Below are 60,693 nucleotides of genomic sequence, written 5' to 3'. Positions count from 1 at the left end.
TCAGCGCTCCCCTCACGGCCCCTCTCAAGCCTTCGCTTCCCTCTCTCATCCTTCTCATCCCTTTCTCCCCTCTCCCCGTCCGTCTCTCATCCCTTACCGGCTCTCAGGGAAGGAGGGAAAGAAGGAAGGATGGCGAGCAGGCGGGCGGCGCCGCCAACCCAACAAGCAAAGCGGCGGCGCGGCGGGGGCGTCGCGCGGGTGATTGACAGGCGGCGCCGGCCAGTGGGAGCGGCGTGTGGGCGCGGCGAGGGGCGTGGCCGACGGGCGGCCAATGGGGAGCGCGCGCCGCCGCCCCTCAAATCAGCGGGCTCAGCCGGCTGTCCCCGGCACGGAGTTGTTTGGCGGCGGGCGGTGCAGCCGGGCGGGCGGGAGGAGGAGGAGGAGGAGGAGAAGAAGGAGAAGGAGAAGGAGGAAAGGGGGGGTTCTCCCCTTTGTTGCATGGGGGTGTCCAGCCGGGGCTGAGGGAAGGCAGGGAGGGGGTCGGTGCCTCCCGCTGCCCCATGGCCCTCGCTGAGGGGGCGGCCGTGCCCTACGCCGTGGAGCTGGGGCTCACCGTGCTCCACACAGCGCTCTACGCCGCGCTCTTCCTCTTCGCCTACCTGCAGCTCTGGCTGCTGCTCTACTACCGCGAGCGGCGGCTGAGTTACCACACGCTCTGCCTCTTCCTCTGCCTGCTCTGGGCAGCCCTCAGGACCACCCTGTTCTCCTTCTACCTGCAGAATTCCCTGCAGGCCCTCCGCCTCCAGCAACCCTTCGCCCACTGGCTCCTGTACTGCCTGCCCGGCTGCCTCCTCTTCTCCAGCCTCTGCCTCCTCAACCTCTATTTCGCCGAGGTAAGTTTTGCCTTTTGGGCAAAACCCCTCCAAAATTCTCTTTCCCAAACCTCCACCCTGCGGGACAGCGGGGTTGGAAGCGCCTCTCCAAAGTTGGAGCGCCCTGGAGCCGAGGCTGTGGGGTGGGATGGGGATGTGAGCGCCCAGGTGAGGTCGGGGGGCGATCCTGAGGGGCCGATCCTTGGGGACAGCCTGAGGGGGTGCGGGGCTGTGCCCGGAATCCCGCCTGGGAGGGGGGCACAGGGGTTGTGCCCTGAATCCAGACTTTGGGACAGCCTGGGGGGATGCAGGGGTTGTGCCCTGCATCCAGGCTGGGGGGATGAAGCACAAGGATTGTGCCCTGAATGCAGGCTTGGGGAGAAGCACAGGGATTGTGCCCTGGATCCAGGCTGGGGGGGCGGGGTGGGATTTGGGGGGGATGGTGCGAGCTAAAAGTGTGCCCAGAATCCCAGCATCAATGCTTTGGGGTGCAGGGCTGTACCCTGCCTGCACACCCCGCCTGGGGGGAACAGCACATACCCTGAATTTGGGATTTGGGGGTGCGGGGACATGCCCTGCTCCCAGGTGGGCTTCTCCTCTTTGCCCCCCAGACCCACCGCGGGGTGTTTGTGCGTGTGTGTATGCGGGGGGGCATCACTTGAGGGACTGTTTTGCATCTTTTTGGTTATTTTTTAATTGATTCCCGTTCTGCAAAGGGGACCAGAAAGTGGCAGCAGCAGGGGCTGCTCTGGCCTGGAGTGATGCCAACCATTACGTCACCAGCTAGAGCCTCTTCTGCTATTGTTGCTGCGCTCCCTCCTTCCCTCCATCGCTCCGCTGCGAGCCCGGCTTGTTGTTCCGCAGCTTGTCAGACAAAAAAACCCCGAGATCCCTCACACAACAGCCCGGGGCAGCCCAGGGGGGCCCCTTCCCAGCGCCGGCATCGCTGCTGGGACAGCGCGGAGCCGCTTGTTATTGTCACCGAGCCGTGTCCCTGCTTTTCTGGGCTTCCCATCACTCGTGTGGTGATTTTTAGCCTCCTTTCCCTAGTCCTTCCACTTGCCTTTATCTCCTAAAGCCCTGGCTCTCCCCTCCCCATCCTCCTCCTGAATATTTTGTTTCTGCTCCAGTTTCTCTTGAGCAGCCCTTTGCTTCGCCTGCCTCCCGGTTCGCTGCCTATTTATGAAACAAGTCACCACTTTTTCCTTCCAGCTTTGTTGTTGTTGTTGGGATTCTTTGCTCTGCAGCTCTCAGCTGTTCTCCAGCCTCACAAAGGAATGGCTAGCACACAGAAATCTCTCCAGCGTGTCACCCACGGGAGTTATGATTTCATTTTCCCCAGGACACCAACATTCACATGACACTTGGAGCTCTGGGGTTGTTCTGCTGTTCTGGTTCTTTTGCCCCCTCAATAAACACCTGGAGGCTTTGGGGGCGAGCTGCCTGTTGCAAAAGGTGTTGCTGATGGAGTGGCAGTGGAATAACAAATGGTGCATGGAGTGCACAAATCCATCTTGTCTGCCTAAGGGAGCCTGACCTCCCAGTTGCCCCAGCCAGGAGGGGTTGGTGTCCCTTGAAAGGCAGGGATTGTGTGCTCTGCTCCACAGAGTGGCTGGATTTCTGGTTTTCTCTAGGTCACTGGATTTGACAGCAGATTTGCCTCTCTACAGGCTTGTTTAAAGGTCCTCTTCAAGTAAATCCAAATAGATTGCCAGGCTTCTCCTCCTCCCACGATATCTGTTTTGCACTGAACTCTGCATGTATCCCACTTCTTTCTCCTTGAAGACCTGGAGCCAAGGGAAATCCTGTCGGAGGAAATAAGAGCTCTGAATCTGGAGTGGGGAAGGATAAAGTGACTTACAAAAATGGGTCTGCTTGCTCAGCTCCAGGGAGGGCCTGACACCTCCCTGGAACAACCAGGAGGGGTGTCCATCACTCCGTGGGGTTTTTGGGAGATCTCAGTGGTGAAGCTCCAGAGATTTGGAGGAAAAAGATGGAAATCCTGGAGCTTTTGTGGCTCCCATGACCTGGAGGTGACTGGTGTGTTTACTGGGTGACTCCAGCAGGATGTGCCCATCCTTTCCCAGTTTTTAAGGCTCACTTGGCAGCAGCCTGGGGAAGGACACTGAGCTTCTGCTGCCCTGGGGGTGGCACCCTGAGCTGAGATGCCCTCACATAAAAGCAGGGGCTGCTGCTGTGCTGAGGGCCTGGCTCATTGTCCCTGTGCACAGAGCCTCCTTTGTGGAGAGGATGGAGAAATGGCATCTGGGCAAGAAAATGGCCTGTGCTGATATTTGAGCTGTTCTTGCTTGATTTGCAGAGCCCCTCAGGCAGCACAGAGGCTGAGGATGGAAAGGTGCTGGGGAAGGAGCTGCAGGAAACAGATACCTGTGGGGAACTGGCATTACTTAACACTCCAGGCTGTTCCAGGGCTGAAATTCAAATTTGCTGAACTGCCTGGTGTTCCTCCTTTCTGTGGGGACAGCTTGTCCTCTTCCTATGCCATGAGATTCCTGAGGGGATGCAGAGACCTGACAGAATCGCTGTGGGATGTGTATTTATTTTTCATAGAGTCCCAGAATGGTTTGGGTTGAAGGGACCTTAAAGCCCATCCAGGGACACCTTCCACCATCCCAGGGTGCTCCAAGCCCTGTTCAGCCTGGCCTTGGGTACCAGGGATCCAGGGGCAGTCACAGCCTCTCTGGGCACCCTGTGCCAGCCTCTCCTCACTTTCCCAGCCAGGAATTCCTTCCCAATCTCCCATCCATCCCTGCCCTCTGGCACTGGGAGCCATTCCCTGTGTCCTTTCATTCCATGCTCTTGTCCTCCCCAGCTCTCTTGGGATGCTTTTTCCACCTGGAACATCCCTTTAGCTTGGGAGCATCTCTTCCTTTCTACTTCAGCTTGTACCAGAAGGAATCCTTTCCTGGCAACCTGGAGTTCAGAGTCCATCAGGTCAGAATTGCTCAGATCCACTCCCAATCTTGCCTCAAGAGCTCCAATGTCCAACCTAGGATGCTCCTTTGCCTTTGGAGTAGCTCCTGTCCTGCAATGCCACCTTTCCCAAGTGGCTGCAACTTCTGCTTTTCCCCAGCTCTTTGTCAGGACCATGGAAATGGAAATACATGGAAGGAGCTCAGGGTGCTTAGCCTGGAGAAAAGGAGGCTCAGGAGGGACCTTGTGGCTCTGCAGAGCTCCCTGACAGGAGGGGACAGCCAGGGAGGCTTGAGCTCTTCCCAAGGGACACGAGGAAATGGCCTCAAGCTGTGCCAGGGGAGGCTGAAATGGGATATTTGGGAAAATTCCTCCCTGGAAAGGAGCTGCCAGGGAGGTTTGCAGTCCCCATCCCTGAAGGTGTCCAAGGAACCCCTGGGGGTGGCACTCAGTGCTCTGGGCTTGTGACAAGGTGGGAATCAGGCACAGCTTGGACCTGATGGCCTTGGAGGTCTTCTGTGAAATGCATCCACAACAACCTTGATCTTAAAGACCTTCTTGAGCCCTTGGCAGCCTGGCTGTCCTGGGAAGCAGCAGGGATGGCTAAGGAGTGCTGGCCTGGTGGGGCTGGTGGTGTGGGTGGGTTTCTCCAAGTGCTCCATGTGAGGAGATGCCATCAGCCCCTTTCATCCCTTCCTGCTCTAATTGCAGTGCAGAGAGCATCCAGCCTGGGAGGTGTTTGTCTGTGCTCTCCTGGATCTTCTCAGATGGAAAACTGGGAAAATGTCATCCTTTATTTCCCTCTTTCACCTTCCCTGTGCTCAGAGGGACAGCTGGGCAGGGATCTCTGAAACTCCAAACTGCTCCATCCCATGGCTGGTGCTTCCCATGTTTCCCAGAGGAACAGGTGGCCCTGCTGGGCACCAGCTATTCTGGGAAAGGAGGGAACATGCAGAGTCCAGCCTGTGTTCAGGATGGCCTGGAATCATCTAGATATTAATGTGAGGATGGTGAGAGATCCTCGTGGACACTTCCAGCTTTTCCTCTGTGGGCTGAAGCTGGGCTTTGCACACTTGGTACAAGGTGTGATCCCAAAACAGTCTGTGCTGTGCTCCCATCATTGTGTGGTGAGCAGAGGGATCTGTCTGAGATGCTCCTGCAGCTGAGCTGTGTTGGGGCAGGACATGTTTGCAGAGCCCAAATTTGTGTTAATGAAGCAAAAAAAAAGGATTTGATTCCTGTGGACAACAACAAGTTCCTGGATCTTTCAGATCTGCTGGAAAGTAGCTTGGTTTTGGTCCAGCCTGAGTGCCTCACTGTGAGGTTTAAGATCCTGGCCCTGGGAGTGGTGCTTGGATTCATCTGTGGCATCTGGGATGTGTCACTTTTCTTCCCTTAGCAGCTGTGACACCTCCAGTGCACCTTCTGAGGGTGAGTGTGTCTCTGAACACACCCTGGGGGCTCTCTGGGCTGTGATGTGAGCAAGGAAATCGCTTTTATGGGATAAAGCCACCCAAAAGCCTCCAGCATCCCAGAGGGCTTTGGGGTCTGTAGCTCATTGCAGCCTCACCCTCTGGCTGATGTGGAGTGCTCAAGGGACCCATGGCTCTGGAAAGGCACCTGAGTGTTCCAAATTGCTGTGAAGGATTTGTTCAGAGTAAATCTTCCCAGTCCTGCTGCTCTGTGCTGCTGAGACCTCTGTTCCCTCTTTTCATGCTGGATTTCTGGAGCTGGGCTCAGCTCAGATTTGAGGGACCCATTCAGTTTGCAGGGGTTGCTGCTCACAGCTTGGCCTAATGCACCTGCTGAAGCACAGGGGTCTATTTTTCCTATATTTCTGAAGGAGCTCATTGCTCCTGAGCTCTCTGTGCTGGGTTTTTCACAGCAGAACCTCTGCCTGAGCTGTCCTTGGGCTCTGGGAGCAGCAGAGCCCCGTGCAGGAGGCTCAGAGCTCATCTCAAGGGTAAGAACCCAGAGTCACCCTGAGCACTCTGCTGGTGGCACCTCCTGACCCACTCCCTGGGAAGGAAAAGCAACCTTCAGGTAACTTATCAGCCTGAATAACCAAAACCAGCAGAGCAGAGGTGGCTGTTCCCTTCCTGAAGTTATTCCTACAACTATCCAGGGGCTAATAAAAGTGTGAGGCTGGAGCTGTGGTCTCCCTCTGCTTTCCATGGCAGCAAGCCAAGCATGAGGCTCAAATTGCTGTTGCACTCTTAACCCTGACTCAGCTTTGTGTGTCTTCATCCCTGGGGCTGCAGGGGAAGGTTTGGCAAGAGTGTCCTGCCCAAAACAGCATCTTCTGTGAGCCAGGGGCACTTCCCTGCTCAGCTGAGGGGCTGGCAACACGACATTCCCAGCTGGGACACAAACCAGGGGCTCTGCAGGGCTGTTCAGAGGTTACAGCAGGAGTGCAGATTGCTCAGTGATTTCCATGCTGCTGGGATGGATGCTCAACCAGCAGGAGTGCAGATTGCTCAGTGATTTCCATGCTCTGCAATGGGTGCAGAACCAGGAGTGCAGATTGCTCAGTGATTTCCATGCTCTGCAATGGGTGCAGAACCAGGAGTGCAGATTGCTCAGTGATTTCCAGGCTGCTGGGATGGATGTTCAACCAGCAGGAGTGCAGATTGCTCAGTGATTTCCAGGCTGCTGGGATGGATGTTCAACCAGCAGGAGTGCAGATTGCTCAGAGGGTTTCCATACTCTGCAATGGGTGGAGAACCAGGAGTGCAGATTGCTCAGTGATTTCCATGCTGCTGCAATGAGTGTTCAACCAGGAGTTCCCCAGCTGGATGTCACCAATGTCTGTTTTGAAAGGACAAGAGGAAACAGCCTCAAGTTGTGCCAGGGGATATTTAGATCCTAACTGGATGTTAGGAAAAAATTCTTCACTGAAAGGGTGGTGAGGTGTTGGAACAGGCTGGTCAGGGCAGTGGTGGAGTCTCCAGCCCTGGAAGTCAAAAAACTCAAAGTGGATGTGGCACTTGAGGGCATGGTTTAGTGGTGAATGTGGTGCTGCTGGATTAATGGTTGGACTTGGTGGCCTTGGAGGGCTTTTCCAGCCTCAGTGATTCAGTGATTCCAAAGTGCCTGAATGTCACCCACAGCAAACAAGGGAGGATTCAGGGATATTTCTGGTTTTGAGTATCCATGTGGCCCAAATGATGAGTTTTAGGGCTTAGAGTGGATTGTGCCACACTCCTGCACCTCTGTGTGCCTGGACAAGGGGACAGAGAACATTCCTGGGGCTGGACACTTCCCTCTGCTGAAGAACCACATCTCATTCCTCACTCAGTTCAACTCATCCTCTCTCAGCCAGAGGAGCCAGGCACTGGAAATGACTCTTGGAAGGGAATCCCTGAAGCTGCCCAATGTCCTTTGAAATGCTTGGAAGCACTGCAGTGGCTCAGACAGCCCTCAGATCCTGGAATGGCTCTGGGAATCCCCTTGGCAGCAGCCTGATTCCTGAAGCTCATGTGCCATTTCTGCCTCAGTGCTGACTTGGAAGCAGGAGCCAAGGAATCCCACCAGGATAAAAGCTGCCTGAGGATGCCAGGGAGGAGATGGGTGATCCTTCACTGCTGACAGGGAAGGCTCCTTGTGGGAGAAGGGAAACTGAGCCTCCACAGCTGAGCAGTGATCCCACAAGTGCAGGTGGGATCGCTCTGGATGTGTCTGTGCCTCTTCCCAAGTTCCTTCAAAGTCTCCAGTCAGAGCTTTGCCTGTGGCTGAGCGTGACCCCAGCTCTGGGATCCTTCCTGCTGGGGTCTGGAGCTGGAGCTGGACACAACCCTAATCCAGTCCTGAGCAGTGTGAGCACAGGCTCCCTGTGCCTTTGCAGCAGGAATTCACATCTGAGCTGTGACTTGGGAGTATCTGCACCTTCCCAAACTGTCCCTGCTCCTCTCACATGGAAATCCAGCATGGCTGAGGTCCTAAAATAGCCCAAAACATTGGGAAAAGGAGGTGTGTTTTTGAAGGATGTTAAAGTGCTAAACTCCCTTCTTTTCTTGAAGCCTTCAAGGTGTGGTGTTAAAGTGCTTGTCACATATGGGGTGTTAAATATGTTTATGGTTTTGGGAACCTGTGTTTGGGCTGGGCTTCTACAAGGAGAAAGTGCCATTGTTTTGGGTCCAGAGCAGGAGTTGGTGCTGATAAATAATCCAGATTCCTTGGAGATGTCCAGCTGGGTTCTGATTTCCCTGTTTATCTCTTGACAAAGTTGAAAGGAAACCTAAATTAATCCTGTGCAAATCTTTCCTCCAGGTCATCTTCAAAGTGAAATGCGCAGCTGAATTCAACAAGTACAAGTAAGTGCTGCTGTCCTGACCTTGCCTGCAAAGCTGGTCCCAGGGGAACTGGCTGGGAATGGGAGGATCAGCCCCAAAAGATGAACAGAGCTCTAATTCCATACCTGTGCTCTGAGAAAGGAGCAGGACTGGGAGCTTCAGGGCTGCCAGAGGAGCTCAAGCATCCCAGCTCCCCTGGGTGGACTCTTAGGGTCACTCTGAGCTGTCCCAGCCCAGCAAAGATCAGCAGAACAAGGCTTGAGCAATGGGGGAGCCCCAGGTTTGTGCAGCCCAGGGAACCCCACGGTGGAAAATGCAAGCTCCAGGGGCTCTCAAGAAAGGAGTTGCAGTGGTGGTGATGACTCATGGCTTATTGACTGGAGTTAATGCAGAGCTGGAGCAACACTTCAAATCTGCAAGATAAGAACCTGACTGTCAGAAGATGAGTCTTGTAACTCATGACTGCTTACGCTGCTCATGTGTTCTGAGAGCAGCTCCAACAAATCCTCTGCAGCCTTGGGCTGCCAATACAACCCCTGAAATTTGCTGGAATGCCTGAGCTGCCCAGCAGGCTGAGCCCTGGGAGGCTCTGCTGACACAGGAGGGAGGTGCACAATGAACCTGGGCTTTCTCACTGACCATTTTTCCCCCTCACCATGTCTCCAGGGTCCTGCTGTACCTGGGCTCCATCCTCACCAGCCTCCTGTTCCTGGTTGTGAATTTAACCTGTGCAATGCTGATTCATGGAGAGGTCCCAGAGAAGCAGCTCAGGTGGACAGTCCTGGCCAGGGCTCTGGTCAATGACAGCCTCTTCATCCTCTGTGCCATCTCCCTGGCCTGCTGCATGTGCAAACTGGGAAAGATGTCTTCAGCCAATGTCTACCTCGAGTCCAAGGTGGGTGAATGCCTTGGGAATTCCCTCTGGGACTGCTCAGCTGGAGCTGGGTGTGCTCACTCAGGGCAGTGCTGGCCTGGTGGCACCTGAGCTGCTCTGGCTCAAATTCTCCTTCCAGCGTGGAGGTGGCAATTCCTGGATCCCTCCCTTTCACAAAGTGCATGCTCCTGCTGTGGGAGTGATGTTTCCTGCATGTTTTAGGGAAATACTTTGTCTGCAGCTTTATAACAGATTTATGAGCTGCTTCTGCTTTTCAGGCACAGAAAATCCCAGGTTTGCCTTGAAGAGAGGTTTTTCTCAGAGCAGCAGATGCAGTTTGTGCTGTAAATTTACCTGTAGCAGATGTGTCATGATTCCTGGAATGGGGATCCCCAGAAATCCAACTTTAGGTGGGCTCTCCTTGGGTAGGATGAGATGTCCAGGGTGAGATGAGCATTTTGGAATGGGAGGAGAAGTTGCTGTAGGTCCTGTCCCAAAGCAGGACAGTTGAGGGTCTGAACACACACAGCTCTTCTCCAGCAGCTAGGAAAGTGGAAAAGCCACCAGGAATGTGGCAGGAGGCTGCAGTCAGTGTCCACCTGAGTGCCTGGGAACATCCAGAGGAAAAAGCAGAGCACCTGAGCACAGCCAGCTGAAGCTGAGGCTTTCTCTAGGAGATGTGTGGCTCCTTAAGCAGCAGAGGGCATCGGTGGCCTCCGGGAATGCAGGGGGTGAGGGCTGGGTCTGGTGTCCTGCCTGGCTCTGTGACAGCTGTCCAGAGGCTGCAGGTGGCACCCAGCTCTGCAGTGAGGCAGGGACAGAGGAGCTGCTCACACCCCTGCTGGCCTGGGCCTGCTGTCCAGCTCTGCCTGGCTCTGACACTCATGAACTCACCCAGTTCCCCCAGTGCAGGAGCTCCCTCTCCTCACGTGCCTGAGGCTGCCCCTGGGCTGTGTGCAGCATGCTCCAGGGAAGCCTCTGCTCTGCGCTTGGGTACTCACCCTGCTGAAGGTCTCTGCCTCCCTCCCCTGCCTTGGGGGCATCCTCTGATGTTGTGTTTGGGAAACTGCTGCAGAAGCAGGCTGGGGATGAGCAGAAATGTCACACAGATGCCCCAGAAGGTTGTCCTGCCCCTGAACTCAAAGGCACACAGCAGGGCTGGAGGTGGAAAGGTTGGAGCTGTGGGAAGGAGGTTGGACCGCAGCCGGCTCCTGTCCTGGGGTCCTTGTGAGCTGCAGATTTCCTTCAGCAGGCTTTGTGCCTCATTGTGCTGCCCTGAGCACCCAGGCTCAGCTTCCAGTGGCAGCAGGATGTGTGCTGGGCTTCAGGGCTGTCACTTGTCTGTTGGCACCTCTCTCCTGCTGACTCTGAGCTCCAGATCTAGGAAAATAGAGCCGGGATGTGCAGCAGAGCACTGGGATGAGCTTCCCCAGCAGGTTCTCTGCTTAAACACAAAGGCAGCTCAGGTGCTGAGGGGTGTTTGCCCCTCACTGTGACTTGGTGCCTCCCAGCAGCCATTAAAGGGATTCATGGATGGATTTAACAAAACCTGGTTTGTCTCAGCATTTTGGAATGGTTTGAGCTGGAAGAGATCATAAATCCCATCCAGTTCCACCCCTCTGCCATGGGTTACCTTTAACTATCCCAGGCTGCTCCAAGCCCATCCAGCCTGGCCTTGGACACTGTCAGGGACACTGTGCCAGGGCCTCAGCTCCTTCACAACCAAGAATTTACTCCCAATATGCCATCTAATCCTGCCCTCTGTCTGTTTGAAGCCATTCCCTGTGTCCTGTCCCCTCCAGGCCATTGTGAATGGTCTCTCTCTATCTTTCCTGTGGGTTCCTTTCAGGTACTGGGGTTCAAACTCTGGGTCTTCCTGCCCACCCCAAATACCTGAGCTCCTTTCTTAGAGCACTGTTGGGGTGCTGGGTGGCTGCAGGTGAAAGGGCTGGGTAAACACCTCTGCAGGGTCTGTGCTGTGAAGCAGAAGTTGATTTTCCTGCTGGTTGGTTGTTTGCCTCGTGTAGAATCCCAGAGGAAGGCAGGGGGTGGAACAGCCTCTCCCTGGACCCCCAGTTTGGAGCTGACTGATAAAGTCTTGCCAGGGACACTCCAGTGCCTCAGATCCTTCCCTGCTCCCAGGCAGCTCTGGCTGTGTGGCTCCTGCAATGAACTCATCACATGAGAAAGCTCTTAGCCAGCTCTGAATATTTTAGCAACAACATACAAATGTTCTGGGTCATTCTTGCCTGCACAGCTGCTCATGCATTTAGGGGAACGGGGAAGAACATCACAGCTCTGTATTAAAACTCTTTTTATTTCTTCCTGTCCTAGGGAACATCTGTCTGCCAGGCTATTCTGGTGGGATCTGTAGTGGCCCTCCTGTATTCCTCAAGGGCTTGCTATAACCTGGTAGCTGTGGCCATATCTCCAGACAATGTTCCTGGTCCTTTTAACTATGGCTGGGACAACCTTTCAGACAAGGTGAGTGTGTGACCCCCCAAAACCAGAGCCAGTGAAGGGACATGCAGTCAGTCCTTATCCTGTGAGGGTGAACAGGGAGTTTTGGGGGGTGTCTGAGTAGCTGAACCCCCACATGAGCTGCCTTTCTGCTCTGCTTGCTCTCTGCACCCACCAAACTGAGTCCTCCTCTCCCCAGCCACTTCTTCAGGAAGGATTCCCTGCTCTTCCCTTCCAGCCTGCCAACTCTTCTTGTGAGGGAGAGGAGGGACAGCTCAACTAGAGCAGAACAGCAATGCTTAATCGGGCATGGCTGTGTGTGAGGGAGAGCCACTGGCGTGGGCAGGAGCTCCCAGTGCCCTGGTGGCACCCTCCGAGCAGAACCAGCCCCCCCAAACCAGCAGCAGCACCAGGTGAAGGTCACTCTGCTGCTGTGGGGACTCCTGCCTTTGGAAAGGTTGCCTGCACTCCCAGTTCCAGCTTCTGGGAGCTCTGTGGGTGGCTGGCATGACACAGACCCCTCTGCCTTGTGCCCACAGGTGCATGTGGAGGTGAGCAGTGAGGAGTACGTGGTGTTTGGAGTGGTCCTGTTCCTCTGGGAGCTGGTGCCAACCACTTTCGTGGTGCTGTTCTTCCGCGCCCAGAGACTGAGCCAGAACCTGGTAGGCCTCAGCAAGTCTCCCTGTGCTGGGAGGATGCCTGGGATGACTTTTGGGGGATGTTTTGCTTCTGGCCTAACTCCTTTCTCCTTGGCAGACTCCAGCAGGGATGGTCAACAGCCACAGCTACAGCTCCAGGGCCTATTTCTTTGACAATCCCAGGCGCTACGACAGTGACGATGACTTGTCACGGCTCGGGGCCAGGGAAGGAGGGTAAGGAAGGGTTGTGCTGCTGCTCTGCTGCCCTCTGGGGCAACACCAGAGCTCCTGGCTTCTGCTCCTAGGAAAAGCTTTGGTGGAAGAGGCAGCTTGGGTGAGGTAAATGGGGCAGGGAGCTTCTGACAGAGCTTTTGTTCCCTTGTGCAGCTCACAAGGAGCTGCTTTTATTGGGCAGAAGCGACCAGCTCAGAGAGGTGGATGGTGCTCACAGGTGGTGATGCAAACAGGAGACCTCATCCAGAAGGGGTGGGATCCATTTCAGAGGGCTCTGAAATGATCTCCAGAGTGGTTTCTCCACTGGGGAATGAGAGCTGGTGAAGTTCTGCAAGGGAGCTGGGACAAAGCTCTGCAGGAAGTGCTGGTGTGGGGGACAATAGTCAGGTATCCCCAGCAAAACTCTTACAAGGCATCCTGGCAGCCCTGTCACCTGTCTCCATGGAATGGTTAGGGCTGGAAGGGACCTTAAAGCCCATCTTGTTCCACCCCCTGCCATGGGCAGGGACACCTTCCATGATCCCAGGGTGCTCCAAGCCTATCCAGCCTGGCCTGAAACACTTTCCTTCCTTTCCACTTCACTTCCTAGTCCCTCACTGTTGGAATAAATCAGGTGAGACTCCATTGCCTTCATGCAGAAAGCAAATTCTTTATTCACAAAGCTCATGTTTGTAGGAAATATCAGCACTGTATTAAACCTAGTTTGTCAGCAATGCAGTGAAATTCAGTTCACTAGTCAGTAAGGGCTATTGTATATGTCTATCAAATTTTCTCTCTCTAGATATGTTTACATTTTTCCTTTGTGGATTCTCATGGGGCAAATTTTATTATTTACACAGGTGCATTTGTTTTTCATCCTCAGAATAGAATGTTGTGTTAAAGGAACCTCTGATTCTCAAAATAGCTTCACATGGCAACTTGCAAATTGCTTGTTAGCTGCACTTAGAAGAAATGACAGGCCAGCTTTGGCAATTTGATTTCATAAGGCCTTTCTTTTAGAATTCTTCTACCTGTCTACAACATCTCACCCTCTTCATTAATGTAAAAAAGGCTCTGTTCTGGTTTTAAAACAGCTTGCTCTTGAGAGGGTATTATCTCATTAAGGTTATCACTGGTTATCTGTTAGATATGGGATGAAAGGCTGATTACAATCAACAAAGCTTATCAAATTCTATCAAGTCACTGACACAGCATTTCGCAGCATGAGAAAACAAAAGATGAATGTCCAATGTCTCTTAGGGAAATGGAGATAAATGACCATTGTTTTAAAGCCAAATAGTTGAGACTCAGGAGAAGGTCCATTAGCTGGAAATGTTGATCTTTGACACCACTGAATGTCCTCCTGGATCCTGGAACAGGGAATAGCTGAGGAAGGTTAGCAGGAACACTATACTGTGATGATGACATGAGGCTTTGTTGGCAAATTGCCTCTGTAGATTGCAGACACAGCTAAGCCTTGGCAGTCCTGCTTCTGTTCCTGCTCTGGCCACGAGGGCTGCAGGATGATTGGGTTCTTTCTCCTTCCACTGGGCCTCATTTTCCCAGAGGTGATCAGTGATTGATTGAAGAAACAGGTGACCACTTCAAACCTGCTGCTGGTAAAACACAAGCACGCCCTCTCTTGAAGTCAATGAATCAATTAGGCTTTGCTAATTGAGGCACACCAAATTGGGATTTAGATTTGATGATCTCCTTTCCAAATTTCTGATGCAAATATTGCATTATTCAAAATTCTATGTTGTCTAAATTTCTAATGTACATGTTACATTATTTGGATGTTCTTAAGGCACTAAATTCACCTTCTTTTGGCTTTTTTAAAATGAGATGCATGTCTTTAGTTATGAGCATGAGGAAACATCAAGGCAAAACCATACATGTAGTGAACAAGAAACTGACAGCAATCAGGAATAAGCCAGGTACAACAATTAATTCAGATAATACACTAATAAATAATACATGTGAAATTAGGTAATTAGGAATCTCTGAAACACTGTGCCATCATCCCAGAGTCTGTGAACAGCTGACAAACCTCAATTTAGTGAGGGCTTGGATAATTATTTCCAGATAATAATTCCCAAGCTCACTCTAAAGATAGGTTCAACTGTCATATCTAAGGGGTCAAATTGCCAAGTCAAAGTGACCTGAATCCAGTTTTGATGCAGAAAACATTGGGTTTATTGACAAATCCTCCTTCCAGGTAGAGCTAAGGCCTGGCCACAGCCCAAGCTCCATCTGGGAGGGAATTCCCTAAACACATTTTAAAGCAGGGCTCTTAAGAATAGCAGTTATGAGTAAAGGCCTTGGGGTTAAAGACTAATCAAACCATCCAGTAGTTGGATCCCTCCAAAGTTTCCTTCAGGATAGAGATGCTTCAAACACAGCAAACTTCTGGAGTGCTTCTGTAATAAGTGACAAAACCACAAGACCAGCAGTTCAGAGGAGGCTTTCAACCAAGCTCAAGTATCTTTTCTTGGAAGTCTGAAAAATATTTAATTATGAGACAGCATTGGGTGAAGCCATAGAGCCAGTGAGGGACTAGCCAGAGAGCTAAGCTGGCATAAGAGATGTATAAGCAACTAGAGAACAAAACAAACCTGAAATCCTGAAACAACATGAGTCTTTTAGATAATTACACAAAGAGATGTTAAAGCATATAAGAAGCTGGCTATAAATACAGTAATAACATCTTATGAATGATGTCTATTATAAAATCAGTAAATTCGCGTCATGTAATCAATATATCAGTGGTAACTCTCTCAGGAAGTTGAGGTAACACCTTTCTAAACAGTCATGTACCTGTGAGAGCAAAATGAAACAAAGGAAAGCACTAAAACAGCTCACAATCAACAACAGCCATAGTGGAGAATCATCACTACTCTTCTGTGTTATCTGTGGAAGACAAAACAGCAGAGATTGTAACCAATAGAATCTTCACAAAATCCAGGGTGAGCACACTGTATCTTCTTTATCCACCAACAGCTGTTTGTCAGGGTTCCATCCCAGCTGTTTTAGTCAGAGTCATCTTATCTCTTAAAAGAAAACAGCTTTATATCTTACAGCATAGAAAGGTAATGTTTAACTGTCTTAGATTGCAATGCAAGGTGTAACCAGGTGTATTCTATCACCATCTGTTAAAACCAGGTAGGGGAGTTCTTTATGTCTTCCATGACCCATCCCTCATGACTCTGGGGGATTGCTTCTCTTCAAGGGCCAGCTGTTAAACCAGGTGGGGCAGTTTTCTTTATCTCTTCCACAATGGATCCTCCCTCCAGGAGATATATTCTCTTAATGGGCCATTGAGTGTCCCTGCCTGGCTGATAAAATTCCATCATCCCACTGGGAGATGCTCTGCCCAGGGGGAGGAGCCAAAGCATTACTACCTGGATATAATCTGAGCCTGGAACAGCACAGCAGCCTTTTCCACTGGATTCCCAGAGGAACACCAGACACCACTGGACCTTGAGAGGACAACTACAGCCTTCTACAGGATCACAGATTCAACAGAGCCACGTTTGTCACTCCAGGAGGGCTGCAGCCACCATTTATTCAGACAGCTACCAACACCCTGACCCACACGGTGTCAGGTTGTACCCTGACTTTGCTTCAGCAGTAACATTTTATTTGTGAGCTAATTATTTCTAAACTTAAAGGAACTGCTGCAGATAAAATTCAAAGTTCTAGGACTTGGTTAAGGAATTAATTGCTGCCCATAATCCTGGGAGAAGAGGGGAGCTGCAGGCACACAGGGGAGCGGGATGGAGACGATCCTGGAGCAGCAGCAGCGGTACCACGAGGAGCGGGAGCGGCTCATGGACATGATGGTGAGGGAGATGCTCACCAAGAAGTCCAAGCTCCATGACCAGATCAACTCAGACCACCACACCCAGGCCATGCAGGACAGGTACATGGGAGTGAGCAGCAGCCTGTGGGAGCTGTATGATGACAAGGATGGTCTGCGTGAGGAAGAGCTCGGCGCCATTTCCGGGCCGAATGAATTTGTGGAGTTTTACAACAGACTGAAGCAAATTCAGGAATTTCACCAGAAGCACCCACATGAGATCTGTGTTCCTGTGTCAGTGGAGTTTGAGGAGCTGCTGAAGGCCAGAGATAACCCTGGTGAAGAAGCTCAGAATCTGGTGGAGTTCACAGATGAGGAAGGGTACGGACAATACTTGGATTTGCATGATTGTTACCTCAAGTACATTAACCTGAGATCATCAGAGAAATTTGATTATATCACTTACTTAGCCACATTTGACCAGCTCTTCAATATTCCCAAGGAGAGAAAAAAATGCTGAATATAAGAGGTATCTTCAGGTGCTCCTTGAGTACCTGCAGGGTTACACAGATCAAGTGAAACCATTACTGCACCAGAATGAACTTTTTGAGAAAATTCAGATGGAGTTTGAGAAGAAGTGGGAGAATGGCACATTCCCAGGCTGGCCTAAGGAGACCAGCAGTGCCCTCACCCATGCTGGTGCCCACCTGGACCTCTCAGCCTTCTCCTCCTGGGAGGAACTGGCCTCCCTGGGACTGGACAGGTTGAAATCAGCTTTGCTGGCTTTGGGGCTGAAGTGTGGCGAGACTCTGGAGAAGCGTGCTCAGAGGCTTTTTAGCACTAAAGGCAAATCCCTGGAGGCACTTGATCCTTCCTTGTTTGCTAAGAACCCAAAGCCAAAAGGAAGCAAGAGAGACATGGAAAGAAATAAAGATCTTGCATTCCTGGAAGCTCAGATTTATGAGCACATGGAAGTTCTTGGGGAACAAAGACACCTCACCCACGAGAAGGTGCAGTGTAAGCAGGCACGGACAGGGGAGGAGAGAGAGGAGGAGGAGGAAGAGCAGATCAGTGACAGCGAGAGTGAAGATGAAGAAAATGAAATAATATATAACCCTAAAAATCTGCCTCTTGGATGAGATGGGAAGCCCATCCCATACTGGTTGTACAAACTCCATGGTCTGAACATCAGCTACAGCTGTGAGATCTGTGCTAACTGCACCTACCGAGGGCCCAGGGCGTTGCAGAGGCCCTTTGCAGGGTGGAGACACGCCCATGGAATGAGGTGCCTGGGCATTCCCAACACAGCACACTTTGCAGCATCACAGATCGAGGATGCAGTCTCACTGTGGGCAAAGCTGAAACAGCAGAAGGCTTCAGAGAGGTGGCAGCCCGACACAGAGGAGGAATATGAGAATTCCAGTGGGAACGTGGTGAACAAAAAGACCTACGAAGACCTGAGGCGCCAAGGGCTGCTGTAGCTGTCCCCAGGTGAAGGAACACAGAGAAAATCTGCAGAAAGAATGGATCTGGCAGCAGCTCTGACTTCTTCATTGTCTGGATTTTGAATGTGCATGAATATAGATTTCAAGAATACTTTATAGAATAGTCACTTTCTAGTAAGCTCCTTAGACATTGTTTTAGATAAAAAACAAAAAACAAAACAAAAAAGGAACAGAGGTGCAGCAGGGCAGGGGGAGGTCTGCCACACCATCCCATGTCTACAACAGGTTTCTTAGATGAACATCAATTAAATATAGATCAGCTGATGTCAAGTGATGGGCAGGCAGTGCCCCAAAAAAAGGCTGAGCTGTTACATGCCACTGCCAGCTAGGGAAGGGAAAGTCCTATGGCACCATCCTGCACTGCTGCACCTCTGTTCTCCCCCTAAAACACTTGTGATTGAAAAAGAGGAAGGGAAAAGGCAAGAAAACAAACCCTAAAACTGCACACATTTTTCTATATATGTCTTCTGGTAATTTTCCCCTGGTAAGGAGAAAATTACCAAAAGACAAATGTAGAAAACTCTAGAAAGGCACCAAGCACCCGCCGCTCTCCCCTTCTGTTTTGGAGTCTGTGAGTTCTATGGGGGACTGCTGACTGAGGGACCCAGCCCAGGTGGAGGCACTGGCTCTGGAAAGAAGCTTTGCTACAAAAATACTGTCTGGTCCTGCTGGTCCTGCAGTTTGAGCTCTGCTGGAGGATGTGACCTGCTGAGATGGCCGCCAGTCTGCGCCATGTGGGGGTAACTTAATCCTGACAGAAGTAATTTTGCACGAGCACACAACTAAGTTCTGGTTCTGGGCTCCTGGTTCTTCATTTGTTTCTCCATGTGGTTTGACTGTTGCTGCCTCTATTGCTGTGTGCAGCTCTGGGATAGAAGAGAAATGACTGACACAGGTACCAGCTCTGGGATAGAAGGGGAATGACTGACACAGGGGCCATGTGCTCTTGAGCCTCTGCATGCAGTGACACACACAGGCACTGTCCCAGAACCAGAGCGTAGGCTCAGGATGCACTAAATACATTTACCTGATCAGGGACAGCCCCTGGATCACACAACACAGTAACAAAGCTATCAGCATACACTTATTGCACTTTCTCTCTCCTTTTCCCAACATATTTGCCTCTTCTAACTCACAGTTCGGCTTTCTTTCTGTGACATGTCCGTTTCCACACGCGTGTCATTTCCACATCACTTTTCTATTCTGTGACTTGTTTCCCCACACCTCAGCAGTTGTTCACTCACCATGGTTCTTGAGGCTGTTGTCCCCACGATTTGCTGGGCCCTTCTCTCCTCAGCAGCTCTTGGGCTGCCTCACCTTCCAGGACTCTCTTTGGGCCGTGTATCTCCCGAGGTTTGGAGACCACGTTTGTGTTCTGCCACTCGCAGTTTTGTTATCACACTTTCTCCCAGGAGTTGTGTTCATTTCCATGCATTCCACACCCTCTGCAGCCCCTCTGCCCGGGTTCCTCTTCACTGGCTGCCTCTTGTCTTTGTTCCTGTGGCTGACTGTAGCCATAGCCTTTTGCTACTTTGTGAATTCGCTGCTTGAATTTCTTTTCCTGCTGATCCTGCAGCCAGCGGTGCTGCCGGTGGTTGTGTCCCTGTGCTGTGTCTCATGTCCCTGCTGTCCTCTCCTGCCTTGGCCATACTCATGGCTGTCTCCATCTTCCTTTCATGACTTTGTATGTTCCACCTCTAAACCCTGTCTCACTGCCTGGTCCTGGGGTCAGCTTGGCTCATTTCACCTTTTTTGTGACAGGGTGTTCATCTCGCATCAGTCACATCTTTGCGGTGTCCATATGTTGGAATAAATCAGCCAAGACTCCATTTCTTCATGCAGAAAGCAAATTCTTTATTCACAAAGCTCATATTTTTATGAGGTTTGTGAATAAAGAATTTTATTTATAGGAAATATCAGCAGTTAAACCTAATTGGTCAGCAATGCAGTGAAATTCAGTTCAGTAAGGGTCAGTAAGGGCTATTGTATATGTCTGTCAAGTTTTCTCTCTCTAGATATGTTTACATTTTTCTTTGTGAATTCTCATGGGACAAATCTTACTGTTTGCACAGGTGCATTTGTTTTTCATCCTCAGAATAGATTTGTGTTAGAGGAACCTCTGATTCTCAAAATAGCTTCACATGGCAACTTGCAAATTGCTTGTTAGCTGCACTTAGAAGAAATGACAGGCCAGCTTTGGCAATTTGATTTCATAAGGCCTTTCTTTTATAATTCTTCTGCCTACCTGTCTACCACACCTCACTTGCTGCCCAGGGGTGTAGAGAGCAGTTCAGAGCTTCTGGCTCCTCTTGACCAGCAGGGCCTGGTGCTCTTCTCTCATCAAAGCCAAGTTCCTTGGAGACATTGCACCTTCAAACTTCAACCCCCTGACCAGTGCTGGGAGCAGAACTCTGGAGGAGCCAAATTATTCATCCCTATAAACTCCATGCCTTTTTTTTTATTGCCTCTCCTGCAGCTTGGGCACCTCTCATTGTGTTTTTTCTGTCTCTCCTGCAGCTTGGCCACCCCTCAGTGCTCGGGCTGCTACGGTTCCCTGGCTGGCACCGAGGGCGCCGCGGACAGCGCGCCCTTGCTCTGCGCCGCCGGCGGCTCGGAGAGCAACCAGCACCAGCACAGCTCCCACACAGCTGCCCCACACAACTGAGGAGGCTCCCTCTCTCTTCCCAGAGTGGCACTCGTGTATAGGATTGTAACCTGGTTTTTCCTCTTCTCCTCCTCTCCCCCTGAAGCATTAACTCATGACACAAACATTCCACTACTGCCGCAGCCGGGCGGGGCCGAGCCCGGCGCTGCGGGCACTGCAGTCAGAGAACTGTGACTTTAAGGTACCATGTAGCAAAGTGAAGCTGAACTCTCTGGAAGCTTTTTTTTTGTTTTTTTTTTTTCTTGGTCTGGTCTTCAAGATGTTGGCAGCTAAATGCACCAGAGCTTCCTCACTAGAAAAGAAACATCAAATGCATATTTGCACTTTTATCTGCACACTTGGAAGGAACGGATCTCGCTCGGGCCGTGCGTGGCCTGAGACTGTTCTAGTTACTGTTTTAATTGCACATCCAGAGCTGGGAGAGGCACTGTCTTCTGCAGAGACGTGTTCCCTGAAGGACTCTGCATCCTGCCTCCCTGGGAGCTCTGTCTGGGCAGAGCCCCCGGTGCTGGGTGCTGGAGTTTTCTGTGCCATATTCCCACCTGGCAGGGCTGGGTGAGCCCTGGGGCTCGGGGGGTGCTGCCCTGCCTGCTGGTCCCACCTGGCTGCTGCCCTGTCCCACCTGGGCCCGTGGCTCAGAGCTGAGGGAGGTCACTGTTCTGCTGCCTTGTCCCTGCAGGGAGAGGCTGGAGCTGGCTCAGCAGGAGTGTGTGTGCAGGAATGTGTGTGAATCCAGGGCTGCTGCACCCCCTGGGTGCTGGGAGCAGCCCTGCTCCCCCTCCTCCTCGCCCACAGTGGGGCTCCCCTCGTCCCCCTCAGTATTAAATTGCATTTAGCAGATAACCAAGAGTTTTAACCTGAAGTGAATGTGAACTGCTGGGTCCCCACTGAGGTGCAGGGGGTGTGTGGCTGCCTGTGGTACGTTGCTGTTGCTGAAGGAAGGGGCAGAAACCACAGGGATGTGATCCTTGTGCTCCTTACTCTGCCCTCCCCATGGACCTGGGGCAGGGTGGGAGTGCTGGGCCAGGCTGGGACAGGTCCCTCTGTCTTTCCTTAACCAAAACAGCCAAGTTTGACCTGGCCTGGGCTCTTTGGAGATGAGGCTTGGTGTTATTCCTGGGGATGAGCAGAGCAGCTTTGGCTAAAGGCTCTGGTGCACGGAGGGAGCTGCTCTGACCATGGGGCAAATCCACCCTGGGCCTGCTTTTAACCTGCCCTGGTGTGACACTGGGGACAGGGAATGCTGTGCTGGGACAACACCTGGGAGCTGTGAGAGCAGCCCCAGCCCTGGGGCATCCTCTCCTCTCCAGCCTGGCCCCCTCAGCCCTGGGGCTGTGCTGAGCTCGGTGTCACCTGCGTGTCCCTGTGTGTCCCTGTGCTCTCCCTGCCCAGCTCCTGCTGGCCCAACAGAGCAGCCACTCCTGGCTCTTTTTGGAGAGGGCAAAGATGGGAGCTCTGAGCACAGCCCTGAGCCAGAGCTGCTCCCCTGTGTCCTGGCAGGAACAGGCTGCTCCATCTCCATCCCTGCTTGGCTTATGGCAAAGCTGGTCAAGGGCCTGGCACTGCCACCCTTCCTTCTGCCCCCAGGAGCCTCCAAAGACAGCAAGTGACACTCGTGGCCCCTGTTCTTGCTTAAATTCCAAAGCACTAGGAGCACTTTAAGTTTTACTTTGGAGGGAAAGGAGTGTAGTGCAAAAAAAAAAAAAAAAAAAAAGGAAAAAAAAAAAGAAAAATTAAAAAAAAACTCTACAAAATCCAAGGGCTACAGGCTCATTGTTCCTCTTGCACTGAAGCACACAGCCACACTATGATCTTCCTGGGGTTTGGGGAGGGCAGGTCAGGGCAGTGAGCCTCGTTGCTGATGGGTTTGGGGGTTTTCTCCTCTGTCTGGACTGACAGCTCCTGCTGGGGCTGCTCCTGGGTTTTACTGAACTCATTTATAGCTCAGAAGTTACAAGGACTTTTTTAATGCATAGTTGCCTTTCATTAAACTTTCTTTTGGGTTTTTTTTTTTTTTTTTTTTGTGGGGTTGTTTTTTGGGGGTTTTTTTTGGTATGGTTTAACAGTGTTCTGGCTTTGCAGGTGGGCAGCAGCTGCTGCCCCAGGAGCTGTGGCCAATGAATGTACCTATTTGTTCTTCACTAAACTGTAACCAAGCACTACTCTGTTGAAATAAATTAAAATAAAAAAGACTTTTTGTGCTGGGATGGCTCCCAGGGTGACCCAGCCAGCTCCAGGTGTGGCCCTGTGCTCCCCTGTGCCCTGCCAGGACCTGGCACATCCGATTGCTGTGGGATGGGCTCTGGGGGTGGCACCGGGGGTTTATTTTATCCCCTGGTGTTTCTCTGGTCGCAGCCCTGAGGGAGCAGCTGGAGCCGTGCCAGGGCAGGTTTGGGTTGGATCTCAGGGAAAGGTTCTGCCCCCAGAGGGTGCTGGCACTGCCCAGGGAATGGGCACAGCCCCAGGGCTGCAGGGGCTGCCAGGGATGCCCAGGGTGGGGTTGTTGTGGGTCATGGCAGGGCCAGGAGCTGGGCTGGTCTCTCTGTGACCCTTGTGGAGCCCTCCCAGCTCAGGGATTCTGTGTCTCCATCCTGTGAGGTGCAGTGTGCTCACACCAGTGTCCCAGGAGACATTTCTGGCCAGGGGCTCTGCTTTGTCCTTGCCAGGACTGGCTCCCCCAAACCCAGCAGCACCTCCAGCCCTGGAGATTCCTTCATTCCTTCCCCAGCTTTACCCACACCCACACAGCCCTGAGCCAAAGCTCAGCTGCCTCTTGTGGGGTGGAAAGCAGAGGGGTTCCACACAGATGCAGCTTGGAGGAGCTGTTTTCCAGCAGCATTTCCCACACCCAAACCTGTCCTTTTCCCCTGTTGGATGGTGCAGCCAGGGCTGGAAGGAGCACCAGGAACTCCCTGTTCCCACAAGAAGAGGAATTCTGAAGAAGAGGATTTCACCTTGGGACAGCAGCAGCTCCTGCAATCCCTTGAAGTTGTTTTTGCATGCAGCAGAAGTTGGTGTGGGCACACTGTGAGTGCTTGGAATGATGGAGCAGACAAGGAATTTCCCCCAAATTTATTCAACGGCACAGTTCTTGCCCCACCTCCAGCTTCCAAAGGCAAGGCTATGGGTCTGATCCATCTTCAAACAGCACAGCAATATTTCAAAAAGAGTTGTTCCAAATGATCTTCCAATATATAAAATAAAATTTACATATAGTCCCCATTTTTATACCAAAAAATAGCTTTTTTTCCCCCTTGTATAAAACATCTCCTCAGCAGGTTACAGACAATGATGGGACAAGAGGCCCAGCAAGTGGTTTCCTTGGTTTAAGTCAGAGTGGTGCAATGATGGTGTTTGTCCTCAAATCCCTCTTTCTCCACTGAATTCACCTCATGTTTTGTAAGAGATTCCTGAAGTTTTCCAGTTCTTTCACACTGGTTGAAACCCTGTGTGCGAGGAAAGCAGAAGGGAAATGTTACAGCAACATTCATGTAGTGAATTATTTAAAACCTGGGAGAAAGGGGCTGCATCCAGCAAAGCTTCAAGCAGCTCTTGGGAAGAGAAGATTTGGAATTGCAGCTAAATTAGGTTGAGGTTACAACCAGGCCCCTCACTGTTCCCCTGCCTCTTTTTAAAGCAAACACTGGGACTCACAGGGGAATGGGATGTTAAGGAACTCATCCTTGGAAAATCCTCTTTGCCAGAAACTCTTGGTCTCTCAACATCACAAAGAGCTCATGCATAACCAGAGTGTCCTGAAATCCTCTCCTGAAGGCCTCATTATCCTTCTTTTCTGACAAAAAACTCCTCATCCAGAGAGGCTGGACTGATGGATTCCTGTTAAAAATGCCATCATGATCTGGGAATGAGCTGGGGAGAGGCTTAAGGAAAACAGCCCTTGCCTGGGACAACGCGCTCCAAGGACAGAGTCACACAGTCCCTTAAAAATGATGAAATTCTTTGTATCTCGGCATAAATGCCTCCTTGAATTCCTTACAGAAATGCAGAGTATAAAGAATATTTTAAATCATTCCAACTGTTTTACTCCCTACCAACACCTGGTACCAAACTATGACCAGAGCAGGAGTCCCCACCAAAACTACTGGGAACTGATAAAAATAAGAGCTCAGACTGGGAGTACACTGCAAAAGCAGAGGGGAAAGTCTCAAACTCACCTTCCAAAGGCATTAAATAAGGCCACAATTTCTTGTCTGGTCAGCTGGAACCCGTAGGAAGGGCCACTCTCAGGAATCTTCTCGATGAGGTTCTCTGAGAAGAGGATCTTGAGTGCTGTGCCCAAGCCCTGTGTCTGTGCAGGGATCAGAGAGGAGCCTTGAGGAGCAGCATTCAAAGCTCCCTCCTCCTCCAGGCCAAGAGGATTTCCCTCCAGCCAGGCTCTGCACCCTCCCCTCTCCTGCCTCATCCCAGTTTCCCAGGCTGAGCAAGCTTCCAGCTGCTCCCTGCTGCCTGCCCAGGTGAGGAATCAGCAGCCCTGAGCTCTGTCCAGGGCCTGGTTGGGATCCAAGGGCCAATCCCAGCCCCAGAGCTCCCAAATATTGCAGACAAATCTCACCTGCAACTTCCCCCACAGCCGACACTTGAAGCAGCCAACACAGTCCATGATCTTGGAAATGTTCTTGAAGTGCAGCCTAAATTCCTCCTGGGGGAAAAGACATTCATGGTTAGGCATTAATTAGGGCTCCTTCCAGGTATTAATGTGAATTAATCCTGGAATTCAGTGGGACTGAGGTAGGAAAAGCCTCCTGCAGTGGGGCCCTTGGCAGAAATTACCTTTAGTTTGGCAGCTTCCTTTTTATTCCCTGCAAAGAAGGAGTTTTCATCGAAATGCAGCGGGAAGGACCTGGAAGGGAATGATGAGAGTTGGATTTCTGCCCTCCTTGGGTGTATGGCTGCAGTCAGGGCTGGGATAAACACAGCTGGGAGCCACTGGACATCCCCAGAGGGGTTTTAATCTGATATCCACTCCCAAGGAATGGAACGAGATGATTTGAGGTCCCTTCCAACACAAACCACCCTGGGATTTTATTTTCTCTTCAAATTTGTATTGATGTCATTCTAATTTGTATTTTCCCTTCCAATTTGAGCTGGCATCTCATCTTGGAGACTTTTTCAGCAATTTCAGTGCTGACAGACAGAAGCACAGGAGGGGGATGAGATAAATCAAACATTGATCACTTTAGGAGACACCCATTTCTGTCTGGTTCCAGTATCTTCCATTCCTTTTACTCCAAACTCCATCCAGCAGCCCAAACCTCTGTTACCAAGATATTTAGGATGGTTTTTTGTTGCAAACACGAAGCCAGGCCTGGTATCCCACAGATGACTCACACAGGTAGCCAATTTTAGGGCTAACACGTAGGCAGTTATTAAATTCAATTCTGCTAAATCCAAAAGGCAGCCAAGGCTATTAAACCATGGGACTAATTAAACTGTGGGACTAATTACCCAAATTCTGTAATTTGCATACAGATATTAATAATGTGTTCCCAGCAAAACTACACCACTGGTTCCACGTCCCTGCTCATGGCAAGGGGGCTGGGCTAAGATGACCTTTAAAAAGCTCTTTCCCAACCCAAACCATTCCATGTTTCTGTGATCCCACTGCACAAATGGCTGCAGGAAGAAGCCAGAACTGCCTTTCCAGGAGCTTTACATGTCAGGTTAGGCACACAGGGATGGTGCAGAGCCACTGTCCCCGGGCACTGAGTGCAATTACTTGGCCAGATGGAGAATTTCCAGCAGCAGGTGCTTCATCTCCGCATCCTGGCGCTCATTGCCGGTGTACAGCTGGAAGCCAGGGCGCTCAAAGAAGGGCAGCACTTTGGAGAGGGCCCTCAGCTCAATCAGGTACAGAAAATAGAGATTTTTGAGTCTTCTGGGCCCTTCCCCACTGGTGAGGGCTTCATCAAACCTCTGCTGGAACTCCGTGACGTTGGGGCCCCATTTCTTCTCCGACCACGAATCTGAGACAGAAACAAACCCCAAAGCAGTGAGAGGTGGGGGGGTTTTGTGGGACCCCCCCCCCAAAGGTTCTTTTGATGGGGACATCCCTAAAAAGTTCTGTGCAGAACTGAGAGACAAATGGGACTTTTTGATTTTTTGGTCTTTAGGTTGTTGTTGATTTTTTCTCTTTTCAATAGTTTAGTATGTTGTTTAAATACTGGACTTAGTGCAGAAAGAGAAAGGTGCTAAAAAGCTACAGGTTAGGTTGTTGTTTATTTTTTAACTCAAAGTTTACAGGTTAGCTTGTTATTTTTTCTCTTATCAATACTTTAGTATGTTGTTTACACACTAGACAATGTACAAAGAGAAAGGTACTAAAAAGTTAACGATTAAGTTGTTGTTTATTTTTTCTCTTATCAATTTTATTTTTTCTCTTATCAATAGTTTAGTATGTTGTTTAAATACTAGACTTAGTGTACAAAGAGAAAGGTACTAAAAAATTACAAGACACAAAGGTTTAAGGTCTTTTAAAGTTATTTTGCTTAATTAACTTTTCGAATGTATTTTATTTTTACCTTTCTACTAATAATTAATTATTTGTTTGTTCACCCAATATTTGTGTTGTGGTTCTTTCTAACCAATCACTCTGTGTTATTAATACTGTAAAAATGGAGTAGATGAAGAACAAGGAGATCAGATAATGCTCAAAATCCTTCAACTTGTTTTCTATCTACCTCCATACTAAAAACCCAAAACTCTGAGGTTTTCACCCTGTGATAAACTCTACTAATATTTATTCATATACGAATTCACTATACTAGTATAATTAATACTAATAAGTATAATATAATATAATGTAATATAATGTAAATATGATATGATATGATATATAATATAATATAATAATTATATTATATTATATTATATTATATTATATTATATTATATTATATTATATATATAATATTATATATAATATAATATATACATTATATAATATATATTATATAATATATTATATATATTATATAATGTATATTATATATAATATAATATATAATTAATACTAATAACTACTATTATTTATACTAATACTAATTCACTGTACTAATATTTCAGACATATTTCATTTGTTCAAGGGAGGCAGGATTGTAACTCAGTTCAAACCCCAGCAAACACAAAACTCCTGCAGATTTTTTTCAGGTAATTCCTGAAGCTTCCTAACAAACAGGGACACCTGAGGAGAATTCCTGATGATATGGATAAACAAGAATGGAGGAAAATGGCCTCTATTTTCCATTTTCAAGCCCACAAAGAATATTTCTGTTGCTCATTTTACCATGTATTTAAGATTATTCTATAAAATACACAGTGGAAGATATAAAAACCATCTCAAGCTGATGCTGCAGCCCCAGCTCATCTCTTGCCTCTGATGTTTCCCACATTATCCCATCTCCCAACTCCAACCTGGCCTGACTCACATCCAGGTGAGGTCCAAGTGGGCTGCAGACACTTAAATACAATTATTTAGTTAAATATAAATGACTTTCCCAAATTCCACAGCAATCACCTTGATTTTCAAGTCCAGGGTTGAAACTGGGATTCCTCAGACCAGGTATTTATGGACCAAAGCATGGGAAGGAAATGGAAATGGAAGTGGAAATAGAAGTGAAAATGGAAATGGGACATGGAAATAACTGCTGGAAATGGAAATGGAAATGGAAATGGCCATGGAAATGGCTGCTGGAAATAGAAATGGAAATGGAAATGGACATCGAAATGGCTGCTGGAAATGGAAATGGAAGTGGAAACGGAAATGGAAATAGAAATGGAAATGAAAATGGAAATGAAAATGGAAATGGACATGGAAATGGCTATTGGAAATGGAAATGGACATGGAAATCAAAATGGACATGGAAATGGTTGCTGGAAATGGAAGTGGACATGGAAATGGCTCAATGGAAATGGCTCAATGGCCTTGGGAAAGCCCAGCCAAGCATTTCCCAGTCCAGGTGAGGTTCTTGCTGGACTGACGATCATAAAACCAGGCTGGGAAGGAACAGCCTCGACCCACAGCCAGAAACTCACTCCAAAGTAACCTTGGAGGAAGAACAGAGGGAATATTTGCTGGAAGGGCTGGTACAGAACATGCTGTCAGACCTGGAGGCATGAGGTAACTGCATCCCTGACCCTGTTACACCAGCTGGGTGCTGCAAGAGCACAAACAGGCCTGAGTGCTGCTGGAACAGGCTCCAAGCAGCACCTGGCAGAGCCATGGAGGTGTCGGGAGGTGAGGAGCTGGGGCAGGAAGCAGGATTTACCTTGCAGGAGGTACCTGGCACTCAGGTGGATGTTGATGCTGGCGTGCAGACCAGAGATGAGCCTGTAGAAAGCTCTTTTCTCCACACAGACCCCTGCAAAGAAAAGGGCAGTCAAAGACACAGAAAGCACTCACTGGATTGTGAGGCAGGAATCCAATCCCACTGAGAGTGGCCACTAATCCCATTTCCCATCTCCTGTCCATCCCAGGAGGAGCAACCACGTTGAGAGCAAGGATTACCTTTGAGCCACTTGTAAAACGTGTGCCCTGGAAAGAAATGAAAACACATCAGTGAGGGAACAGCCCGAGCCTGATGCCCTGAATCCACCTCCAGGCTGGCCCCAGAGGAGCCTCTGCCCACTCCAGTTTGCAGAAATTGGGAAAGGAGCATTAAAAGAGCATGGAAAGAGTTTTCCTGCCCCCCCTTGTGAGCGATGCTTCCCTAACACGGCACGGCAGCAGCTCAAACAGCACGTGGGCTTTCCCCAGGGGGCTGGGGGGGCACAGCAGGGAAAAGCAAGGATCAGGGATTGCTTTCCTCTTCTGGCCACAGTGGGGAGAGGGATATTTTTATAAAACAAACAAAGCAACCAACCAAAAAACCACAGAGTGCAACCGAGCGTGCAGAATGGCACAAGTCAGGGTTTCACTGTGCCTGCTCTGTGTGCAGGGAAGGGATCTGGAGATCAGGATTTGGGGATGGTCTGGAGACAGGAAAATGCTGTGGAGAAGGGAGACCTGCAGGGAACAGCCCTTCCCAGGGCCTCAGGGAGTTGGGCACCCCTCTCCTACTGCTCCAGATAATTTGGGATTGAGTCTGTTCAAAGCTTTCTCAGTCATAAGCACTGAAAAAAAAACCAGGACAATTTCTGTCCCCAAAGGCTTCTCACACTTGAGTGACTGCCTTCACACTGAACTTGTGCTGTTAAAAAAGTGCTGCTGGACTTTTTAAACCCTTCACAGGAGGATGGGCTGGGACAGGGAGCTCACAGGGATCTCCCTTCACTCTGCTGAGCAGGGACAGGACCCAGGGAGAGGCTGGGTTGGATATCAGGAGAGGTTCCACTATTCCAGAGGGTGCTGGCACTGCCCAGAGAATGGGCACAGCCCCAGAGCTCCAGGAGTGTTTGGACAGCACTGCCAGGGATCCCAGGGTGGGATTGTTGGGGGTCTGTGCAGGGACAGGAGCTGGGCTCTGGTCCTTGTGATCCCACTCAGGATTTCCTACGATGCCATGCCTCCCATTCCTGGTTTTCCTGATGAATGATTTTGCTAACCAGGTGCATGATCTGAGGCACAGCCTGTGACAGCAGGATAAGGACACCCCACTTGTTTCTGTTGGCAGTAAAAACAAACAGTGCCACTCACCTCCATCATCTCCTGGGGGGAAATGCACAAGTGGTGGAGGGAGAGAGAGAAAAAGAGAATAAAAACATTACACACAACCAAAATTAAGCTCCAAAGTGCAACTACTGCTCTGCTCATCTGCTCTGACAAGAGAAGGATCCTCTCCAGAGAGGTTTGGGAATGTTCTGAACACAGAAACCCCGAGTGCAGCACTGAGGACACCGGATGGGAACAGTGCTGAGTAACCTGACCAGTGCAGGGGGGATCAATACTTGCAAAGGAAGTACAGGCTGATATTTCCAGGGACATTGCACATCTCCTTCAGCAGGAGGAGAGCCACCCCTTCCCACCAGGGTCACAGGAGGGGGATGAGCAGCTCCAGAGCTTAGGGGGAAATGAGGAGCTGGTGGCAGAGGGTGCTGCTGGAGGTTGATGATGTTCTCTTGTTCCCAAACCCTTTCCCTGCTTTCACTGACACTGCCTGGCCCTGGCTCCAGGGCAGAGCTGCTCTCTGGGTGCTTCCATGGAGGATCCAGCCAGGTTCTCATTTCCAGCCATCACAGATGGTTTGGCACTGCCAAATTCAGACACCAGGGACCCAGGGAGAGCTCAGCCCTGCTCCCAACCCCTCCAAAACTCACCCTTTTTCCAGGACTGGAAGATCAGACATTCTTTCTCCACAATGGATGCTAGAAAAACCCACTTCCAGGTGCCACAAAATTCTACACTTGGTCAAGAGCTACAAGATCTTTCTGATCCAGCAAGAGAAGGAGCCCAGGGAACATTTGCTGCTCCTGGAGCTGGGATCAGTTCACTACTAACCCACTTAGTGAGATAAATGAATGACTCACCTCTGCCAGATGCCAAAGGTCTTTTTACATTCTGAGGCCTAGGAGAAGGAAAAAAAAATAATTTAAATAAGAGATGTAAATAAGTTACTGTCTCTTGTGTGCACAAACAGAGCAGAGCAGAGGTAGCTACTTCAAACAGCCTGAGGGGATCTAAAATCTTCTTCCTTTAACTTTGGTTAGGAAAGGAAAGGATGGAGCAAAATGTGGGTTTCTGTGGGGGGTTGGTGTTGCTTTCTCCTTTTGTTTTAGAAAAAACAGAAAGGAAAAGTAAATTCTCTTCTTTTGGGGCAGCCACATGACTTGTCCCTGGTGTAACCCACCAGGAGGATGAGGATTCACTCCTGCCCCTCAATCAGCAGCCTCAGGTTTGTGGAACTGGACCCCAAAGCACCTACTTGAAGCAGTTTTCCTCATAAATGCTGTTCCAGATTTTCCAGGCGTCGGGGCCCTTGTAGCCAGTGTAACGCTCTGGGTTCAGGAGCAGATCCACGTACTCAGCATCAGGAGAATGGATGTCTGTGGAGCACAGCGTACACAGCCTCAGGGACAACGATTTTCTCAGGGAAAATGACATTTCCCAAAGCTGACCCAGCCACCCCTGCCCCACCTTGCTGAACACAGCAAAGCCCAGAGCAGCAAGGAAGCTTTGTCAGAAATATTTGTGTATTATTTTCAAAATACTCAGGTCAGGGGGGTGAGAAGGAGCAGAAATGCTGTTTTGATGGTATATAACTCTGGAATTGGGGCTGTTCAGCCTGGAGAAGAGGAGGGTGTGTAGAGCCCTCACAGCAACATTCCAGGATCTAAAGAGGCTACAGGGAGTGGGAGAGGAGCTCTCACTCAGGATCTGTAGGGACAGGACCCAGGGAATGGCTCCCAGTGCCAGAGGGCAGGGATGGATGGGATATTGGGAAGGAATTCCTGGCTGTGAAGGTGGGGAGACCCTGGCACAGGGTGCCCGGAGCAGCTGTGGCTGCCCCTGGATCCCTGGCAGTGCCCAAGGCCAGGCTGGTCAGGGCACCCTGGGATGGTGGAAGGAGTCCCTGCCATGGCAGGGAGTGGAATAAGATGGGCTTTAAGGTTCCAACCCAAACCATTCCATGACTTAAAGCTCTGCAGAAGTGCACAAATCCCATGCCAGCCTTGCCATCCCTGCAGGTGCCCATACCATCAGCCTCACAGAAGCTGTCCGAGGAGTCGTCGTGCTGTGCCCACTGCAGCACTGCCTGCCGAGTTTCCTTGCTGCAAAAAACGAGGGGAAACTTCTCAGAGAGAGCTCTGATCCCAGATTTCCCTCAGGACAAGGAAGGATCATGGCAAAAGAAGGCAAACCTCAAAGAATCATCCACAGCTCCGAGCCTCTTGGCCTCCTCACACTCCTCAGCGAGGCTGTTGGCTTCTTCTGAGTACTGGGTTGGAAAGCAAAGGGGTGGGGAGGGATGAGGATTAAAAAGGAAATTATTTTCTGTTTTAATTTAGCCTTCAATGCACTGTTAACAGAGGTTAAACCCCAGAAAGCCTTTCATGATTCAGCCTCACTGTGTTTGCACAGGATGTCCCAAAGGTTTGTCTTGCAGGGACTCAGGGCAGCCCCGGCAGTGCCTTGGGAGCTTTGTGTGCCTGGTGACACCAACTGCTGGAGAGATGGCAGAACACCCGGCTCCATCCAGCACAGCCACCTCACAGCCTCTGTGCTCTGCAGGCACTTGGAGAGAGTAAAAATTCAAGTCTAAAGAACATTCTGACATTTACTGAGCCACGCTCAAAGCCTGGGGGCAGATTTGGGTTCATCACGACAAAAAAGACTTTGAGCGTGTCCAGGGAAGGGAAAGGAGCTGGGGAAGGGTCTGGAGCACCAGAAGAGGCTGAGGGAGCTGGGAAAGGGCTGGAGAATCCCTGAGGAGCTGGGCAGGGGCTGGAGAATCCCTGAGGGAGCTGGGCAGGGGCTGCAGAATCCCTGAGGAGCTGGGCAGGGGCTGCAGAATCCCTGAGGGAGCTGGGCAGGGGCTGCAGAATCCCTGAGGAGCTGGGCAGGGGCTGCAGAATCCCTGAGGGAGCCGGGCAGGGGCTGGAGAATCCCTGAGGAGCTGGGCAGGGGCTGCAGAATCCCTGAGGGAGCTGGGCAGGGGCTGGAGAATCCCTGAGGGAGCTGGGCAGGGGCTGCAGAATCCCTGAGGGAGCCGGGCAGGGGCTGCAGAATCCCTGAGGAGCTGGGCAGGGGCTGCAGAATCCCTGAGGAGCTGGGCAGGGGCTGCAGAATCCCTGAGGAGCTGGGCAGGGGCTCAGCCTGGAGCAAAGGAGGCTCAGGGGCCCTTGTGGCTCTGCACAGCTCCTGCCAGGAGGATGGAGCCAGGTCAGGCTCTGCTCCAGGGAACAGGGACAGGACAAGGGGAAATGGCCTCAAGTTGTGCCAGGGGAGGTTTAGATTGGATATGAGGGAAAATTCCTTCCTGGAAAGGGTTGCCAGGCATCAGAAGGAGCTGCCCAGGGTGTGGGGGAGTTCCCATCCCTGGAAGGGATCAAACCCACGTGGATGTGGTGCTTGAGGGGCTGGTGCAGGGACAGCTGGACTCGATGATCTTCCAGGTCTTTTCCAACCTTGTCATTTCCGTGGCACAAAACTGGACCACAAAGCAAACCCCCCTCACGCCTTTGTGCTCAGCCACACCCACCTTGTAACTTCCAGCTCTGATTCCATCAGGGACTTCATCCTGAAAGGCAAAACAAGGCAGGTGCCACCTGTGGGGCTGGTGAGACCCCTCAGCGCCATCTCTGGGAAAGGTCTGGGGTGTCACCACAGCTGCCAGAGCTGACCACAGCACTCAGCCCAGCTCGCAGCACATCCAACCCCTCACTCCTCCCCACACCAAGGAGAAGAAACATTCCTAGTGGCTTATTTTGATTTTTTTTTAAATTTATTGCAAGATTCCTTTTCTCCAAAGGTCTGAAGCCTTCCTCAGGTGCTACACCAGGTTGTGCTTTGCTTATCCCAGCAGGAATTTGGGAAAGCCAGGCAGGAACCCAGGTGCCTCCTCAGATTTTTCATCTACCAGCCCCTGACACATGATTGATATTCCAAACTTCCCTCTGACCATTCCATCATGGAATGTCAGCCCCACACAACCAGCCCCAAAATTCTCCTCAACTTCCATTTTCTCCAGGAGTAGGAAGGCAATAGAACCATTTCTACAGGAGCAAATGCTGTGATGATAAAAAGAAAAATTAAGCAATGAGAGTTATTTTTATTATTATTATTTTAATTAAGAACAGCAGGGACAGTCAGTTCTTAAAATAAGAACAACTTTCAGCTAAAACTTAGGTAATTGTAACAGAACTCCATCAAATTACTCATAATCACTACCAAAAATAGATTTTTTTTTAAGGAAGAAAAAGTTATTTAAACAACATTTAGGGTTATTTTGAGGTGTAAAAAAAACCAACTTCATAATTCCATTTTAGAACCCAAGAGTGAGGGAGTAAGACAGTCTGTGCTGGCTGTCAACACCAAAACATGAAATGTCCCCAAAGGGGCCACCAAGCTGTGACTGCCTCACCTCCTCAGCCCAGTTTTGGGCAGACATCTGCACTCAGGGTGTTTTCTTACAGCTGAGGGAACAAAACCCCTTTGTCCAGGATACAGGGACAGGAGTGCCCTTGGAAATGGGATGCTCAAAGAACCATTTCTCCTACAACAGGGCTGGAAAGCTCTGAGACAAATTCATCAGCCAAAATTAAATCACTGTGCAGCTCCATGGGCAACAAATTCTGTCAATTAACACAAAAACTATAATGGTTTTGCCCTAAAAACTAATTACTAATGGAAAAATAAAGAGCAGGAGAAGTTTTTGGCTGTTGGCAGAGAGTCAGCTGTTAAAATCCCAGCCTGCCTTGAAACCTGAATTAGTATTATTACAGAATTTAGGATTTTGGCCTTTCTTAGGGCCAGCAGTGTTGCTGCACCCATGAAAGATCCACCAGAGTCCCAGTTTTGCCATAACTAAAATAACAAAGTTCAGTCACTTGTTTGCTGTTTCCTCTTGGTGTGCAAAAGTTAAATAAATAAAAAAAAGGTAAAAGAATGGATTTGGTACTTACAGAGGGGCAGGGCTGCACAGCACAGTCTCTCATCCCACAGTGACTGTTGTCCTCCCAAAAGGGACAAGGTTTCTGCAGGTTTACCTGCAAATAACAAATCACCCTGTTCAATAACTCATCTCCCCCTGCAGCCAAGCCAACCTTTCCAGTTTTCCAAGAAAAATCCAAGTTCTGAACTTGTTTGCTCCAACCAGCAACTCCTTGGTGACCCAGAATCCACCTCATGGAATCCAATCCATGGAATCTCTGGCAGCAACAGCCATCCATGAACCTGAGGGTCTGGAACTGATGCAGGTTTTCCATGGGAAATCCTCTCATTATGGATCATAAATTAAATTGCTCATCAGCATCTTTAAATCACAGCTCACCAAAGGAACTCCTCTCACTAATGTGTTGCTTAAGAGGGAAAAATGGATAAGAAAATATCTTTGAAATCCTCTTAAAAGTACATTGCATCTTATTGAGATTCTCCTCATAACAGGAGGGTCCAATTGACTGCACCCTTAAAAGATCAGGGTTAAAATGCAGATGTCTGATTTTAAAAAGATCAGCAATAAGTTCACAGGAGATTAAAAAAAAAAGGCAGCAGCACACAAATAAATACAATTTTTGCAAGGAAAAATGACCTTGTAGTATCTAAAATAGTCACTTTGCAGGAGTTCATTCAGTCTGGGAAAAAGTTTGTAGTTGTTGAAGGCATCGATGGTTTCTACATCACAGGTGCAGTCATCTAAATAACCAGTAACCTGGGGGAGAGAAAAACAATAAAATCACAATCAACAACATCAAAAATGAGAAATAAATTATAACTAAATATAAAAAAACAAATATAAACAACTCAGCCAGGACTTTTTAACACTGCAGAGAATAAAATAATTCATCATTTTCTTTCCTTTTCCCAGCAAGCCAGTTAAGTTTAAGCAGAAGGGACACGGCTGCAGTGAGCACAGGCTGCCAGCTCAGGTCCCTCCTGGGTGAGCCTCAGGAAGGCATTCCTGGAGGATAACAGGGAGTCAGAGCTGCAGTCTGCATGTGGGACCAGTCAGGCAACAATGCCACAATGCCAGCCCCAAAGAAACTCCTTGTGGTTCATCAGCTTTGGTTTGGTGTGGTTTGGTTTGGTGTGGTTTGGATTGGTTTGGTTTGGTTTGGTTTGGTGTGGTTTGGTTTGGTGTGGTTTGGATTGGTTTGGTTTGGTTTGGTTTGGTGTGGTTTGGATTGGTTTGGTTTGGTTTTTGGATTGGTTTGGATTGGTTTGGTTTGGTTTGGTTTTTAGATTGGATTGGATTGGTTTGGTTTGGTTTTTGGATTGGTTTGGTTTGGTTTGGTTTGGTGTGGTTTGGTTTGGTTTGGTTTTTGGATTGGTTTGGTTTGGTGTGGTTTGGATTGGATTGGTTTAGTTTGGATTGGTTTGGTTTGGTTTGGTTTTTGGATTGGATTGGATTGGTTTGGTTTGGTTTGGTTTGGTTTGGTTTGGATTGGTTTGGTGTGGTTTGGTTTGGTGTGGTTTGGTTTGGTTTGGTTTGGTTTGGTTTGGTTTGGTGTGGTTTGGTTTGGATTGGTTTGGATTGGTTTGGTGTGGTTTGGTTTGGTTTGGTTTGGTTTGGTTTGGTTTGGTTTGGTTTGGTGTGGTTTGGTTTGGATTGGTTTGGATTGGTTTGGTGTGGTTTGGTTTGGTTTGGATTGGTTTGGTTTGGTTTGGTTTGGTTTGGTTTGGTTTGGTTTGGTTTGGTTTGGTTTGGATTGGTTTGGTTTGGTTTGGTTTGGATTGGATTGGTTTGATCTGGTTTGGTTTGGTTGGGTTTGGTTTGGTGTGGTGTGGTTTGGTTTGGTTTGGTTTGGATTGGATTGGTTTGGTTTGGTTTGGTTTGGTTTGGTTTGGTTTGGATTGGATTGGTTTGATCTGGTTTGGTTTGGTTGGGTTTGATCTGGTTTGGTTTGGTTGGGTTTGGTTTGGTTTGGTGTGGTGTGGTTTGGATTGGTTTGGTTTGGTTTGGTTTGGATTGGTTTGGTTTGGTTTGGATTGGTTTGGTGTGGTTTGGTGTGGTTTGGTTTGGTTTGGTGTGGTTTGGATTGGATTGGTTTGGGTTGGTTTGGTGTGGTTTGGATTGGTTTGGTTTGGTTTGGTTTGGTTTGGATTGGATTGGTTTGATCTGGTTTGGTTTGGTTTGGTTTGGATTGGATTGGTTTGGGTTGGTTTGGTGTGGTTTGGGTTGGTTTGGTTTGGTTTGGATTGGATTGGTTTGATCTGGTTTGGTTTGGTGTGGTTTGGTTTGGATTGGTTTGGATTGGTTTGGTGTGGTTTGGTTTGGTTTGGTTTGGATTGGATTGGTTTGGTTTGGTTTGGATTGGTTTGGTGTGGTTTGGGTTGGTTTGGTGTGGTTTGGTTTGGTTTGGATTGGTTTGATCTGGTTTGGTTTGGTTTGGTTTGGTTTGGTTTGGTTTGGTGTGGTTTGGTGTGGTTTGGTGTGGTTTGGATTGGATTGGTTTGGGTTGGTCTGGACAGGGCTGGGAGCAGCCTGGGACAGTGGAAGTGTCCCTGCCATGGCAGGGGTGGCACTGGCTGATCTTTAACGTCCCTTCCATCCCAAAGCATTCCGTGACTCTGTGATTAGTGCAGCAGTCCCCCTGCTGGCCTCACAGAGCCATTTGGCACACAAACATCTGCTCTGCATCTGCTGGATCCTTCTTGCATCATCTGAACTACTCAACAGGCTTTGTGCAAGCCCTGAAGGAAAAATAAAAACAACAAAGAAAGAAGCAGTACAAATTCAGCTGTGGCTTCCTGACACATCCATTACTGGCAGATTACAAAGTTGCTCAACACAGAAGTAATTTTGCTTCCCCCACACCCCCAGTGAGTCCTTGGGGACATCAGAGAATCCTGGAATCATCCTGGATGGAAAAGATCACTGAGTTCAACCATTGCCCCAGCACTGACCATGTCCCAGGTGCCACATGCAGGGAGATTTTAAATCCCTTCAGGGATGGGGACTCCAGCACTGCCCTGGGCAGCTGTGCCAGGGCTGGACAAACCTTTCCAGGAAGGAATTTTCCCCAATATCCAATTTAAAGCTCCTCTGCTACAACTTGAGGCCGTTCCCCCTCCTCCTGTCCCTGTCCCCTCCTGGCAGGAGCTGTGCAGAGCCACAAGGGCCCCTGAGCCTCCTTTGCTCCAGGCTGAGCCCCTGCCCAGCTCCTCAGGGATTCTGCAGCCCCTGCCCGGCTCCTCAGGGATTCTGCAGCCCCTGCCCAGCTCCCTCAGCCTCTCCTGACAATCCAGCAAGAGCTACACAACAACTAAAATAAAATTCTATTTACCAGCATGGAAATGGAGCAGAGAGGAGGATGCAGAAATGGAGCACAGAGTCACATGAAATGGGGAGGTGGGGGAAAAAATAGCCAGAATTCCCCACCCCACTGGAATAACTCTGTTTTGTTGAGGCAGCATGGTTTGGAGGCTCACTCATATTTTCAGTGTTTACACTGCAGCTCAGTGTGTCACCCTCACACATTTACTGAATTCTGTCCTGCATTTTGCACACTAATGAAGATTAGCAGTGATTTAAGATTTCCCCTAACCTGAATCACCCTTGTAAAAACAAACAGCAGCAATTTGCTAATCCAGTTACCCAATTTAAAGCTGTTGCAAATTTATTTAGACATTAAAAAAAACCACATCAAAACAACAAACCACAGGGACTAACCAACTACATCTTTATTTCCTGAAATCCTGACATCCTTCAAGGCAGGAAGCTTACAGGTTGGGTCTAAAAGTGACCTAAAAAAAGATTTGGGGATAATCTTCAGCTGCTCTCTGTGTCCAAAGGAATGACATCCCTGTAAAAGTGGGAACACATTGCAGCTCCCACCAACCCCCTCTGGCAGCACCATTTGGGCCAGGTCTGGTTTTGTTATGTCTGGTGACCAATTCAAGCCAGAACCAAGCTCATCCTGAATAAAATCCAGAGATGCAAAACCAACATCACTTTTTTTCTTGTCAAGCCAAAAGAGATGACAGCAGCTCACGTGGACCTAATTTTATTTGGTTTGCATACCCTGCAGGCAATTAAATAATTCAGTTTGCAGGCTGAACACTGCATGGAACTACACACAAGAAAGATTCTTGACTTGACTGAAATTACATGAAAGTTGTACACTGAAAGATCTGAGCTTGGGGCTTCAGCTGCAAAGTTGTAACCCAACTTTGTCCTCTTCTAATGGTAGGAAAAGATGTCAGAAAACAGGAAAACAGTGCAAGAGGAGCTGGAAATAAATGCATGAATGGATAATATCACTGTACTACTTTTTCCACAAGTTGTCTGTGCTCTACCCCACCAGGGAAGCACTGCAGATGATCCCAAATCCTTAGGACTGGATGGGGGTTGTGTTTGGAGCTCTCCAAATCCCAGTTTATTGGTGGGATCAGCCTCAGGGTCACCCTGAACACGCCTGTGGGGGCAAGGGGCAAAGGGAAAGGTGCTGGGAAAACTCCACATCTGCTCAATCCTTCTTCCTCCAAGCATTTCAGCCAGAATGGGTAAAAATGGGCAATTTCCCCAGGCTGTGTGTGCCCAACCTACAGCCAGAGGACGCAGGAGAGAAGCAGCACCAAGGGCTGAGGCTCCTCAGAGCCCTGCTGAAAGCCCCAGTGATGCCCAGCTTGAAGCTGAGTCACTTCAACACTCAGGGAAGTGGCAGCGCCAGATCATTTGGCAGGATTTCTCCTCATTTCAGAGGTTCCCTCTTGCTCCATGACCCCCCTAAGAACCCATTTTTCAGCCCTCACCTGGTTTGGGACTTCACCTCCTGCTGCCAGAGCAGCTGAGCTCCGTGTCAAACGTGCCCTCCTGTGGGTGGTGCCCTAAAACACTTCCTCCCACCCCACAAACAAAATATTTACCTACATCCCCAGCCTGTGCCAAGGGGAGCAGCTGTCTGAGATAAACCAGGGATGGATGCAGCCCCCAGCACGGGCCATGAGCCTGCTGGCAGCGTGAATCACCAGCTGAGTGAGGGGTTTGCTCACCTGCCCTGGCTGTGAGAGGCTGGCAGGAGGCTGAGGGGCAGGGCAGGGCTGTGCCAGTGGGACAGAGCAGCAGGAGTGGCTCTGGGTGCCGAGTGAGCCCCAGGGTGAGGTGCCACAACCCCAAATCCAACCTCCACCTCGTGTGCCGGGAACACCAACAGCAGGGACTGTGCAATCCCCGGGTTTGGCCTCTGCTCCACCTTCCTTCCCCTCCATGCTGCTCTTCTCACGTCCTTCTGCTGATCTGAGTGTCACAGGAACATCCCCTGAGCAGTGGATTTTGGGGATTTCCTTGTGCTGTGTTCCACACCACAGCCTGGCTGCAAAGGAGAACCTTTCCCTGCATCTCCCACCCCAGCCAGGCAGGAAAGAAGGAGAACTTTTCCCTGAATCTCCCACCAAAATCAGGCAGGAAAGAAGGAGAACTTTTCCCTGTATCTCCCATCACAGCCAGGCTGGAAAGAAGGAGAACTTTCCCTGCATCCCCCACCACAGCCACAACAGGGCACAGGGAAGGGAGTGCCACAGAGGCTGAGGGGTTGGGTTTAGCCTGTACCAACTTCCCTGGCACTGCCTGCCCCTCTGGACAAGTCCCAGGCTGATGGTGAGCTGATGCCTTCCCTGCTCCCTCAGCAGAAGTTTCCTGACACAAAGGAGTTGGATTTCCATGATCCCTGTGGGTCCCTTTTCTATGATTCCATGAAATTATTTCCCTTTCATCTTTCCAGTGCACTTGGGCAGGTTGCTGGCAGCCAGCTGAGCACAGCCATTCCTGCACCTGCCCTGGAAGCTTTATCTGCCACTCCAGGTGTTTGTCCCCATCTTCTGCCCAGAAAACAAGGACTCGGTTTCCCAGAACTCACACAGAAGTGAATCTCACATGGGAGCATCAGGATGGGGTCAAACCAGGGCCTGAAGGGCTGTCACAGCACCCCAGAATGGTTTGGGCTGGAAGGGAGCCTAAAGACCATTTAGCTCCACCCCTGCCATGGCAGGGACACCTTCCACCATCCCAGGGTGCTCCAACCCTCATCCAACCTGGCCTGAGACACTGCCAGGGATCCAGGGGCAGCCACAGCTGCTCTGGGAAAACTGAGCCAGAGCCTCACAACCCTCACAGCCAGGAATTCCCAATTCCCAATGTCCCATCCATCCCTGCCCTCTGGCAGTGGGAGCCATTCCCTGGCTCCTGTCCCTCCATCCCTTGTGCATCCTCTCTGTCCATCTTTCCTGTCAGCTCCCTCCAGGCACAGGAAGGTCACAATTAGACCTCCCTGAAGTGTTCTCTTTTCCAGGCTGAACAATCCCAACTCTCCCAGCCTTTCCTCCCAGGAGAGCTGCCCTGATCATCTTGGTGGCCTCCTCTGGACTCCACCAGCTCCATGTCCCTCCTGTCTGCAAGGAGCAGGACACTGTTCCAGCAGGGATCTCAGCAGAGCAGAGCAGAGGGGCAGAATGTACCCCCAAAGATCTTCTCTCCACCTGGAAACGCCTCCTGAAGAGCAGAGCTCCTCTTTGCCAGAGAAATGGGAGCTGTGCTAGGAATGAATCCCTGCCCCAGAGGCTGCTGAGTGAACACCAACCCCACAGGAACACAAGGACAGCCTGAAAACCTGCCCAGGTGCCAGGGAGGAAACTCTCCACGGCCACACTCACCCCTAATGACAGCATCCTGCACACAGAAACATTCCCAAAGGCAGCCAGCCCTCTGCCAGACAGGAAACCTTCACAAAATCCCCTCTGCCAAACACCTGCAGCACATCCTTAATGCAGCTGCATCAGCCTGTAAACAGCAAATGAACAATAATTACCAGGAATATACAGGAGACAGCCATGGCTGACTAAAGCTCTGATGCAAACAGGAATATCTCGAGGGGGGGGATGAGCTGCCTGTAAAATTTGAGGGGATTTTGATATTGGAATGTTAATCAGAGCTTGGGAAGCAGAAAGCAGCATTTGAAACAGCAGTGTTTGCAGCAACAGATGGATGTTTCTAATGAAGGTTTCAGGGCTGCTTGGTCTCTAAGGAAGGGAGGTAAAATAAGAGTGCCAAAAAGCAGGTGAGGCATTGCCCTGGGTGCAGAGCAACGCCCATTCCAGAATCACTGCCTGCTGGAGTCAGCACTTGGAATATTGCTGGAGCAGCACTCCCAAAAGTGGCCCTTGTCACCTGTCCCTGGCAGACAAGTCACAGCTCCTCCAGTCACCCACACTGAGGCTTCTGCACCTCATGAGGCAGCAGGAGATGGCTCACAGGAGGAACCAGAGCTGTACCAGGCCTGCAAGGAGCTAAACAAAGCAGGGCAAACCAGATCATTCAAGGCTGGCCCTGTATTTTCTTTGGTGGCAAATAAAAACCACCAGACCAAGTGGATCAGCAGATTAATTTTAACCAAAAGATGAGGCAGCCCTCAGGTGTGATTTAAAAGGTTTGGTGGTTAGAAAGGCTGAGAAATGCTGCCCTACATGACACCTTTTCCTAAAGGTAATAAAAAATTCTGCTCTAAACATTTTAGGGAAAACACCAGGGTGCTCCACAGAATGCAAAGTGCATTGCAAGAACCCAGCAGTGCCCAGAGCAGCACACCAGCTCCTGCAGCCCAAGGAAAAGAGCCTGGCAGTCCCTGCCATGCCAGAATGCCAGTTCAGTAGTGGTTGCAGCTCCTTATCCCATTCCACACTCCTGACTGAACATCCAAACCTCCCTGCTTACAGGAAGCTGCAAGGAAAAACCCTGCAGAGATCCAGAATCTAAAGGCATGTTTTTCTTTATCAATTCTTTATCAGCAGAGTTTTTATTTACCATTTCCACAGGAAGGTGAAAGTGTCAAGAGCCACCCCAGAAGGCAAAGCCAAAGCCAAGAGTGTAATTCCATTTGTTTTCTTTCTCCACTCTCAATTCCTGACCCACATTTAAGGACTAGAAATTTAATACAGCAAGAGTAGCCTTTATAAAAGCTTCCTGTTTTTGAAGGCAACAAAAAAAGGGGCTGAAGACATTGTGACATCCTCACTCCTTGATCTTGCAAATGTGCTTATCACAGGAATTATTCAGGTTGCAAGGGACCTCAAAAACCATTTTAAGTCACACCACGCCATGGGCAGGGACACCTTCCACTGTCCCAGGGTGCTCCAGGCCCTGTCCAACATGTCACATCATAACCACTAAGAAATCAGATGCAATATTCTTACAAGCAGGTCGTGTAGAGCAGAAACTTTTTTTTTGTGGTTCCTCAGAGTGAATAAAGGACTCATTTGCTCTCAGAGTAGGATGGAAGAGATGTGTTCAGAAGAAGAACCTGGCCTCGGGCACTGCCAGGGATCCAGGGGCAGCCACTTTGCTTGTGCAAAGTAGTGTGAGAAAGAACTGCAGAGTGATCTCCTCCTCAAATCCAGGCTTGGTACCCAGCTCTCTCATTTCTGTACCTCAGCAGAAGCTGCACTGAGTGACAGTGACACCCCTGGCACACAACAAGAGGAATTAACCCCGGAGGAGTTTTAGGGAGCAGAGCAGCCCAGCTCCCACCTGGGCATGGCAGGGCAGGGTGGCAGGAGGATCCTGGAGAGCAGAGCTGGGAGAGCAGCAAGGCAGGAGAGGGGATGGAGCAGCTGCCAGGGACAGCAGTGATATCCCTGAAGCATCCCAGGAGAGGCACCTGGGCAGCTGGGGAAGAAATGCTCAACAAGTTGGAGCACTCCCCTCTACTGACGAGAGCAGGGAGAGAATACAGTTAAGGTGGCATGGAAGAGAACCACAGAACCCTGCAATGGCTTGGGTTAGAGAGGATTTCAAAGCTTTTCCAGTCCTGGGACACCTTCCATCATCCCAGGGTGCTCCAAGCCCTGTCCAACCTGGCCTTGGCACTTCCAGGGATCCAGGGGCAGCCACAGCTGCTCTGGGCACCCTGTGCCAGGGCCTGCCCACCCTCACAGAAAGATTCCCAATTCCCAATCTCCCACCCATCCCTGCCCTCTGGCACTGGGAGCCATTCCCTGTGTCCTGTCCCTCCATCCCTTGTCCCCAGTCCCTCTGCAGCTCTCCTGGAGCCCCTTCAGGCCCTGCCAGGGGCTCTGAGCTCTCCCTGGAGCCTCCTTCAGGTGAACACCCCAAGCTCTCCCAGCCTTTCCACCCAGCAAAGCTCCAGCAGCCCTCGGAGCATCTCGGAGCCCTCCTCCGCGCTCTCCCCAGCAGCTCCGCTCCCTCTCCACGCCGGGCACCCCCGACCAGCGCACCGCACCCGCGCCCAGGGCCTCCCTCCCGCTGCCTCCCGTGCCCGGGCCGTGCCCACCTGGCAGAAGCAGCTGGGCCGGGCGGCGCGGGGCAGCGCCAGCAGCGCCAGCAGGACGAGCCGTGCCCGCAGCCCCGGCAGGACGAGCCGTGCCCGCAGCCCCGGCAGGACGCTCCCGCTCGGTGCCGCCATCTCCGTGCGCGCTCGGCCGGGGCTCGGCGGGGCCGCCCCGCTCGCACCGCCCCGCCCGGGGCGCGGCCCGGCGGCGACGCGCGGAGCTGCACGGAGCGAGCGGGGCACGGAGCGAGGGCACGGCCCGGGCCCGGGACACTGCGGGACACGCACAGAGAGCGCTCCGCAGCGGCGCGGGTTCGCTACGGGTGATAACAGTAATAGGGTAATAACAATGATAATCCAGCTTGTCGGATGATGTTGTTCTGAGGGGTTTTTTTGTTTTGTTTGTTTTGGTGGTTTTTTTTTTTAATCAAAGGTGTTTTAAAAAGTTTTATTCTATTTGTAGTTTCGTTTGAAGGGTGAGATAATGCAGATGTTATAATTCACGCTATTAGAATCAGAAGCTATTTATTTCTTAATTATACTATAATATACATATTATACTATACTATATTATATTGTAAATATTATATTATATTATATTATATTATATTATAAATATAAAAATAAAATTAATTAAATATTAATATAATTTGTATGTATTATATATATTATATATACATTATATATAATATATGTAGTATATTATATATAGTATACATAATATATATGTGTGTATTATATGTATATATTATGTACATATTGTGTATTATATTGCATTCAATTAATTACTATATACAATATAATATAATATAATATAATATAATAATGTAAAATATAATATAATATAATATAATATAATATAAGTAATATATATTATATGTAATATATATAATATGTGTATTATTATATGTATATATAATGTACTTATATTATATTATATTATATTATATATAGTAATATAATATAATATAATATAAGTAATATATTATATATATGTGCATTATTATATGTATATATAATGTACATATTATGTCATATTCTATTCCATTCTATTTATTACTATATATTAGAATAGAATAGAATAGAATAGAACAGAATAGAATATATGTGTATTATTATTCGTGTATATAATGTACATATTATATTATGCTATGTTATATTATACATATATTGTAGTATATATTTCTTAATTACACTTTATAATACACTATAAGCATTTCATGACTTATCAGTTTTGGCCACACCATACTGTAAATGTTTTAAAGCTTATCACTCAAAATTACTTTTTGTGGGTCTTAATACAATGTATCTTTCATAGTTCAGTTTTTCTAAAGTACTTAATTTTTTTTGTAAGGTTGTCCTTTAAAACTTCTTTCTATTTCTCTCTTAGCAGTATCTCTCCTATTCCATAACATTTCTAAATTAATATTTCTTACCTTAAAATTTATATACAAATACATACTATATAAAAACCTTTGATCAGGTTTAAAAATTTTCTACAAATCTATTTCTTACATGCTAAAAGGACAATATTCCAGTGCTGGTGTGCTCCCGACCAACAGCCAAAGAACACTCGGTGTGTACAGCCAGTGTTACCTTTATCCTGCTACGTGCTGAGGTACATGAATATTCATGTGTCTCATGCATTATTCAAACATTCTTTCAGACTTTCTGATGCTTTGGGAACTCCTTTGTTTGACTTCTTCACACTCTGGCCCATCTGCATGACATCCTGTGTGTCAGGTCAATGTGTTTTATTTCTTCTCGTGTCTCCATCCTGCTGTTTCACATCCTCTGATAAGGATTTAGTATTAAATTAAATTAAATTTAACATGGTACTCCCTGCTCTGGTTTGTGCCATGGTTATCACCTGGACAGGTTGGTCAGTGGATGGCCTTACACAGTTTTAGTTACACAAAAGCCTTTTCACATATAGTACAATACTTTCATTACACCATTATTTCCATAAGTGATACACAGATATTATATTTCTGTTCTATTATATTCATAGATATTATATTTCACAACTGTTTCTGTGAGCAATACAGTGCATACTTAAACTGATAGATTATATTATATTAATAAGCAGCTAAAGAGTTGTAATTGATACTTTTAACCAATATTATTAGTATTAGTATTAGTATTAGTATTAGTATTAGTATTGTTATTATTATTTCCTTATAATCACTAACAACATGCAAAATCTAATACATAAATGCAAAAGCCAATAGTACCTGGCAATTTTTCAGTCACACAGTGGCACTGGAGGGACATGGGGCTGGCAGTGCTCCTGGCCCCACTCTTTGGGGGAATTTGGGGTGCAGCCCCCAGCCCCATGGGCTAACAGATGAAGATCAGCTCCAAATTTTTATTATTAAAAATAAAAAAAACACATGCAAGGTCTCCAGTGTGTTGTGGGTTGTTTTGTCTCCACCAGGAATTTACAGCTACAAAGGGACAGAGGAGAAGGTGCCAATATAAAACAGGGATGTGCACGTTACAGAAAAAAAAACATTTCACTAAGGATGAAAAGCAATGCTAATAATGCAGACCAAAGCCACCTTTAATGAATATTCACACATATTAATTACCTGACAGTGACAGCCAAGCATTTGGTCCATTTATATCACGGTTCATTTTTTGCCATCACAATGACTGAAGAGAGAAAATTAGTGAAAAAACAAATTTACTTCTTTCACCTTCTGAGGTGTGGTTCAGAACTATCCAGTGTGGTTTTCTGCCAATAATCTGATCACCAATACTTTAATTCTTTGCTCCTCAAAATCATTAAGCAGATTTAAATTACAAAAGCTTATTATTTTGTCGGCTGCCCCATCCTGGCAGTGCCCAAGGCCAGGCTGGACAGGGCTTGGAGCACTCTGGGCTGGTGGAAGGTGTCCCTGCCTTCCAGGGGTGGAATGGGATGGGATTTAAGGTCCCTTCCAACCCAAACCATTCCATGATCCTGTGACAGGAGATAGCTTTTCTTGGACTTACAGCCAGGTCCGTTTTCTTGCCCAGATGGACAAAGGTGACTTTTTGTCCCTCCCAGCCCTCATTCCCAGCTGGCAGTGCTGGCCTTGGTGACTTTATTCTCTGCAGAGCTCAGCTCTTGCTCATCCCTCCTTGCTCTCCTGGCCATTGCCCTCTCACCCTGTCCTGCTCTGCTGCCCCCAGTGAGGCTCTGTGGGATTCTCCAGACCACAGCAGCTGTTGGTCTGCCTTGGGAATTTTTAAAAATAGCTTAGAAACTGTTGTAAAATAGTTGATAGATGGTTAAGCACGTACTGTTAGTTTGGTTATTATATTGTAAAAGGGGTTAAAAGGGTAGTTATGAGAAATAGGGTGCTTAAAGTACCATAACACAGCTCAGTAAAATGCACCATGAGCCAGCCTGGACAGAACTGTAATGAGCCAATCAAGCGCCTTAAATGAAGGATCTAAAAAGAAACCAATCCAAAGGGACAAAAAATGGGATAAAAAGGGGCTTTTGACCCACTGAATTGTGCTGGGACATCGAGGACATCATCGGTACCATCGCTGCTGAGCAGCGCCAGCGCCGGCACTGCTCCATCCTTGAGGGAACGCTCCTGCTCGGCCCGGGCCCCCTTGCTTTATGCCTTTCTTTTTTCATAATAAATACTGAAATCACTTTAGTACCGGGAGTCTACTCTCATTTGTATCAGGAACGTCCCACAAACTGCCCACAGCAGGAAATGGGATGACCTTTAGGGTCCCTTCCAACCCAAACCATTCCATGACTGCTGGAGCTCCATGAGGTCTCCCCGCACCTCCTCTGCCCACACTCCGCGGCCGCCCTTGACCCCACGCTGTGAGCCTGGCACAGCCCGTGCCCATTGCAGCCGCTGCTCGTGACACTCGCGGCTCCTCACGACAGCGGCCGCCTGTCGCGACAGCCGCAGTCCTCCGCGGCGGCAGGGGGCGCTGCACGGCGCTGAGGGCCGGCGCCGCCGCCATGGCCCTTCCCGGCATTCCCTATGAGCGGCGGCTGCTCATCATGGCGGACCCCAGGGACAAGGCGCTGCAGGATTACCGCAAGAAGCTGCTGGAGCACAAGGAGATCGACGGCCGCCTCAAGGAGTGTGAGCGCGGGCACGGCGGGCCGTGAAGGGATGGCGGGTGGGCGTCTGTGAGCGCCCCGAGGAGCCCCGAGAGGGAGCGCGGCGGCCGCGGCGCTGCCCGCGCTTCGTCATGGGCCTGGCCGGGCCCGGGGGCGGCCGGGGCTGGGCGCGCTATCGGCGCCGCCGCTGGGTCCCGGTACCCCTTGGGAGGGCTCCGGAGGGTCACGGAGTCATTTCGGTTTGGAAAGATCTGTGGGATCAGCGACACCAGCCTGTGGCTGTCACCTCCTTGTCAATGGAGCAGAGCACTGAGTGCCACGTCCAGTCTCGTTCCTTGGGCACCTGCAGGAATGGAGACTCCGCTGTCTTCCTCGGCAGCCTTTCCCCAGTGACTGACCATCCTTTCCGGGAAGAAATTTTCCCTAATATCTGTTGTATTACACTGAATAGACGCGGACTCTTGCAAATATCCAATTTATACTTATCCTGAAACAGCTTGTGGCTGTTTCCCCTTGTCCTGTCCCTGTTCCCTGGAGCAGAGCCCCATTCCCCTGGCTGTCCCCTCCTGGCAGGAGCTGTGCAGAGCCACAAGGGCCCCTGAGCCTCCTTTGCTCCAGGCTGAGCCCCTGCCCAGCTCCTCAGGGATTCTGCAGCCCCTGCCCAGCTCCTCAGGGATTCTGCAGCCCCTGCCCAGCTCCTCAGGGATTCTGCAGCCCCTGCCCAGCTCCTCAGGGATTCTGCAGCCCCTGCCCAGCTCCCTCAGGGATTCTGCAGCCCCTGCCCAGCTCCTCAGGGATTCTGCAGCCCCTGCCCAGCTCCCTCAGGGATTCTGCAGCCCCTGCCCAGCTCCCTCAGCCTCTCCTGGTGCTCCAAACCCTTCCCCATCTCCATTCCCTTCTCTACATTATTTCAGTGGTCCTTACTGGTTTCCCAGTCTCACTCTACCTGTAGCTTTGCTGTTGGAAAAGGTCTGGTCCTGTGCTCTTGTGGGGTTGAAGGTGACCAAAATCCTGTGTTTCTTTCCTCTTCTAGTAAGGGAACAGCTGAAAGAACTCACCAAGCAGTATGAAAAGTCAGAAAATGATCTCAAGGCCTTGCAGAGTGTTGGGCAGGTACGTGAGGGAAACGAGCCGGTGCTGCCTGTTGATATAACCCTTAGATCCATTTTTATTTAGCATCAGAAAAGTGGGAACAGTGCATGTAAAACAAGCAGGAACTGATGGGTTGGGGATGGTTACAGGGTGTCTGAGTCCTGCAGTGTTAATTTCCCTGGAGGCTGAGGCTGTATTTCCTCTTTTACAGATTGTTGGTGAGGTTCTTAAACAGCTGACAGAGGAGAAGTGTGAGTACACTGAATTCTTATATTCTCTGAGATTGTGAAAATCATGGAGCCATGGGATGGTTTGGACCTAAAGACCATTCATTCCAACGTCCCACTATCCCAGGCTGCTCCAAGTCCTGTCCAGCCTGGCATGGAACACTTCAGGGATGGGGCAGCCACAAAATAATAATCTTTTAAAGTTTAAATCTTGTTAAAGTTATGGAGAAGTAAAGAATTAAAGTGTTGGTGATCAGATGCAAAAAGCATTCTGATCAATTCAGATTCACAGCTCAGAGGGTAAATTGAGTAAATTTGGGTTTTTTCTCCAATTTTCTTTCTCCAGTCATTGTGAAGGCTACAAATGGACCAAGATACGTGGTTGGCTGTCGCCGTCAGGTAATTGATCTCTGTGAATATTCATTTAAAATTTGCTTTTCTGTGGGATATTAACATTGCTTTTCGTCCACTGGGTCCTTAGTGGAGTGGTTTCTTTTCTTCTTTAATGTGCACACCACTATTTTACCCTGGTACCTGCTCCCCTCTCCCTTTGTAGTGGTAGCAGTGTAACTTCCTGGTGGAGACAGAATAACCCACAGCATTCCCAGGACCTTGCATGTGTTTTGTGATTTTTATTGAGTCAAAACTCTGTCCTTTTGCCTGATTTTGGACTCTTTGAAAATTAATTATTATGAAAACTGATTGTGTAATTTAACAGTTGCTGTGCTGTGATTGTTGTTGTCATGCTGCTGAGTTTTAGATTTAATGTTATTTTACCATATATCTTAATCATGGAATAGTTTGGGTTGGAAGAGACCAAAGTTGATCCCATCCCACCCCTGCCATGGCAGGAACACCTTCCACCATCCCAGGGTGCTCCCAGCCCCATCCAGCCTGGCCTTGGGCACTGCCAGGGATCCAGGAGCACCCACAGCTGCTCTGGGCACCTGTGCCAGGACCTGCCACCTTCATAGCCAAGAATTCCTTCCCAAAATCCCATCTAAACCTACTCTTTGTCTGCCTAAAGCCATTATCTTTATCCATATTTTTATTTTTTTCCTTCTTTCTGGAGAGAAACTGATGTTCATTGCAGAATTTTGGGACATAAGTAAAATTAATTCCACTCTGGGGCATGTGAGGTAATCTTGATGTTCTGTGTTGAAACAGAGCTGAATCCTAAGGGATTGGTTGTCCTTGGATGAACCAGCACTTGGGAGTTTATTCCTCACTAAAAACACTCTTTTATCTTAAAAGATCCTTGATTTGCTACCAGAGGCTCAAAAAAAACCCCAAACAACCAAACAAAAAACCCTTGATTGTTTTCAAAATGTCAAAATATCAAAGACAAACAGTTTCTCCTGGACTAGAAGGACGAGTTTTTGATCAAAGCCCTCCTGGCTGAGCTGCTGCTGCTCAGGAGGGAGGAGAGCAAAATCACTTCCCTATCTCAAGTGCATTAGTGAGAAGGTCAAGTGGTTTCTCTTTGTTTTCTTCTCACTGCAAAATAACTTCAGTCTCTTGGGCAGAGTTGAATCTGAGAGAATTCCAAGCTGTGATGAAGTTCTTTGGATAAGGAAGCTGGAGAGAGGCCTTAGTTGTGACTCCAGTTAGGGAGGGGGACAGCTTGATCCTAAATCCTTCCAGAGGGTCAAGGACCCTCATGGCAAGGGACTTTATAAATTATATATATTTCCCAGCAGGGACAATGGGAAACTTCCAGCAGTCCTGGAAAAAAGTTGTCAAAATCCTCTTTTAATTCCAGCAAAATTGAGTAGGAATATGTTTTAAAATCCCATAAAATGGAATAAGCAGACAAAAACTGCTGAGGCAGGAGAGGAGGCATCCAAGGTGAAAGATAATAATTGAACAGCTGACTTCAAAGAGGGGAAGTAGTGACACAGGAAAATGTTGAACTTTTTGTGGGGGTTGTTTAGTTATTCTGAACCAGCTGTTCCTGTGTGGAGCAGAGGGCACGATTAGATCCCACAGGTTGACAGCAGTAAAATTAAAAATTAATGATGGACTAGAAAACAGTCTTTGTTTTAAAAGAGGTGCAGGTAAGTTAGTGACTGCTTGGTGTGTCACTGTGGCCTTGTTTTTTCTTGTGTGTGGTGGAGCAAGGAGTGCAAACTGCAGTGAAGATTTTGGCTAAAATCAGGGATTGTGTTGGAGTGGAGTTCTAACAGAATTCCTTTTTTTGGGACTAGCTTGACAAGAGTAAGCTGAAGCCAGGGACAAGAGTTGCTCTGGACATGACCACTCTGACTATTATGAGGTAAGATTCTGCTCTTCTTGTCAAACATTACACAAATACTTGAACAATCACTTCTGCAATATTTTGTAAACATTTTCTGCAAAGCAATGCTTAAGTAAGGATAGTTATTTTGAGGGAAGACTTGTGTGTCTGCTTTATATGATTTAAAAAGAAATTGGTTGGTTTTTAGAAAACAATTACAGTATTTTCAGCCATGTTTTAAGCTGTGTTTTAAAACTTCAAAAGGTTTGCTGGGTTTGGGTTTTTTTTAGCATGTGAGGTGGGAAGAGAAGAAATAATGTCCATATTGCTGTACAATTCATGGGAATAACTTTATGAATGTATAAATGTGTCTGCACCATACGGATATCTCCTCTGAACTCTTGTGTTCCAGATACCTGCCCAGGGAGGTGGATCCCCTGGTGTACAACATGTCTCACGAGGACCCAGGAGATGTTTCCTACTCGGAGATCGGAGGCCTGTCGGAGCAAATCCGAGAGTTACGGGAGGTACCCAGTGCCCCAAACCCCCATCAGATCCTGGCCATGCTCTCAGTGAAGCTCTGCAGGGCAAAACCACCTTGGGGCTGTTCAAGGATCCTCTCAGATCAGTGCTTTTCGTGTTTCATTGCAAGTGCTTGGGTTACAATGAAGATGATCCTTTAGAGAGGAGGGTTTAAAGGATCCAGGACCATTTAGGCTGTGGGAGTGCCTTGAAGCAGGGCCAGCAAAGCAGACTGGAATTTTGCTCAAAAACTACCAGGATTGATCTAGGGAATGGAGTTAGGACAGTAAGGATGTCATTTGGGCAAAGAGCATTGAGAGGAAGCAGCGCTTGCAGAGCCAAGGCAAGGGAGTGGATTGATCCATAGGGATCTCTCATTTTTTTATTAAACTGTTTCTCACACGAAAATGCTGCCAATAAATAATGCAGATAGGTAAGAAACAGGCTGGCATGTGCATCATTAACTGTTTTGTACCTCAGAGGCTCAGGTTGCTGTGTGTCCCTTCACAGGTCATTGAACTGCCACTGACAAACCCAGAATTGTTCCAGCGTGTGGGAATTATCCCTCCCAAAGGCTGCCTGCTCTACGGCCCCCCTGGTGAGTCCCTGCAAAGGGCAGCAGGTGTTTGCTTGTTTGCAGGCTGTGGCAAGAGCCCTCTTTGTTTCTCCTTCTTTCCCTTTATATTTTTTCCTTTCCTTTTTTCTTTTTCATTTTTCTATTTTCTTCTCTTTTTCCTCTTTCTTTTTTTTCTTTTTTCCTTTCCTCTCTTCTCTCTCTCCTCTCTCTCTTCTCTCTCTCCTCTCTTTCTCTTCTCTCTCTCATCTCTTGTTTTTCCTTTCCCTTTTTTCTTTCCCCTTTTTTCTTTTTTTTCGTTTTCCTTTCAATTTTTTCTTTTCCTTTCTCCTTTTTTCTCTCTTCCTTTCCCTTTTTTCCCCTTTCCCTTTTTTCCCCTGTCCCCCCTCCTTTCCCTTTTTCTTCCCTTTCCCTTTTTTCCCCCTTTCCCTTTTTCTTCCCTTCCCTTTTCCCCCCTTTCCCTTTCCTCCCCCGCTTTCCCTTCCCCCCCCTTTCCCTTTTTTCCCTTTCCCTTTTTCCCCCTTTCCCTTTTCCCCCCCTTTCCCTTTTTCCCTCCTTTCCCTTTTTTCTCCCCTTTTCTCTTTATTCTTCTTTCCCCTTTTCTCCCCCTTTCCCTTTTTCCCCCCCTTTCCTTTTTTTCCCCTTTCCTTTTTTTTCCTTTCCTTTTTTCCCCTTTCCCTTTTCCCCACCTTTCCCTTTTTCCCCATTTTTCCCCCCTTTTCCCTTTATTCCTCTTTCCCTTTTTTTCCCCTTTTCCTGTTTTCCCCTTTCCCTTTTCCCCCCCCTTTCCCTTTTTCCCCCTTTCCCTTTTCCCCCTTTCCCTTTTCTCCCCTTTCCCTTTCTTTTCCCTTTCCCTTTTTTTCCCCTTTCCCTTTTTCCCCCCTTTCTCTTTTCCCCCTTTTCCCTTTTCCCCCTTTCCCTTTTTTCCCCTTTCCCTTTTTTCCCTCCTCCCTAAGTCACTGGCAGGCATTGTTGAGTCAGTAATTAAACAGCTTCAATCTCTTGTCTATCCAGGCACAGGAAAAACCCTTTTGGCCAGAGCAGTTGCCAGCCAGCTGGATTGCAACTTCCTCAAGGTGTGTAGTGGCTCTGCCCCCACCCCCTTGGGCTCTGTTTGCTCTTCATCCTCCTCATCCTCCTGTGTCCTTCCAAGGTGGTGTCCAGTTCCATAGTGGACAAATACATCGGCGAGAGCGCTCGGCTGATCCGAGAGATGTTCAATTATGCCAGAGATCACCAGCCCTGCATCATTTTCATGGATGAGATCGATGCTATTGGTAAGGCTCCTGGCCTGGGGGGTGGCTGGGCTCTCCTTTCAAGGCTGGAGTCAGCTGTAAAGCAAATTCCCCCCGTTTAAAAGGCAAAAATCAAGCAGCAGAACTGATGGGTTTGGTGTGCTGCAGGTGGGCGCCGCTTTTCCGAGGGCACATCAGCTGATAGAGAAATTCAGAGGACTCTGATGGAGGTGAGTGTCAATTCCTGACTGTGGCTGCACAGCCACATTAAATAACAGCACAGGTGGGAATTGTTCCCTGGGATCTGGCTTTGCAGAGCCTTTTCTAGGTTAGTAAACTAGAAGTGAACTAAGTGCTGCTTTTACAAAAGGCAGCTGCACATCCTGGTAACTCAGCCATAAGTGGAGACTAATTGATCTTTCTAAATTGCAGAAATTATTTGGGATATTTTCTTTTGCTTACTGCTGCTCCCTGCATGTTTGAAGGTTTGCAGAACCCCCCTTTCTGTCTCTTTTAGTCTGTAACATTTTTGAGCTGTTGCAGTTGGATTTTCAAAGCTAGGAGGAGCACTTGTATTTCTTTGTTTCTGTATTCATTGCTTTGATAAACTGGGTTGTGTGAAGAGAATATTAAAACCACTGGTGACAATTAGAAATTCTGAAGCTAATGGGAACCTTCCTTAGCCTGTGTTTGCAAACAGTTTGCCTGGTTCAAAAGAATGTGTCTGCCTTCCATAGAGAATTAAATCACTGTGATCAAAGAGCAAGTGCTTTGAGTGTTCACAATGAAATGCCTTCCTGTGTGTGGATTAGTATTCCAGAGGCTGTTCTTCAAGTCTAATTGGAATGTCCTGGCCTTGGTGCACTACAATCCAAATGTGTCAGGCAGCCATTGGCTCCTTCAGTCCTTGCAGCATTTTCTTTGCCTCATTGTTTTAGTCAAGTGTTTCACGTTTTGCTCAATGTCCTTTTCTGTGGGCAAAGCATTTTCAATGTCTCTTCAGCTCTTCATTGCTTGGGATGGAATATTCAGAGAGCTCAAGGCCTTGTAGGATTCTTTTTTTACTTCAGAGCTTTTCATCTTGGTGAAGAATACTTAGGCAGGGAAAAAAATCAGACTGGGAAGATTTGGGGTTGTTTAAAACCAGAATTCTGTTCCCTGTTAGTTGTTGAATCAGATGGATGGATTTGACACTCTGCACAGAGTTAAAATGATCATGGCTACCAACAGACCTGACACCCTGGACCCTGCCCTGCTGCGGCCCGGAAGGCTGGACAGGAAAATCCGTGAGTTTGTGTTCCCAGGGGCTGCAGGGAGGATGGAACCCCTGGGAGTTGGGGGGTTCTGCTTTGACTGAAGCTCTGATTCTTTCTAGATATCGACCTACCAAATGAACAAGCCAGATTAGATATTTTGAAGATTCATGCAGGTCCTATCACTAAACATGGTGAGATAGGTGAGTACAAGTTCCCTGGGTGTCATTGCTGCTGCTGCTGTAGGGATGGGAAGAGGGTGAGTTGTTACAGTGATTCTGATTGTATTCCCACCTTTACACTGCCCACACAACTTCCCCTCTTGGAATTCTGCTTGGTTTAGTTTTTAAATGCATCCTGATTAAACTGTTGTTAAGTCTTTGAAAAGGAAAAACTGATTATAAACCCTTGAGCCCAGCTGGAAACTGGAAAAGCAACAAGGTTCTCATCAGGGAGTTTCCTGTTTCTAATGGAATGGCTTAGTGCAAGTAAAGAGTGTTTTCATTCACCCTCAATGAAATAAATATTGCTAATGAAGGAGTCTGAAAGCAGCAATCTTTAAAAGTCAGGGAGAAACCTTGGAGTTTGGAGGTAGCATAAGCAAAACTTGTCTGGTAGTGGTGTGAGCATTCTCTCAGGAGTGTAAGGGGAGAATAATGGGATAAAATGGGGAGGGTTTATTTAAGGACTGTGTCACTCTGAACTGCCCAGAGTGCTGCTTTCACAGTGATTGCTCCAGCTCTCCTGAGGACCTGGGGCTGGGCTCTGCCTTTAAAGCAGGGCTGGCTGCCTGGGAGTGCAGCTCTCCTGAGGAGCTGGGGCTGGGCTCTGCCTTTAAAGCAGGGCTGGCTGCCTGGGAGTGCAGCTCTCCTGAGGAGCTGGGGCTGGGCTCTGCCTTTAGAGCAGCTCTGGCTGCCTGGGAGTGCAGCTCTCCTGAGGAGCTGGGGCTGGGCTCTGCCTTTAGAGCAGCTCTGGCTGCCTGGGAGTGCAGCTCTCCTGAGGAGCTGGGGCTGGGCTCTGCCTTTAAAGCAGCTCTGGCTGCCTGGAGTGCAGCAGGGCCACCCTCAGCCCCTGTGTGCTGACAGCAGCGATTCTGCAGCCCCTGGAGCTGATCCCAGGCACCATCTGGCTGCAGCAACAGCTGCAGCTCAGGGACAGCAGCAGGGAGCTGGGGGAGGGCCAGGCCTGGCCACTGCTTTTCTTAGCAGCACTGCTGCCTTAAAGCTGCACGTGGCTGCAGGCTCAGGAGAGAAGGAGTTCCAGAGCAAATCATGAGCCTGAGGTGAAGTTCTTGGAGAGAAACTTCTTAAAAAGCATGGAGTGACAGCACGAGGGGGAATGGCTTCCCATGCCAGAGGGCAGGGAGAGATGGGATAGTGGGATGAAACTCTTCCCTGTGAGGACAGGGAGGCCCTGGCTCAGTTTTCCCAGAGAAGCTGTGGCTGCCCCTGCATCCCTGGAAGTGTTCCTGGCCAGGCTGGATGAGGCTTGGAGAAAGTGAAAGCTGCCCCTGGCCATGGCAGGGGTCGAAAGGAGATTGTCTTGAAGGTCTCTTCCAGCCCAAACCATTGTGGGATTCTGGAATGTTCTCCTTCATCCTGTTCTCATGCCTTTGGCACTGCAGTGGGATCATTCCTTCTGCCATTCAGCAAGCTGAGGTGTCAGGTCCTTGCTGAGTTCCTGCATATAATGTGGAAAGACTGTGATGTTCAGCTTTGATACTGCAAAAGGAAGGCCTGAATTTAGCAGCAGGGTGAGATGGAAATTGGATTAAAATCCAAAGAGAAGGATTTGCTCAGGTTCCAGCATGAGATTCTCCTGCTTCAACCCTGGTGTCTGCTGAAAACCCTAAAGTCACAAACCTTGCACTGTTCAGCCTTGTTCATTCCCTTCACTTACGTTTTTTAACTTTCCAATTATGAAAATAAATTTTTTATTTGACATTATACTACATGGAATTAAAATACAGCTGAAGAATTACTCCTCTTTAGGAGCTTTAGGATTCTTGAGATAAAAACATTCAATTCAAATGTTTTGAATTTTATACAGAAGGGAAACTGAAAAGTTTTCCAGGGAGTTAATAATTGTAATAAGCAGCCTTGCAAAAATCAGAACTTGCTGGAGGCTCAGCAGTGGTTTAGAAATTGATTTTCTCTGAATTATAACCATGGCCACTCTCTTAGTAAATATATGTGCATAAAACATCAGGCTTAATATATTAAGACACTAAGTGCCTTTAGTAGATGGAGTGTTGGCAGTGGGAAGGGACTGAGTTATGACCACTTGGAGAGAAGCTTTCTGGGCTTTTACAGCATTTCAATGATAAGAACATTGCCTTGATGGAGCTTTTGCACTTCATGTTGATTCAGTAACCACAAGTTGGTAACTTTGGGATTTAATTATATAACATGAGCTTTTGGCTGCCACACATCCCTGTTTTAATGGAAGGGCTGATACAGCTGCTGATTCCAGTTAATTTATCAGCCCAGTGGGCAGCTCTGTTTGCACTGAAACCCAAGTTTGGTGGCTGGATGTGTGTTTTATTGGCATCCCTAGGGGCAGGGTGATTTATTCCTGACGGGTGCTGCTGTTTTGTGCACAGATTATGAAGCAATCGTGAAGCTTTCGGACGGCTTCAACGGAGCAGACTTGAGAAACGTCTGTACTGAAGCAGGTAATTCCTTAACTCTTCATTTGGATCTGCTAAATCTTGGATCATGCTCAATCTTGGAGCTGTTCCCCTGTGGATTAAACCCAGCAGCTCAGAAATGTTCTGCTGGAACATTTCACTTGAGCTGATCTAAGCCAGCCACTTGTTGGCTGATCTTGATGTGTCCCACTGTCTCATTAGAACCAGATACATTACAGAAACAGGGATTGAACCAATTTTCCTCCTTTTTGGAGAGAATTCTGGGCTCTTGGTACCCATGTGCCTGCAGAGCTGATGTTATTTTATGCTTTTTGTGCATTTGGGGTTTGCCTGCACGGGCAAGCTGAGAAAACGCACACTCAGAGTTTAAACAAGTTTTCTTTTTACCACTCCTTTAGTTCAGAAAGGTGAATTCCCTCCTCTTCCCAATATCCACAGCATGGGAAGGTCATGTAGATAGTGTAACCTGGATCAGTTTTCATTTGAATTTGAGTGAAACTTCATGTTGTGTCTCCTCACACTGTTCAATCCTCCTCCCAGGGATGTTTGCGATCCGTGCTGATCATGACTTCGTAGTTCAGGAAGATTTCATGAAAGCTGTCAGGAAAGTGGCTGATTCCAAGAAGCTGGAGTCCAAGCTTGACTACAAACCTGTGTAAATTAACCATAGAATTTGTGATTTGATTGTACACATCCTACTGGGTTAATGCATAAAAAAAAAAAGGAGAGAAATAATGTACCTCTTGATTATCATTGTAAGGTGTTTGTGTAGCATGTAGCTAGTAATTTTGGGAATGCTAGTTGCAAGTTGGCTACAGGAGTGTGTTTTCTGTACAATTCTGAAATGCAATGTTCATTACAGCCCAGGCTCAGTAAAAATGTGTGGAGATGTGTTGTTCTCTTAGCAATTATGGTGGGAATTTATAAACGTGCCTGAAGGGATTCACAAACAGAAGAAAGTCAGTTCATTTCTTGACTTTTTGTATATCAGTAAATCTCCTTTCCCCAAACAGTTTATGAATAAAACCTGTTTAAATCTGTTTATCCTGGTGGATTTTGTGTGTAGCTCTCACAGAGAGGTGAATTTTGTGTCTTCTGAGTGGGAGGAGCAACTTTTGTCTGGTGTAAGGATTGGAGTCCTGTGCCTGCTATACCAGAGGCAGCCTAAACCTGGGAGAGAGAAGGGACTGGTGGGGTCTGGACAAAAATCCTTTCCATGAAGGAAATTTCCCTAATATTCAATCTAAACCTCCTCTGGCCCAGCCTGAGCTGTTCTCTCTCCTCCTGTCCCTGTCCCGTCCTGGCAGGAGCTGTGCAGAGCCACAAGGGCCCCCTGAGCCTCCTTTGCTCCAGGCTGAGCCCCTGCCCAGCTCCTCAGGGATTCTGCAGCCCCTGCCCAGCTCCCTCAGGGATTCTGCAGCCCCTGCCCAGCTCCTCAGGGATTCTGCAGCCCCTGCCCAGCTCCTCAGGGATTCTGCAGCCCCTGCCCAGCTCCCTCAGGGATTCTGCAGCCCCTTCCCAGCTCCTCAGGGATTCTGCAGCCCCTGCCCAGCTCCCTCAGGGATTCTGCAGCCCCTTCCCAGCTCCTCAGGGATTCTGCAGCCCCTGCCCAGCTCCCTCAGGGATTCTGCAGCCCCTTCCCAGCTCCTCAGGGATTCTCCAGCCCCTGCCCAGCTCCTCAGGGATTCTCCAGCCCCTTCCCCAGCTCTGTTCCCTTCCTTTGAGGCGCCCAGAGCTGTCCCCAGGGCTGGAGGTGCCCCAGCAGTGCCAGCACAGGGGACAGACACTGCCCTGCTCCTGTGGCCACACCGTGCCTGGTACCAACCACGTGCCCTTGGCCTCCGTGCCCACCTGGGCTCACTCAGTTGCTGCTGAATTCTGGAAATAGGATTTACCTGAGCTGGTGTTTATTTGTTGCAATAAGTAAACAAGGTGGTGGTGGTTTTAAGGGCACCTGCTTTACTTTTGTTTTTATTTTCAACCCCAAGGGGTGCACACAGACCCACTGCACTGTGCAGCTCACCTGACTGTTGGACTGGAGCAGCAGTGCACTAAATTGTACTTCTGGCTACTTCTAATTATCCTAATTGGATTACTCTGGGCCTGCTCAGCTGACAGACAAGTACATTAGATTAGCTCTTGACTTCCCAGGAAACACACAGCATCTCCCTGGCAATTTTAACAGCTGTACTTTTATTTCCTTTCCCATCACAGATCAAACAGATGGTGTAAGATGTAGAACAGTTTAAACAGGGCAGGCAACAGTATTTCCCTGTTTATATGGCTGTTACAGACCTTTCTCCCTGTTGTGGCTGTGTCAGGAGTGTAAAGATGGAATTATCAGGTTTAGTTTTAACAACCTTTTGAGTGCAGCTCATACAGTCCATGTGCCTGGAACAATGAGAACATGAAATCAAAGTCCACTTCTGAGCAGAACTGTGAGGTAAACAGAGAGCTGAGCCTCTGGTTGAGGGAATGGTTGCTGAAAGGTGATTGCTGAAGGTCTCTCAAAGTTATATTTAGCAAAAACAGTAGAAAGGTGCACTAGAAATAAAAATTGAGACTAAAATTCCAGTGTTATTATTTCCAAAAGGACACTTCAATTTCATTTAAGCAACCAACCCATTGAGTTTGCTTTCTTTTACTAAGCTTCCCTCAGAAATTCCATTGGCCCCAGTGTAGAATTTTGGTCCACTGAAAAGCAAAGGAATGAAAAACTGCAGTTTAAAGTGAAATCTCA

At 48.8% G+C, this 60,693-nt stretch overlaps 3 protein-coding genes and 1 pseudogene across 3 annotated transcripts; 3 read left to right on the top strand and 1 right to left on the bottom strand.

The window, feature by feature from the left end:
- Positions 1 to 416: 416 nt before the first annotated feature.
- Positions 417 to 20,784, top strand: GPR137C (G protein-coupled receptor 137C). Its single transcript, XM_054286896.1, has 7 exons — positions 417 to 833; positions 8,016 to 8,059; positions 8,705 to 8,933; positions 11,247 to 11,396; positions 11,912 to 12,034; positions 12,129 to 12,244; positions 20,045 to 20,784. Exons 1-7 carry the CDS (start codon positions 501 to 503, stop codon positions 20,190 to 20,192), a joined length of 1,143 nt encoding a protein of 380 aa, XP_054142871.1. The 5' UTR covers positions 417 to 500; the 3' UTR covers positions 20,193 to 20,784.
- On the top strand, positions 16,000 to 17,513 carry LOC128943911 (splicing factor 3A subunit 3-like; annotated as a pseudogene).
- Positions 20,785 to 23,040: 2,256 nt separating the features above from the next.
- Positions 23,041 to 48,061, bottom strand: ERO1A (endoplasmic reticulum oxidoreductase 1 alpha). Its single transcript, XM_054286696.1, has 17 exons — positions 47,977 to 48,061; positions 44,087 to 44,400; positions 35,395 to 35,514; positions 34,769 to 34,852; positions 33,346 to 33,384; positions 32,006 to 32,082; positions 31,842 to 31,915; positions 31,069 to 31,189; positions 30,674 to 30,711; positions 29,844 to 29,855; positions 28,716 to 28,742; positions 28,477 to 28,569; positions 25,930 to 26,176; positions 24,984 to 25,053; positions 24,766 to 24,852; positions 24,368 to 24,501; positions 23,041 to 23,638 (listed from the first exon to the last, which is right to left on the bottom strand). The coding sequence occupies exons 1-17, from the start codon at positions 48,059 to 48,061 to the stop codon at positions 23,578 to 23,580; spliced, it is 1,683 nt and encodes a 560-aa protein (XP_054142671.1). The 3' UTR covers positions 23,041 to 23,577.
- An 11-nt stretch (positions 48,062 to 48,072) lies between these two features.
- On the top strand, positions 48,073 to 58,993 carry PSMC6 (proteasome 26S subunit, ATPase 6). The gene is made up of 14 exons (XM_054286894.1): positions 48,073 to 48,186; positions 49,198 to 49,277; positions 49,468 to 49,507; positions 49,830 to 49,882; positions 51,691 to 51,758; positions 52,132 to 52,246; positions 52,752 to 52,839; positions 53,830 to 53,891; positions 53,969 to 54,092; positions 54,219 to 54,280; positions 55,216 to 55,336; positions 55,426 to 55,506; positions 57,906 to 57,977; positions 58,494 to 58,993. The coding sequence occupies exons 1-14, from the start codon at positions 48,102 to 48,104 to the stop codon at positions 58,610 to 58,612; spliced, it is 1,170 nt and encodes a 389-aa protein (XP_054142869.1). The 5' UTR covers positions 48,073 to 48,101; the 3' UTR covers positions 58,613 to 58,993.
- The last annotated feature ends 1,700 nt before the right edge of the window (positions 58,994 to 60,693 follow it).

The sequence above is a fragment of the Melozone crissalis genome, unplaced genomic scaffold (assembly GCF_028551555.1).
Source record: "Melozone crissalis strain CALT ecotype California unplaced genomic scaffold, PUWL_Pcris_2 ptg000056l_1, whole genome shotgun sequence".
NCBI classification, from domain to species: Eukaryota; Metazoa; Chordata; class Aves; order Passeriformes; family Passerellidae; genus Melozone; species Melozone crissalis.
The sequence above is the reverse complement of the archived record's forward strand: the minus strand, read 5'-3'. Positions and strand labels throughout refer to the sequence as shown.

Excerpts from the sequence above, each read along its gene's own strand:
- GPR137C (XM_054286896.1), top strand. The coding sequence starts at position 501 with ATGGCCCTCGCTGAGGGGGCGGCCGTGCCCTACGCCGTGGAGCTGGGG. Across the intron at positions 11,397-11,911 it reads GGGACAACCTTTCAGACAAG|GTGCATGTGGAGGTGAGCAG; the intron begins GTGAGTGTGTGA and ends TTGTGCCCACAG. Across the intron at positions 12,035-12,128 it reads AGAGACTGAGCCAGAACCTG|ACTCCAGCAGGGATGGTCAA; the intron begins GTAGGCCTCAGC and ends TCTCCTTGGCAG.
- ERO1A (XM_054286696.1), bottom strand. The coding sequence starts at position 48,061 with ATGGCGGCGGCGCCGGCCCTCAGCGCCGTGCAGCGCCCCCTGCCGCCG. Across the intron at positions 44,401-47,976 it reads CGCGACAGGCGGCCGCTGTC|CGAACCCGCGCCGCTGCGGA; the intron begins GTGAGGAGCCGC and ends TATCACCCGTAG. Across the intron at positions 31,190-31,841 it reads CAGCTTCTGTGAGGCTGATG|ACATCCATTCTCCTGATGCT; the intron begins GTATGGGCACCT and ends TGTGCTCCACAG.
- PSMC6 (XM_054286894.1), top strand. The coding sequence starts at position 48,102 with ATGGCGGACCCCAGGGACAAGGCGCTGCAGGATTACCGCAAGAAGCTG. Across the intron at positions 48,187-49,197 it reads CGACGGCCGCCTCAAGGAGT|TAAGGGAACAGCTGAAAGAA; the intron begins GTGAGCGCGGGC and ends TTCCTCTTCTAG. Across the intron at positions 55,507-57,905 it reads CACTAAACATGGTGAGATAG|ATTATGAAGCAATCGTGAAG; the intron begins GTGAGTACAAGT and ends TTTTGTGCACAG.